Here is a 60,948-nt window from a genome sequence, read left to right as displayed (position 1 = left end):
AGTTAAACAAGGTGGGTCTATTACTCATTGCAGTGAGGGAAACGCACACCCTGGGAAACCCTGGAGAGGTCTCAGTGAGAGTGTTAGAAAATATTAAAGGACTAGGGCTTTTGTTAGCCGACTCGGGAGGCCTTGAGAAAGCAGGGGTAATTCTATGAATATGTATCTTCATAAGTCTTATCCATAGAGAGGGCACACTAGTAAGGCCACAGTTGGTGAAGAAGCAACTGTCACTCTTATTAGCCAGGATAGCTGTATTTTGTGGCTTAGACAAAGTTCACCTTTTTTCTTTGTTCAAACACGGTCACGGAGGGGTCTTGCTCTTGTCTTTCTCCATCATGGTTGCAGAGGAGCCTTGTCTGATGTTGGTGTTCAACAGCACAACCCCAAGGCCCAGTGGGAGTGCCAGGCCAGCTTTCTCAGAACATAAAGAATCCTGTCACAGTGGCGGACTCACGGGTGTGCCACCCACAGGGCTATGGCTCTACTGTGTGCACCCACGCTGCAGCAGTGGACCTGTGAGTAACAGGGGCAGGCAGGGACATTCCGGGCTGAGACATTCTAAGGAATCTAGACGACAGGTCTCTCTGTAAACTGCAATCACCATTTTATTCCCCATTTAATACCCGGCATTCCCTGAGGCCAATTCCGTGAGGTCAGGGGTATTTCAGCCTGTGGAGAACCTCAGAAACAGCAAAGACGGGGCTGCAAGCTGGAGGACCCCTCCTGGACTCCGCTTTTACCTCCATCCTGCAGTGAACGTGCAGTGAGCCCCTACTGTAAGCTACACCTGGGCCAGATGCTGTGACACCCCCCACTTCGGGGAACACACAAGCAAAGGATCACGCTGAAGAAGGGAGTGAAAGGAAACCTACAGCGAGGCACCGACAGTCTAAGCAGCGTTCCCGACAATTTCCTGAACATTGCAATCACCTGGATCTTTAAAAATCCTGATGCCTGGGTCCCCTCTACTGATGTAATTGGTCTGGGATACCACTCAGGAGCACCGAGATTTAAAAACCCCTCGGTGACCTAATGTGCAGCAGTTCGGGAACCACTGGCTTACTCTATCCATCCTTACAGCTTGGGGCGGGGGAAGGGGTGTCACACAGCGGCTTAATCAGATGAAAGCTGTGGTCCTCACTACAGACATTGTATTTAGAAACAAAATCTGGCAAAGAATTTCCGAGGGCTTACAGACCCTAAAAAGCGAATCTGGGAACCCCTCGGGTGGTGTCTCGAGATCCCCGGTGAAAATGCCGAGATATAGGAGTATCCAGCCCCAACCAGGGTGACATGAGCTCTCCGTCCCCGCCGGACTGGCGCTAGCCCTACTCCTTCACAGAATCCTCGCCGTTAGTGTCAATAAGTCGAGGCCCCGCAGGGGAGGGCGCCGACAAGCAGCCAGGGTGCCGTCAGTTCGCGCACGTGTGCGAGTGTGCACGGCGGTGTGCACGCGCGGGGCCGACGGCGAGCGCGCGTTTCCCTCACGGGATCCCCGGCCGCCTCCGCTGCAGAGGCGCGCCCGGCGCCCCCTCCCGCCCAGTCCCCTCCCCCGCTGGCTCGCGCTCGCCCTCTTCCCTCCGCCTGCAGCATCGGCCGCCTCCGGGTGCGCAGGGCCGCGCTCCGCACGCGCACGCCTCCCGCTGCCGCCCGGGCGCGCGCGGCGCCCCCTCCAGCTGCCCGGCGACCATGAGTTGCGGCGCGCGGGTCGCGGGGAGCAGGTGAGCGCAGCCGCGGGGCGGGGGAGGAGAAAGGGCAGAGCGGGGTGGGGGCGGCTGGGCCTACCCGCGCGCGTGCGAGGAGGCTCTGCCCTGGCCCCGGCTCGGACGGCGGCGAAAGCTCCACTGCCCCCGCCCCGGCATCCCTGCGCCGGCCGCGCGAACAAAGCGCCCTGCGGCGGCGGCGCCTGCCCGCGCGGGGCCCGGAGCGTGGGGAGGCGATGCGGCCCCGTCCCGGACTGCGCCCCCTGCCCGCGCCAGGCCCCGGGGCCGCGCCTGGGGAGGGCAGGCGGCGCTGCGGGCGCGCGCAGGTGCCCGCGCGGGAGGCGGCGGCGCGCAGCCCGGGAGGCCCGGAGGCGGGGCCTGCAGCGCTTCCCCGGCGCCGGCTGCCCGGCCGGGGGCGGCGGCAGGTGGGCCGGATGGGCCTCGTCCTCCTGGCGGCGGCGGCGGCGGCGGGGCCCGCGGGCGCGGACGAGGGCAGGTCGCGCGGCGGCGCCCCTTGCTCTCCGCGGGTAGACTCGGCCCTTCCCGCCTCCGCGGGTGCCTCCCCGCCGCCGAGGCCCGGCCTCGGGCTCCGGCTCTCCGCAGCCCCTGCGCCCTCTGACCCCGGAGCGGGGCTGAGGAGGTCGCCCTGGCTGGTGCCCGGGATTTTTCTGAACAGCGTCGGCGCTTTGGCCACTCAGCTTTCAAATTGTTTGAGTCGAGGGCAGGATTAGTTCCCTTCATGCCGCCCTTTGCCGGTGCTTGGAGGCCCCCGCCCCCATCAGCCCCCCACCGCCCATGTGGCACTAAGAACGTCTTGGGCGCAGAAGGCGCGAGATCAGCATTGCTTGAAGGGTGTCTGCTATTCCTGTGAGGGCGGCCAGTGCCTCTGTCATCAACGTCCCACAGACCTTTAAAGACAGCTGCTTTTTACACGGGAGTGTGTTAGGAGCGCGTTTTGGGATGCTGTAGTGGTGCGCGGTCGCGCTCTCCGGAGGCCCCACGTCCCCCGCAGCAGCGGGCTCCAGCCCGGGTGCGGCGTTTCAGCACGAGAAGCGCCGGGCGGCCGCAGCTTGTCCTTTCGGGAATCTCATTGCGCGAGTGCGCGCAGGAAGTCCGACCAAAGCAGCGCGGAAACGCTCCGCAGAGGTTCGGGCCGCGGGCACTTTACTGTTGGGACAGTCACTGCAGCAAAACAGTTTCCGCGGGAACAGCTAGAGGAAGAAGTTTCGCAGCTTCAGTTTTTCCTGGATTGGTAAACGTCAGGCCCAGCTTCTCTAGAGGAGGAGGGAGGGCTTTTCACCCCCCTCCCCCGCCTCCCTTCAAACGTTGTTGCAATCAGGAAGTCAGCCTAGCGGAGTTTGTGTGCCGAGAGGTTTTGCTGTTTGATTTCTTGAGGTTAGAAGCACGAAAAAAACCACACTGGGACGGAACTGAGTCTGCTTGGAATATCAAGAACACTTCTGCAGCGGTGCTTGTGAACGATTGTTAAAGCCAGCTTTGAATCAGATTATGACTGAAGTTTTTCGAGTCAAGTTTCTCCACCAAAAGCAATAAAGAGAGGAGGTGAATTGAAATGTAGTATGTGAAACTAGCACGGTTAGTTACACGAACAGGGCTAACTAAACTTCTCTGCTTTCCCCGCCCCCGAAACACAGCCCTCCTCGTACAGTAAGATGTGGGTGCCCCCCACCCCTTCCCGTGGGAACTTGTTAGTCCACCGGCTCTGAGCTTTCTGGCCTCTTCGGGGAGAGTGTTGCTAACGTGTCATCTTCACACTTCAGTGTGGCAGCCAAGTCCGCGTCCTTCTGTGTGGAGAGGGTGCCGGCGGTTCTCGGTCACCTGCACAGACTGAGCGGCTGTTGCTGAGTCGCTGCACAGTGTGCCCTCTAACACTTAGCCCTGCCCATGGCTTTGGCTCTTTAAGCTGTTTATTACAGATTTTGTAAGTACTGAGGAGTAGTGTCTCTCCTTTATGTCTGACTACCATATTCTGTTATTTATTTGTCAAATGAACATTTTTTTTCGGTGTGAACTATATGCTGGAGATGTGGCATCGTCGCACAGACGTGCACACACACTCACTCACTCACGCTTCCGCTTCTCTTTTAGTTGCCGGAGGCAACTGGCTTGTAAACAAAGCACGGCAGAGCAGTGCAGTGAAACCAGTAATCTGGGCGTGTCGGCCGGCCATTGTTGGCTCAGGGAAGGAGTCGAGAAGGGAACGCTTCCCCTGGGCTGGGTCGTGGGAATCCTCCCACCGCATCCATCCCCAGCCCAGGTGCGCGCCCCTTCTTGCCCACCCTGGGCACTTAGGATTTCATTCTCTCTCCTCCGTCTCTTCCCCTCCTTGTCCTCTCATTGCTGGAAGTGCTCCAGCTGCTCCTTTCTCCCTGCCAGCCTAGTTCCAGCACTTTCCCCTCTCGGTCTCACTTCCCTTTGGAGTCCATGATGCAGAAGACTCACTGACAGTTACAAGAAGGAAGAAGGGAGTAAGCCCTGAAACTGTTCCCTCTAATTCCTGCTGCCCCACAGCTGCCCTTTAGATCTTATCTCCACTGCAATCAGACTCTTCTCCTTGTCCCCCTGCCACCCAGGGTCATTCTCCATTCACAGCTGTAACCCACAAGCTAAAGCCCTGAATACTTTTCCTTTCCCGAGATGCTAAAAACCTTTCCTGTGTGTGTGTGTGTATGTACAGTCATGTAGAAAACACAAGCAGCTTAAGTGTGCAGCTTAATTGAGTTATCACAAAGTGAACACATTTTATGTAACCACCACCCAGGTCAACAAATAGAACATAGCGTTCTGGAAGCCCCCTCATGTTCCTTACCATCCTATCCGTCCTCACCAAAGGAACTGGGCATTACTTTCACTTGTTTGTAAACTTTATAAAAATGGGGTCGTATACCATAAACTCTTTTGTGTCTGGCTGCTTTTGTGCACCATTATGTTTGTGCGGTTTTGTCCACGTGGTTGTGTTGAGCAGTTCCTTCATTCTCCTGGCCCACGGTACTCCATTATCTCACTGTATCTCATGTGTTCATTTGACTCTTGGTGAACGGGGTAGTTGTTTGCAGTTTTTGCCTGTTACAAATGTCAACCTACAAGAACAGAAACCAGTTCAAAAAGGAAAGCATTTATTTGGAATCAAAGAATTGCGATTCAGGAGCACAGATTCAAGTAGAAACCCAAATAGCATCCTGACTGCACGAGGGGGCTCAGAATCTTTATGAAAAAGAGGAGGAAGGTGGGGTAAGACATTTCTAAGAACAATTCATTGGTGCTAGCTGAGGAGAGACTAGGACCACTTCATAGACTGGTTAGTTATTTGGTCATTGGCAAAGTCCAGTTTCATCACTCCTTACAAACTGTGTATCTTTGTTTTTACTGACTTCTTGGAATATTGGCGGTTTGGTCCAGTTTGGAAGATAAGAAGACGTGTATGGCAATTCCTCTGAAATGGCTGCTCCGGCTGTATTTTAATACAGCTCTTCTCATGTCTTCTTTCTTACAAATAGTGATGCAGTGAATCCTTTAGCCTTTTGATGCCCAAAGACCTACCAATTTCACCATTATTTTTGCCACTAATGTAACTGAAAAAGGGTAGGTGAAGGAGCCAGCCTGGAGAGCCAGCCCTCTGGGCTTCCCATCTGTGCCAGCGCCAAGTGCCTCAGCAGCACTGGAGACTGCACTCATTCAGGGACCGGAGGGTAGAAGAAAAAAGCTGTAGGACGGCTTCTGTCATGGCTGAGCTGACTGGAAGCGGTGATCTTTGGGCTGCTTAGAGGAAAAGAAGCAGGGTGATGATGGCCAACCAGCCTGGCTTGGGAAGTATTCCTTGCGGGCATGGAAGCTGGTGATTCAGGGTGCCCACGCCTTTCCCACCCCTCACCTGTCCCTACCTGCCCCTTGTTGAGTCCCTGATCCCCCCCAGGGCCTGGTACTAGAGGGTTGTGTTGTTGGCTTCCAGAGCTCAATTCTGAATGAAGGTGGTTTCCTTGGGACTGTGGTTGAAAATTGCCTAGCCTCCTGAGAGGCATTTCTCGTCTAGTACTGCAACTTCTGGAGCAGCTTTGGTGGCCTGGGCAACTGAGATTTTCTTTAGGGAAATGCTTGGACTTGACGCAGGCAGTGTCAGAACCTGCAGGTTGTCAGGGGGCTGCACAGGATCAGGCAGTCTCCCTGTAAGATGTTGAAGACAGCAGATTCTGGGACACTGCGTGGTTGACCTCTTCCAGTGCTCTCAAGTTTCAAACCTGGTGCTCTCAAGTTTCAAACCTGGCCAGAGTGGAACTGCAGAGGTACAGCAGAGGGACGGTCGCTGCTCAGCGTCCTGGCGGTTGCCATCAGTTTGGTTACAGAGCCGAGGTTTCTCCACCCCCGGCCCCTCCTCGTCTCCTGCCTGTCTGCCCACCACACTGGCTCTCCTCCCGTTCTTGCACCTTAGTCAGCTCCTTTCTGCCTCAGACGATCCCCGTGCCCCTTCGTCTCTGGCCCATTCCTGCCTGTCCTTCATGGCTGGCCCAGGGAGCTCTCCTTGACTCTGCAGTCTTAGACAAGCTCTCTCAAAGCCCATGCTGCCTTGGGTGCCGTTCCCCTCGGGCTGATGGGCTCTTGAGGGCACAGACCCAGTGCTTTGTTCACTTGTGCCCAGCACCTTGTGGGGGAGCAGAATTTGCCACCCCAAAATGCTCTTTGGCATAAGCATTATTTTGGGCTGCTTATTTTTTAAGAAAGAGCAGACGTGGGAGGAGCTCTGTAAACCAAGTAGAAGTTACCCTTTGTAAATAAAATACATTTACATTTGTAAGGGAGATCTCCGTTTGTAGGAGTGTCTCCCTAGCTGTCCCAGGAGGAGGGGGCTGACTCTAAATCTCTGGCAACTGTTATCCACGAAGAAGGCAAGGACTTCAACCCGCATAACAGCCTCACCCTTGGTGATCTGCTTTTCCTGGTCACGTCCCATAGCTGACTCCCCACCCCCAACATCTTTTGTCTTTAGCCGAAGATGCTATTTAAGGTGGTGGCTTCTGCTGTTTTGTCAAGTTACTCAGTTTTCCTGGGTCTCTCCCGTGTATACATGTTGTTAAACTTTCATTTTCTCCTGTTAATCTGTCTCATGTCAATTTAACTTTTAGACCAGCCAGAAGAGCCAAGAAGGGTAGAAGTAAAATTTTCCTCCCCCACAATATAATCCATACATGTTTTTTATTTTGTTTTATTTTATTTTTTATTTTTTTGAGGAAGATTAGCCCTGAGCTAACTGCTGCCAATCCTCCTCTTTTTGCTGATGAAGACTGGCCCTGAGCTAACATCCATGCCCATCTTCCTCTACTTTATATGTGGGATGCCTGCCACAGCATGGTGTGCCAAGCGGTGCCATGTCCACGCCAGGGATCTGAATCGGTGAACCCTGGGCCGCCGAAGCAGAACATTCAAACTTAATCCTGTGCCACCGGGCCGGCCTCATATATTTTTTTACTTTATTTTTTATTGGTTTTACTTTTACTTTAAGAATTATTAACATCTTGACCTGGAGAATTATTACTTATTGAGCCAGAGTGGAGTGAGACCATTTGAATGCCCAGTGTCACCCATCCACGCCGCTCAAAGTCAGGCCAGTGCTGAGCTGGAAGAAGGGCTCCCTCAAGGTCGGGGTCTCTAGATTCTAGTGCTGGCCGCCCTTTCACCAGCCTGCGTGGGCTTGGCCAAGTGACTTTACCCCACTGAGTGCAGTGTCCTCCCCTGCGTGTGGGATGGCGGTGCCTGTCCCTGTTCCTCTGGCAGAGGTCCCATGAGGGGCTGGGGTGCTGTGGCTTTGAAAGAACTTGGGAACGTCTAGCAGACTCTGCCTACGTGAGGATTTGGTTTTGCTCTCGGGGTTCATTTCACTATAGCCATGACTTAATTCCAACAATTGGTTTTACTCATTTGCACTTATTTTAATATATTCCACATTTTTTGACAAGCGTGTAATACATACCCTCCTTTAATATTACCCCTTTGAGGTCTGAAGCCTGTTCTTTCAGTCCCGTAGTAACTTGGAGATTTTACTGTGCCAAGAAGCAGGGCTTGCTCCCCTCCATGCGGGGAGAGGAACCCGCAATAAGGTGGGGCCTGGGAGCTGGTGGGCATGAGGCAGCCTTGAGATTATACTCAGATATGATGATTGAGTCCGGATCAGAACTTTGGGAGTATTAGATGCATTTAAGTGAAGTCCGTGCCCCTTTTCTGCTCATCCCCAGTGCCTAGATGCACTGTGACCGTTTGCAGTCGGTGCTGTCTCCCCAGGCTCGCTGTGGTTTTCCTTATAGCAATCCACATGGAAAGAGCAGAAAGGAAGGGAATGTGGGGAGCTGCATCCATGTAGTGGCCAGGGCCTGCGGGGGCTCTGGGGTCTGTTTCCTCACCTGGCTGTACATGGGGCTTCTCTGGGGCAGAGGGCTGGTGGGCTACCCTGCAGTTTGACTAAGCTCGTCTTGGATACTACTCGCTCATCTGCTTCATGAAGAAAATGAAAGTTTTCCACTAAGGTTTTCTGGGTTTTAGCAGAAGTTTTAATATCTAAGCAGATGTGTACATGTCTGGAAATAGGGATAAACAGCTGTGGAAGAGGGCAGGTGGAAGTGCCAGTGAAGAGGAGGATGTGACTTTGTCACTGAGGACTCCGAAGTGGGTGTCAGCCGACGTAGTTGTGCAGTGAGTGCTCACTCTCAGTACACGCTCTCCTAATTATTTTAAAATTGAAAGGCATGTGACTGCGTTATAAAAGGCACGCGGCTGGAGAAAAAAGACACAATGGTGGGCTTGTTCTTTTTTATTTTTGAGGAGGATTAGCCCTGAGCTAACATCTGCTGCCAATCCTCCTCTTTTTGCTGAGGAAGACTGGCCCTGAGCTAACATCCATGCCCGTCTTCCTCTACTTTATATGTGGGACGCCTGCCACAACATGGCTTGACAAGCTGTGCCATGTCCGCACCTGGGATCCAAACCAGTGAACCCTGGGCCGCCGAAGCTGAACGTGCGCACTTCACTGCTGTGCCACTCGGCCGGCCTCTGGGCTTGTTCTTTTATGCATTTCATTGGGACCCACAGTTTATCCTTTCTTGGTTTCTTGAAGCATTTCCTAATTTTAGGTTCACCCCTGCCCCTTGACCTTTTGTGGGAGTTTAGGATTAAAAAAAAAAGGAGGATTTAGGTCTGAAAATGAGAATACATGTATTCTCTAGAATCATGGAGCTTGGGAAATTCCAGCTACATGGGAAAGTTTACCAGTATAAAATCTTGAGTCAAGGAGGTTTGCAGAATCTGGGGGTCCTTGACAGTCTCGGGCGAGGAAGTGAAGAGAAGGGGCAAGCAGTTGGTCTGCTGCTTTTGCTCTTTTCTTCCTCAGTTTACTTTTACTACCATGATTGGGATTTAGGGGGGAAGCGGTGTAAAGTGAGGGAAGACATGGTACCAGGCAAGTGCATGGGCTTCCAAGTTGTAATGGCCTAGGCTCGTGTGCTCCTTTTCTATTTGTTAGCTGTGTGATCCAAGGAAGTTAGTTAACGTCTCTGAGCCTCAGTCTCTGCATTTTTAAAATGGCCTTCATAGGCTTATTGGGATGATTAAATGAGAAATAAAGATCTTAAACTCCCATAAGTACAAGCACCATTGTTGTTTTCTTCCTGCTTTTTCACGTATTCATTGAATTTTCTGATTCAGGGGGCCCAGAAGAACTTTTGGAGGGCCCCCTGTAGGGTTCTAATGGTCCGCAGACTGCACTTTGAGAAATGCTGTTTTTAAAGGATGAGTAGATGTTTGGGCATCAAGGGGGCAGCAGGGCTGTCACTTCCATGCACGTACAAGTCCAGGAGGTACCCCAGCATCATGGTACTTGTCCGTGAAGCACCCAGAGTTGGGGTGCATGACCTGCAAGGCCACGGGGGGGCCCTGGAGGATGCAGAGAGTGGTGTGTGTGTGTGTGTGCACGTGTGTGTGTGTGATATGCAGAGTGTGCTTGGGACATGGGAGATCATTCACCCTGGGGGAGCGTGCAGGGCGGGAGATAAGGGGCGGGGTGGCGGTTCCTGTGTGCCATGCCAAGGAGCTCTCAATAACAGAGACCCAGCCGAGTCAATTGAAAGGTCTAAATGGCTTTGCTGAACGATTCGTGAATCAGGCAGCATCCCATCTAGCCAGCTCCGGGGCTGCAGAAAGGGAAAGGTTTTCAAAGGCAGGACAAGGGAGTCATAAGTGGAAAACAGTTTATTCTGGGTTCGGTCATCTCACTTTGGGAACAAAAGGGTCTTATTAGCTGGGTTACCCCATCTCCCTTTGGCGGATGGGGAGGCCCCATGTGACAGATCACCTCCTTGGTGCTGACGGGAAGATTCCTGAGTGACTGGCTGAGACGACATTTGTGATGGAGGTCGAAGCTGCAGTTAGGTGTTAAGCCCCTGTTTGGTGACACCGGCCTAGCAGGAGTGACTCGGTTTTGGGCCTGCGGTTTTCTTTTAACATAACTCAGACTTTAGCCAGGAGGCCATGAGGAGCCACAGAAGGGTGTAAGTGAGGACATGAGTAGGCCATGCTGATGGTCCTGTGGGTGTGCGCCGAGAGCGTGGGCCTGCGGGCAGGGACGTCAGCAGGAGGGGGTTGTAATCAGGCAGGAGAGCGGTGAGAGCAAGGCTGCACTGAGGCAGGAGCAGTGGGTGTGGAGGAGGGCCAGGTTGAGGGAGGTGCAGGAGGAGGCCGGGAGGACTGGGGTTGGCTGCTTGCCCAGGAAGAGGGAGCAGGAGCTGGTGATGCCCTGGAGGTTCCAGCTAGGTGGCCTGCTGATGTGGCTCTCTGCGAGGGCACGTCTGGACGGGCAGGGAGAGCTGCGGTGGGCTCAGTGCTGACCATGTTTGATCTGAAGTGCTGAAGTGACACCCAGGTCCCAGACACCTGGAACTCAGGGAAGAGGCCTGGGAAGGAGGTAAAGATTTCGGAGCTGAAGGCTCGGCATGCAGACGAGCTCTGAGGCAGTGATGGCGGGAGGAGGGGGGCACGCGATTGCAGGCCCTGTCAGTCCCCAGGAGGCCAGGACAGGGGAGCACCTGGAGAGACAGAGGAGGGGGGAGGAGGGAGCACACCAGGTGAGAGGGGATGCAGAAGCCATGGAGGAGCCTGTCACCTGCTCCATCCAGAGACAGCAGCCACCCACCCGGGACTGAAGGAGGGCCCGTGGGGTCTCCCAGGCAGGAGTCATTGGCGGCTCCAGCTAGAGTGGTTTTGGTGACGGGGGAGGGCAGAAGCCAGCCGGCCGTGGGTCTCGGGAAGGACGGGGAGCGGGAAGTGGAGGCTGTGGTTCTTTTGTGAGACTGGCGTGAGAAGGGCAGAGAGTGTTCAGGCAGTCGTGAGGCTGGACCCTGCTCCAGGGAGGGCCTCTAATCCATTGGCAGCTCTCCGAGCCCCAGGGCATGTCTGAGGCATGCCGGATGGAGGGGAGAGGCAGGGAAGCGAGTGAAGAGGCCTGGGAGAAGAGGCGACTGAGCAGCGGCTCCTAGGGGAAACAGAGGGATTGGAGGCAGCGCAGAGACGGCGGCTGGGCTGCCCTCTGGGGGGAGACAGGCCACAGGGGCCGCGTGGCTGGGCGGGGTGGGGCAAGCCAGCACTGAGCCCCTGGGCAGGGGTGGCAGGACGGGAGGGTGTTGGGGTGCACGCTGGGCTGGGCTGTAGGTGGAAGTCAGCGGGGCAGGACGGGAGGGTGTTGGGGTGCACGCTGGGTGAGCTCCGTGTGTGTGCACGTTGGGCTGGGCTGTAGGTGGAAGCCAGCGGGGCAGGAAGAGCCCGCAGGACTGGGAGAGCTTCACTCAGCCGGTTGCATTTCTGGAGAAACATAACATCATAATCATTTCAATGATTTTCATAATTATTGTGTATAAAGTTAGTATCTGTTTATAAAACTGTGTTTCTTTTCTTGTTCTAGTGAGGATCACAGTGCCTCTTCAGAAGAGAAAGGTACGTGCTCTGTGCCGGAGTTGAGTCATCAAGAACGTTGACTTAGGCTGTGGAAACAGTTGCAGTTTTAGAAAGTGATTTCTTCATTCATTTTATTTATTGGCTGCAGTTGCTTTGTTACATTCGTGCTTTCACTGACTTACAGAAATAGAAATGCGTTGAAAGAATCATTAGGTTAAGATGATGAACTAATGACATTTTTTCAAAATTTTAGCATTATTTTTCAACAGATATTTAAAAAAGTGAAATGTAAAGAATTTAGATCTTTTTAGCTTTTTACAACTTGCGAATAGAAAATAAATGGTCTTATATCTCACTCCTTTTAAACTCAGTCTAATGTTCTTTTTAACTTTATTTTAAATTCAGGTAAGATTAGGGAAGTATTATCAACTGAATTCAGTAAACTTTCCGTGAGTAATAACTAGGTATTTTCTTTGATACTTGAGTGTTGTTGTCCATTTTATACACTTAATGAAAAAATGGCAGCACATAATTCTATCCTTGAACCTGGGTCAAGTGGAAGCTCTCTTGTTGAGGCCTGAACTCCATCTGGGCGTGGTGTGGGCCCACCGAGGGCCCTCCTCTTCCTGGCCTGAGCCGGCGGCACCCTCACCCTGTGCAGGGTCTCCCGACTGCCCTCAGGGCCTGCCCTCATCTGGGGCCGCCTTGTCTGGCCAACTTCAGACCGTTTTCTTCAACCTGTGTGTCCCCTCCCTCGATTGTTGGCGTGTTTGCCTGGATCGACTGTTAACTGGGGAAGGATGGTGATTCTTTTGTGTGGTAACTCGAGCCCTGGTCGGCCAGGTGCTCTTTTCCTTTCTGATGTCAAGTTACTTACTTGCCAGGCGGTGTTTAGGGGCTGCTGAGCTGATCAGAGAAACAAGACAGCTTCTTTGGCACAAAATTGAGAGATTACTGGGAACCAACCAAGAGTAATTATGAAGTTTGTTGCCTTTCTCTTCTCTCTACTGGAAAGGCTTACGGTTTGTTGGTGTCCATCTTTTTTCCCCTGAGAATATGGCATCGTTGGCCATTGGTAACAGGGCATTGGTTACCAAAGGCTGCTCTGCATCTAAAGGGTGACTCACTTCATAGCAGAGGGGGTTTCTATTACTGTTGACTTGTAGCTTTTACAAAAATGAACATAATGTTATGTTTTATACTTATATTTATGATACACTTATATTTATGAAACTTTTTTTTTCTTCCAAATTTAGATTGTCCCACCCCCAACCTAGATACTTCAAAGGACTCCAAATCAGGTAAGGGATGTGGTTAATATTGGTAAACACCTAAATCCAATTTTTACAAAATAATTCATAGCAAGCTAAACTATAGTTCATTTTTCTGTTTTATTTCAAATAATGTGAGTAAAAGGTAGGGACTTTAATTTTTCTGCTTGAAAGAGTTGAATAAATCTTGAAGTTTTATGATGACTTAGTGTAGGAAATCACCGCCTTTGAAGTTGGGTGATAAAGCTGTACTTAGTGAAACTGAGAAATTGTCTGAGGAGGTGATCAGGGCATTTTGTAGTCTGACCACACTAACCTAATACAGGGTCCTCTGCAAACCCAGCCAGGTGGGGGACACTTGCCTGGGGTAGTCCTGAGAGGCTTCTCTGAGGAGGTGGGTAATGGCAAAGTTGGGGGAAAAAGTTGTCGTAGTTCAGGAGCCTTGCAGGTGTCAAGGCCCTGCTATGGGAAGGTGTGCAGTGCTTGCCTCCAGAGCCGGGAAAAGGTCAAGTGACTGGAATCAGAGAGCGAGGGAAGGGGGCCGGGCCTGGTGTGTCTGCAGAGGTAGGCGGGGCTAGATTACATGTGACCTTTGCATTAACAAATCTGTTTTCCAAATAAGATGTCCAAATGGCCAATAAGCGCATGAAAGATACTCAGTATCATTTCAGGGAAATACAAATCACAACCACAGCAAGATCCCACTTCACACCCGCTAGGATAGCTATAATGAAAAAGACAGATGATAATAAGTGTTGGCAAGGATGTAGAGAAATTAGAACCCTCACAGACTTCTGATACGAATGTAGAGTGGCATAGCCACTTGGAAAACAGTTTGGCAGTCCTCAGATAGTTAAACATAGTTACCATTTGACCCAGCACTTCCTCTGGTCGGTATATACCCAGGAAAAATGGAAACATGGATGCACACAAAAGCTTGTGTGTGAATGTTCATAGTAGCATTATGTATAATAGCCAATAGTTGGAAACAGCCCAGAAGTTCATCAGTGATGAATGGATAAACCAAATGTAATACACCCATAGTATCCGTTTGCTGGGTCTGCTGTAACAAAGTACCACAGGCGGGGGGTTAACAGAAATGACTGTTTCACCGTATTGGGGGCTAGAAGTCTAAGATCAAGGCGTTGGCAGGGTTGGTTCCTTTGAGGATCGTGATGGACAAATGTATGTCAGATTCTTTCCTTGGTTTATAGATGGTCATCTTCATGATCTCTTGATGTTCTCCCTGTATGCATCTTTGTGTCTGAAGTTCCCCTTTTTTATAAGGACACTGGTCATTGGATTAGGGACCACCCTAATGCCCTCATTCTACTTGGTTATTTGGAGAAGACCCTTTCTCCAAATAAGGTCACATTCTAAGGTACTGCAGGTTGGGACTTCAAGATATGAACTTTAGGGGGACACAATTCAACACATAACACCATGTACTGGAGTATTATTCAGCCATAAAAAGGAGTGAAGTGCTGATGCTTGCTGCAATATAGTTCAACCTTGAAAACATGCTAAGTGAGTGAAAGAAGCCAGACCCAAAGCCCGCATATTGGGTAATTCCGTTTATATGAAATGCCCAGAATAGGCAAATCCGTCGAGACAGAAAGTAGATTATTGGTTGTCTAGGTCTAGGAGGAATGGGGAGGTTTGGAGGGATAGGAAAAGATTACAGGGTTTTATTTTAGCAAGTGGTGAAAATGTAAAATTGTTGTGATGAATGTACAACTCTGAATATAATAAAAGCCACTGAATTTATACTTCAAGTGGGTGAATTGTATGGTATGTGAATTAGATCTCAATGAAACTGTTACAGAAAAAAAAGTTATATAAAAAAAATCCAGGGCCAGCCTGGTGGCGCAAGGGTTAAGTGCGCAGATCCCGCTTCGGAGGCCCGGGGTTCGCTGGTTGGGATCCCAGGTGCAGACCTACACACTGCTCCTCAAGCCATGCTGTGGCAGGCGTCCTACATATAAAATAGAGGAAGATGGGCACGGATGTTAGCTCAGGGCCAGGCTTTCTCAGCAAAAAGAGGAGGATTGGCAGCAGTTAGTTCAGGGCTAATCCTCCTCAAAAAACAAAACAAAACAAAACAACAACAACAAAAATCCAAAGCTTATTGACCAGAAAAAAATCCATGTTGTTTTCTTGAAACCTTTGAGCTCAGCCGTGTCTGTGCCCGGGCCTCCTTCCCAGGTTTGCTGGCACTGTGGGGTTTGCACACTTGATTTGTTCTATGGTTAGGTTTATGCAGAGTAGAATATACTGTAGGACACACAAGTGGCACAAGTTGTTCCTCTAATTTATTTTCCTTACCCACGTAGTTTCTGAGACAGGGGTCAATTGGCAGTCTTGTTGCCAGATGGATGAGTTTTTATCTTTACCTATATCTGGAAAATTAAGTGTCTTTTCTCCTCAAGGCAGTTTTGTATGGATTTGATGGTCATCTAGGCCTTCTTTCTGGAGTTTTCATACTCCTAGTGACAAAAGGGGAACCAATGGCACCCCCTCAGGATATGTAATGTTATGCCAGTGTCACCGCAAAATAACCAATAATTAAGGTGAGTTTACTTGAGCCAGAGTGAGGGTTATAACCCGGAAGGCCTTAAAAAGCCTTCTGGAGAAGTGTGGGTTTCAGTACAGTCTTATATCTTCTTAGAACAAAGAATATACATTAAACACACCCGGGATACATTTTCATCAAAATTTGAAAGAGGTATTCAGTTTCAAATTATCAGGTCAACATGACAGTGGCGGCAGAAAGGGCCTAACCTGGGCGTTCCCAATCAGGCGGGTGAAGGAGGGGAAGCTCGCGGCCTCATCTGAAGAGAGGGCCTTCCTTACTGTAATGATTGAAGCAGAGGTGCAGTGTATGTTTGATAGGCCTTAAGTCAGCCTTTTTAGTTCAAGCAGAATCAGTTTTGAACCCGAGTAGTTACCCCGTATACCTCAATGTGTGAAAATCTCGTCACCAGATACCCTTTGGCTTTAAGGTTAAATAAAAAAAGAAGTTGAACTATGATTTTGTAAGATGGAACCAAAATGGAGATTCGAATGGGACTGTGCAAGGCTGCTTCTCCCCCAAGCTGTCTGGGAAGGGAGGAGAAAGCTTGCTGTGGGGCTGTGTCTGAGGGGAAGCGAGGGTGGCCGTGTGCCTGCTGGGCTGCTCGGCAGGTGTGAACGGCGCGGCTTCCAGTTGCCGAGACACTTCCACTTCAGGCCAGAGCTGGCTGGAGGCTGCTCTGCTGAACGAGCGCAGACTCATCCAGAAGCCTAGGGGGGTTTTTGTAAACTGAGGACAGAGCTGTTGTGGTGGGAAGGGGCAGAGGGCAGACAAGGACCTCCCAGTGGGCAGTGGGGTGGCCCTGCCCCTGGCCTCTGGGTGGAGGGGTGTGGGCTGTGTGCCTCTGTCTAGGCTGAGGGACCTTGGAAGAGGCGCAGGTCTCCATCCTGCTGTGTGCCCCTAGAGGTGTCTGTCACCCCCCTGGGGTGGGGGGGATTAGCTGGCTCCTCCAGCAGGTGAGGAAAGGAGCCAGGTGGGCAGTGCAGCTGCTTCAGGTGCCCTGTTCCCTTTCTCACCTTATTTTCTGTTAAAGTTTATTTTGAAAAGTTTAGCCTTTTTTAGTTGAACTGAAGGATCAAAGTGATGCAGGGTCGGTGAGCCGAGGAGTCAAAAGAAAGATTTCTTAGACTCTTAAGATCTGGCAGTAGTGCTCTTTTATTTAGAGAATAGAATAGCATGGGGCCATTACCTTGAAAATCCCCCCAATGGGGTTCCTGTAGCAAGGGATGATGGGGGCATCCCTTGAACATTTTCCCTATTATGCCTGGCAGTAATAGGTGCCTGGTGAATGGTCCCCAGGATAAAGGATAGAGAAAAACAGTGAGGAATTTTCCGCCAGTCTGGGGGACATTCTACCCAATTGCATCCTGGAGCCATTCTCCCAAGAAGGGGTTCCCATACTCCACCAAAGGTTAGAGTTTGGTACTTTCCTTGAACTGGAGTCCCAGTTGGGACTTTGGCCGCAGTTCGAAGAGTGGTCAGGTGCCATGGGAGGGATCCCAATCCAGCCTTAGGAAAAGAAACCTTCCACAGGAGTCTTGGAGATTGGCAACCGTCCTAACAACTTAAGTGGCCGACCTGTGCCGATGTAAACTTTGTCTATTAGAGACAGAGTCAGGAAGGAAGGGATTAATTCATTCTCCACCACCCTGAGGCTTAAGGTACTGATTCTCTTCAAGCTGAATGCCACAATTTGCCCCATAGAGTAGCCATGGGCAGCAAACGTGGATTCATACAGCCATCCAAGAAAGTTCCCAATGGAGAAGTGAATTTAGATCCATCCTTGAAAAAGAGAAAGGCACAAGGAAAAAGGGCACTTACCAGAACTCGAGCTCACAAGCCGATGAAGCAAGTCCCCGTATGGGCCACCAGAAATGATGCGGGGTCGGTGAGCCGAGGAGTCGAAAGAAAGATTTCTTTGACTCTCAAGATCTGGCAGTAGTGCTCTTTTATTTAGAGAATAGAATAGCATGGGGACAGGACCCATGGGCAGTCAGAGCTTCTGCTGCCCCAAGTTGAGGGTTAGAGCTAAATTTAAGGCATAGGTATGTGATTCATCTCTTTACAAGACAAAGGAAAGAACATGAAAAAAGTTAAAATGGTATCAGTGCAGGTGGGGTCTGGTCATTGGGTGATCCCATGACTTTTAGACAAGAATCAAATCGGATTAAGTAAAGGTTAAGAAAGGTTAGAAGCCACCACCCTAAATCAGTGACATGAGATTGCCAGACAGCAACCAACTTAAGTTCTTGCCTCTGGCATTAAGAGTTTCTAGAGATAAGGCCATCCCCCTTCTTCCTGGCACAGAGAGGGAGGCATCTTTACAGATAGAGGTTTCCCTTAGAAATGTAAATGTTTCCCAACAAAGGGGCAAGCAAATTCCACTCCTGGGAGCCTGCTTCTCATCTGTAGTTTTAAAATTAACCAGCCTAAAAATCCTCATCATAAACCGTTTTAAAATTAAGCAGCCTAAAAATCCTCATCAAAAGGAAGGGATATGGATTTTGCCCACATTTAGGCGGGCATTCTGAAGGACAGGCAGGTGTGGTGAACCTGACTGCAGTCCAAATGAGAAGGTGGGAGGGGAGGAGCTCTGGGCTGCGGGCTGTTTGCATGTCCAGGGCTCCCCCAGCAAAGGGTCTGCTGCTGCAGCCCTCCCCCGCACAGGGGTCGGGGGGGCCCTGCTGTGTAGTAACAGGCTGGGCCTGTGCCTGTCGCAGGCCTTTAGGAGGGAGTGTGACCTGTAGTAAAAATAGCTATCGCTTCTTAAGTGCCTCTGTGCACAGAGTCTGGCTGATCAGTCTTTACAGTAAGTAGCATTTTTAATCCTCAGATTTGTGCCGTGAGGCAGAAAAATGGTCCTGGGGGCTTTAGGGAGCAACGCTAGAACCAGGAGTCCTGGGACCAGAACCAGTGGGAAGGTGAACTGAAGGGGTGGCCCAGAGTCACACCCACTATCCCCCTGATGGAAGCACCATCTCCCAGGGACTGGGGCAGAAGATAGGGCCTCACCTGGGGCTGGGGCTGGTCCAGGCAGAATTACAGTTCTGCAGAGGCCCCAGACTCGGGCAGGTTCTTCGTTTGCTCATTTATTTGAAGAGGCATTCATTCATGGAGCAGCTGTGTGGGACGGGGGCAGGGAGTCAAGGTGATGAGACCTGGCCTCAGTCCTCCAGGGCTCATAGAGCAGCGGCTAAACAAGCAGCCTGCCAGGGGGGTAAGTGCCACAGGACGGAGCCCAGAGGCGGCATGGCCAGCTCAGCAGGTGGTGGGAGACTCAGCAGAAGTCCCTTTGGGCTGGGTCTTCATGGAACCCTTGAGCTCTGGGGATGGGGCCTGGGGAGGGATTTCCAGGCAGTGGGAAGGCATCTCTAAGGGCTCGGAGGAAGGGGGCAGTCACCCTGGGGAACAAGTTTAGGGAACAGGCGAGTGATTAGGATAGGTTGATTCTAGTCCAGTGGCTCTCAACCCTGGCTACACATTGGAATCGCCTGGGGGCCTTAAAAAAGTACCGCTGTTCAGGCTGCACACCAGACCAGTTAGATTAGAGCTGTAAGGAAGGGCAGAGGGTCAGGCATGGGTGTGCTCACAACGCTCCCCAGGTGACGCCAGTGTGCAGCCAAGGTCGGGAACTGCTGCTCTGTGCTTCCAGTCCTGGAGGACCGAGGCCTGTGTTCCACCCTGAGTCCCTGGTGCCTGGCCCTGCACTGTGAGTGCCTGTGCTCCGCTCGGCCACCCTCTCCTGCGGGAACTCATCTCCTGCTCCCCCAGCACATCCAGCCCGGCTGCCTCCTGGGAGTGAGCTGCCTGAGAAATGACGAGCGTGCTTGTGAGTGTCACAGTGATGAGGATTTTTAGGCTGCTTAATTTTAAAACGGTTTATGACGAGGATTTTTAGGCTGGTTACTTTTAAAACTACAGATGAGAAGCAGGCTCCGAGGAGTGGAATTTGCTTGCCCTTCAATCAGAGACAGTTGCATTTGTGAAGGAAATCTCCATGCCTCTCTCTCTGCGCCAGGAGGAAGGGGGGATGGCCTTATCTCTGGAAACTCTTAATGGGGAAGGCACGAACTTAAGTTGTTTACTGTCTGGCAACCTCATGTAATTGACCCCCCACCCCAAAATCCTCCTTTGTCTTTAGTTGAAGATAATAGTTGAGCGGTGACTTCTGCCATTTACTCAATCTGGTTTGATTCTTATCTAAAAGTTGTGGGACCGCCCAATGGCCGGACCCTACCGGCACTGGTACCATTTTAACTTTTTTTCTTTGTCTTGTAAAGAGAGAACTCACATACCTATGCCTTAAATTTAGTTCTAACCCTCAACTTGCAGCAGCAGGAGCTCTGACTGCCCGTGGGTCCTGTCCCCCTGCCAGCAGGGGCAGCAGAAGCGGTGGCAGCAGAAGCTCTGACTGCCCACGGGTCCTGTCCCCATGCTATTCTATACTATTCTCTAAATAAAAGAGCACTACTGCCAGATCTTAAGAGTCTAAGAAATCTTTCTTTCGACTCCTCGGCTCACCAACCCTGCATCAACAGCATGGTTAGGAGTGCAAGCTCGGGCCACACTGTCCCGGGTGAAATTTAGCTCCAGACTTCCTGGTGGTGGGGTGGTGGTGGTGGTCTTGCATAAGTAAGTTAACTGGCCTCAGCTTGCCTCACTGGGCAGTTGTGAGAACTCATGTAAATATGTGTAAAGCACTTTCATAAATATATGCGGGGTGATGGTGTATATATATATGCAAAATGAGTGACTATATGTAAATAAGTAGGTATGGTATAGTGCCTGGCACGCAGCACTCAAAACAGCTGCTATTAGCTGCTGTTATTGTTGTTCTCAGCGTTATTCTCAAATCTTTCCTTCCTTCCATGTATCTATTGTCAGTCCTTGGTTCTGGTGGTCGGTAGTTATATGTAGGTAGGGGGAGACTAGAGAATAATGCTAATAGCTTTTCCCGTGTTTCCTTATTGAATGTGGAGCGTGAGTCGAGGGTGAGGCAGTGTCAGAAAACAGGAGGAACGACTGAAGAGTGGGAGCGGAGGGGCTGAGCTTGGCGGGGCAGCTGGCGCCTGGGGCACTTCTGTCTGCCAGGAGGGGTCCCGGGGCCCCTCGAGGTGGACATTGGGCTCATAGATTTGGGAGTAAGTGAAATGCACCCCCAGGGCTTGGGAGTCGGCAAGGAGGCTGGGAGCCGGAAGTGGGGCGTTGGGGGTGGAGAGGAGCTCGGAGGCGGGGGAGGGCATCGGAGAGGCAGGCGGAGAGCCGGGCAGACGCCCCGGAGGGGCCTGGAGGGGCCCGGGGAGCCGGTTGCGCCAGCGCCTCTGGGGACATGAGGGAAACGATTTTGAACTAGTTGTGGGAACGGAAGCCTGACTGCAGTGGGCCAAGGTGCTGAGTTGGGGGTGAAGAGGTGGAGGGAGGGTTTTGGGGACCACTTTCTCCAGAACTAGCTGAGCGCTGTGGCTGAGCTTGTCCTGCGCTTCGGTGAAATGGCGGCGCTCTCGGGGACCCTGCGCCGGGCGCCCAGATGTGCGGGCGCAGGGCCGGGGCTGCCCAGATGTGTGGGCGCAGGGCCCGGGCGGCGGGCCAGCCAGGCGGGGGCCCGGGCGACGCCCACACAAAGTGATCATTGTGGCCAGAGTGCCACTGGAGCTCATGTTTAAACCATTAAAGTATATTTTATCCATTTCCAGAGAAGAATGAGCCCCCTTTTATGTGAACCGGACTAGTTTTGGGCTTCATGAGAATTGATTAAAAGAAGAAATTAGTTGGGTTTGGATCTATTTTATATGTATAATTAAATAAAAACTCCCGCTTTTTAGTCACCGTGTACTGCTGGCATATGCTTTTTTTCAGGAGAGGACAGCAGTTCTCAGAGCAGTTCTGAAAGTGAATCTGGTATGTAATATATGTATGTGTCTCTAATTGTAGAAATCTAGTTAAACGTATAAACTTCTGTTTCTATTTTAAAGTAATGCACACATCACTTACATTGCTTGAGGACGTTTTAGTTACTAGGTGGTTTTATACGGTCCTGATAAAGTATTTTTGTGGTAAACAGTTTCTAGTTGGCCAGCAAAGTGGCAGAACAGGACGCCTGCGGGGGAAAGGCAGGAAGCCCCGCGCCCACCCGCCCCGTTGTCACATGAGTCTGATTTAGACTTTTTTTTTTCCCCCCCGCAGATAATGAGGAACCAAAACCAGAAAAAACAAGTGAGTGTATCCTTCCTCTGAATTTTATTCTTTGTTGAAAGGAAGAAGGGGAAGGAAGGATAGCCTCTGGGATTTTTAAGTTGCAAGTTTCTTGTTCATTATCTTTTTCTGTGCAAAATTGAGTCGAACATCAGGAAACTCGTAAGCACTTTGAAGATTTGAGTTCACTGCACTTGGCGTTCCAGGATATGTTCTTATCTCGATCATCCAGGCGCTGCGTGCGCGCTCTGCTCTGTGCCCCTGAGAGAAAAGGTTGAGAGCCGGCCGGCCGGCGGGGTGGCCGCGGGTGTGGCGGCTTCCTGCCCGGGCTCTGCCCGCACGTTGCTGCGGAGGCAGCTGTTGCTGCTGGAAGTGTCGGAGGATGTCATGTGTGGTTTAGAGTTTTGCTGTTCTGGCTACTTGTGAACAGCTTGAGTATGAAACCACTTTAAGAGCATAGATTTTAAATTTAAAATATGGTTTTCATATAAAGTTTTGTAACTAAGCTTATATTTTAACTGATTTTATGTTACTGTAGGATTTTTTCCCCAGTGCTTAGAATATGATCTGCCCATGAACACAAATACTGCAGCAAGGCTGTCTGGGCTCCTTTGTTTTAAAATAGGTAGAGTGTGTTCACTCAAGTCCTGCTTTCCTCTGATTCTCTCTGCAGTTCCCCAGTGGGGACGCTGGAGGTCATCGTAAGGTCATTGTAATCTCCTGGCAATCATGTTATGTGTTGATAAGAACTGTAATTATCTCTATGTCACCCTCATGGAGTAGATGACACATGCTGATACCCACAAGGAAACAATGTACCCGCTCTCCTACTCCGGTCTTCTTCATATGTTATGGATTATTTCATCCTCTAAGATGTGGTCGAAAGTCCAGCCTCCGTAGATTGGATTAGGATAGTAACGAAATTAGAAAAGTGTGTATTGGGATCAGGTCTTTTTTGTCCCAGGCTAATAACTGGGTAAATGACCACAGGGACCCACAGTCCAAAGGCAGGACCCTCAGAGTCCAGAAGCCAGGCCTGGGCCAGGGCCTCACCAGGGCGGGCAACCCAGGTGGAAGTTAGTGGGGTTCAACATAGGCCCCCAATTGGGCTGGAGGCTGGGGTCACTGAGGTCAGACTGGGCAGATGGGGCAGGGAGGAGCTGGCCCCGGCTCTTGGCTGGCTTAGACACCTGGGTGTTCTTTGCCAGGGGAAGTGCTCCGCGTCTTCCATAGGTGGGCTGAAATGCTTGTTCTTGGAGCCCCAGGTTTATCCAAAGGGCCCTGCCTTCCCCCAGGGCCATTCTCGTTATGAAAAGGCCTGCCATCCTCCACACTGGGGGAGAGATGGGAGAGGCACCTTCCCACTCATCTCCCTTCCCAGGCCAGAGGGAAGGAGCAGGTAGGCACCCTCGGATGCTTGCTTCTGTGTAGGGTGGTGGCAGCGTGCTCCCTGAGATCGTTTGCATCGTTTGTGGTGGGAGAGAAGCTGTGGTTCTAGGTTGGGGAGAAGGGCCTCAGTTCTCTGCTTTGGCCGGGAAGCCCTGTGGCCCTGTGTCTGCTGGCTGGTTGGGACTCTAACCCCTTTGCTTCCTCTGCTCCCAAGGCAAGTAGCAAGACAAAAGGACGTGGGGTGTGGAGGCAATACCGTGCAGATGTGCAGCCGCTGCGTAATTTGGAATTCGTGATGCTTTAAAGGGTGCGCTGCTGAGGAAGCAATATGGGAGGATTGTGTGTGGCAGGAGTCGGGGCAGTCTTCAGACCCTTCGGATCTGTAGTGTTCTGAGTCCAGCATCCTGGAGACTTTTAGTCTCTATTTGCCATTTCTTCTGAATGCTGTTTTCAGAGCTGGTCGTCTCTGCCAGCCCTGGTCCCTGATACAGCCCTGCAGCCCGAGCGATCAGGCAGCTATGTGGCCAGGGCAGGTGCACTGCCCCAGGGGCCTGCCTGTCCTGGGCACTGGTGATGGCGTAGGACCTGGCACAGGTAGTGAGGAGTCCTGTGTGAGCCTCAGGGTGACCTCCCAAAGCTTGTTCAGACCTTTAAAATATAAAACCAAGCCGTCGACACACAGGGTCTCACCCGAAGTGACAGAGTTGTTATCTCCTTCAGAGTTCTTGAATTTTTTAATAAATCCCACCCATCACCATAGCAAAATAGTAGTTAACAACAGTTAGCTATACTCACTGAGAACTTGCTGAGTGTCAAGACAATCCCTACTGGTAATTTAATTTTCCTGGCTTTGTGGAGGTGGTATTATTCTAATCCCCATTTAACAGATGAGGGAATTGAGGCATGGAGAGACCTAGTGACATAACTGGAGAGCCCAAACTCACGCAACCTGTGCTAGTATAGATAATAGGAAAATTCAGCGCTGTCCTCTTTCCTAATCCTTTTTTGTATTATGGAATTCTAGTCATTCAGAAAGTAGTCACTGAGCACTCACCAGGCCCTAGGACCGTGGTCTTCATGAAGGGTACGTTCTGGTGGGGAGAGAGACAGGAAGCAGAAACACTAAACTGCACGGTGTGCCAGGTCGGGGGGGCGCCTCGAAGGAAAGTGAAGGGGAAAGAGTGAGTCTGCCTGGCAGGTCCTGTTTCGGGGGCGGGGGAGCAGCTGCAGGAAATCCTCTCAGGTAAGGCGACATTTGAGCAGAGGCGGCAAGGCTGTGAGGATCCATGTGACATGAGCATTTGTGGGAGTGGACAGTAAGGGTGAAGGCCCTGAGTCAGGAGTGTGCTTTGGTGTGAGAAATGGCAGGGAGTGCCAGGAGGGCGGGAATTGCGGGGAGGCTGGAAGGACGTGAAGTGGCTGGGAGCCGGATCACACAGGGCCTGGAGCCGTATGGAAGGAGTCTGCATGCTAAGTCAGAGACTCCTACACTAGTTCCAGTTTAGATAGGCTAGAATTGGATGTTAATTCCTTTCTTCCGAGCTAGTCTCTCTCTGTAATAGCTCGGGGGGCTGATGCCAGACAAGCATTATCTTGGGAATGATGACTCCAGCTTAATTCCCAACCCCCGGTCCCCGTGAACAAGGCTTGAGTGGGGGCTGCAGCTCTCCAGTTGAGACCGTGGCCCAGGTGATGAGTAATTAATGAAGCGATTATTCTAGACCACCTGTGCCTTCAGCCCTTCTTGTCTCCACAGATGGGGAACTAGGAGAGTCTGCCGCCGAGGAAGCTTCCGCTCAGGGTAAGGGGAGGCCGTGGGCGTGCCCTCTTGTTCTCTCCCCCATGCATGCGGTGTGAGAGGAGGACGGAGGGTCCAGTCTGAAGGATGATGAGAGAGCTGTTGGTGCCGGATAAAATGATCAGATAAAGACTTATGTGCCAAAATGGGGTGCATTGAAGCTTAGGAGTCTCGTTCAAATTTGTTTTCCTGCATTAGACCTATAGTGACAGTTGCAGATATGATAACGCGTCATGTGTCATTGAAGTGACCCATGGGGATGTTTAGATCCATGAATAAAGTTCTTCTTGGTTGTGAAGCTGGAGGTGGGAGGTTAAGTGGTATGTGATTTATCCCGCCATTGGCTTGTGCCAATAATGTGTTGACAGTGTCTTTTACAGGTGAAGAATGGGAGGATAAAGAATCACGCACAGATCATTTTAATTCAGGTATAAACTTACCTTTTCCAAAAAAGTTTTTTTTTGGTGAGGAAGATTGTCCCTGAGCTAACCCCTGTGCCCGTCTTCCTCTATTTTGTATATGGGATGCTGCCACAGCATGGCTGCTGATGCCTGGCGTAGGTCCTCACCGGGAACTGAACCTGGGCCGCCAAAGCAGAGCACGCTGAACCTGCGCAGCAGGCCATGGGGCCGGCCCCCAAAATGTTCTTTTAAATAGTATTGCGGAGGGGCGTATCCCTTTGAATTTTGTAATCTGGTCATGTCATATATGTTTATTAAAAAAATTTTATTTGAAAATGCCAATCACATTCATAAAAGTAAAACTTTTTCTCCATCGTTTAGAGTTTAATAAAGTCCAGCCTTACTGTGAACACTGTAATGCTGAAAGTGTAAGTTTCTTTTAATTATAAAATATGGTTCCCTAATTTGCTTTATTTAAGAAAACATTTACTTATATGTTCCTTATTTATATATTATATATATATACCTTTTCTCCAGAAACATCATGAACAGGTGACCCCCAGGCTCCTTTCCCGGGGACAGTTTCTGTAAGTAATTGTGAATGCAGAAGGCTTAACATCATCACTCATTTAATTTTCTACATAAAAGTAACGCCAAGTAGGGGAAACACAAACAGCATAACTAATTTCACACATTTTATATAATTACTTGGATTGTTTTCTTTTATAGTGATGCTTCCTCAAAATGCTACAGAAGTTCCCTTAGTGCTTTTGAATGAAATTGAAAACGTGCATCAGTCTAAGTCCTCTCCTAACCCAACGTTAGGACTAAACAGGTGTTCTTGTCTGTCCAACGCAGACTGAAGGTGGACACAGAGGGGATTTACCAGTGCACGGAAACTGGTTTGATATTCGAGGTTAACAGAAAAGTTGACATCAAGTATTGCGTTTTGTCCTGGAGCAAATACGCAGACCTGGTTGTTAAGCCCTGGGCTGTCAGTGGACCTTTGTTTGATGTTAAATGTGACCCAGCCTGTCTTACCTCCATTCAGTTTCCACATTCCCTCTGCTTGGGTCGTAAGTACTTTACTAAAAGTTTAATTAGCACGTGCGTGTGTGTATGTGTGCAGTCCATTACAACGCCTAGAACGCTAATTTACCTTCATATTTTAACAGACCATGATGCCAATATGACGTTCAAAGTCTTACATGTGAAAAGCTCTGGGGCATTGTTAGAATCTACTGTGGATCATTCTGCAACCCATGTCAAATGGCATGTGAGCTCTCTTTCTCCTGTGGGACCTGTTATGCAAAGCGAAGAAACAGTATACCACCACGGGGCCGTGATTCTGTACAAAGCCATTGACCATAATCCATCTTTGTCTTTTCGAGTGTACATAGCAACCAATAATGAGTCCTTCATCAAGGTAAAGTCAATGAAAATAAATCATAAATGTTGAATACTTTGTGTTCAAACATTACGCCATGTTTAGGTGGATCCTGTCCCTATGATTTAAGTGTTCCCCTACTGTGGGTCTAATTTGTCACTTACCTACAGAGGTTATAAGGTCACTGCCTAGGTGTGTGCTGAGTTCTCAGATCCGTGGAGTGTGGTTGTTTACACATATAAGCAGCGTCGAGATGGTAACAGATGGGGAAATAGCCCTCTGGAGGTGGGGATGGCGGGCAAGCAGGCCTGGCCTTGGAGGGAGTTGCCTGATAGACAGCCTAAGCCGTGTGTTTTCCACAGCCTTGCTACTCAAATTGTGATCTGGGAACCAGGAGGCTAGGAGCCCGGACATGACTTTTTTCCTGTTTAGGAAAAGATTTCCTTGCACTTTACCTTCAAGAAACCTAAATTGCACGTTCAGCTGTACAGCTGCTTTACAAGTGAGCGTGGGCCACAGGTTACATTAACCTCCTGGGGCACTCGAACAATACTTAGAAAATCACTGTCCCATTGAGGGCCCCGTCGGAGGATGGAAACAAATTCTGAGTGAACTGGAACTGCGTACAGTAAAATAGTTGCTTTCCTTTCACATGGTGGGCATGTCGTTCATACAAATGGATAATGCTAGTGCTAATTTAATTTTCTCAAATCCTGCAGAAGCAAATGGCTGGTGCCACGCAGGGTATGTGTTGCTTTTGGCTGTAGCGCTTTTGCAGAAAGGTGTTTGGAGATCTAAGAGGCTGGAGTGAGGGTCAGAGGCGCCTCAGCCCTGTGGCGTTTCTTTTCCGAGCACTGGGAGCCTTCTTGTATTGCTGCCCCTTGGAGGAGGACATGAAGGCGGTGCTGGCCGGCACGTGCACTGCTTGGCCAATTACAGTTCTTTCTTTTTTTTTTGTAATTCTTTTTTTATGGTGGTAACAGTGATTTATAACATTATGTAAATTTCAGGTGATGTCATTACGTATTTCGATTTCTGTGTAGATTACATCATGTTCACCGGGCAAAGACTAACTGCAATCCATCACCACACACATGTGCCTCATCACCCGTCGCCTGCCCTCCTCCCTCCCCCTTACAGTTCTTACAGTTGTTGCTGATGAATTTCAAAACCAAAACCTATTTCCGCGTTTAGGATATTTCCAAGTCTATAAAGCACTCCTCTAAGAAATTCATGAAAATCGACAAGCCTCCTGTTTGCCAGAAGTTACTGCAGAATGGAAAGAAATACAGACTGATCAGTGAACCAGAAGCTGAAATTACCCCAGAGGTATATATTTTACAAAGCACTTGGAGGAGCAGCAGGGATGTATAGTTCTTAGATATGATATTTTGAAGGTTTTAAAATAATGCATTTTGTTCTCATTTTTTATTTCTCTGTTTATAAGAAAGCAATTGTTTTGTTAAATGTGTAGTTTATTCCAAAGATGCTGTTGAATTTCAGGATTAATCTGCAACCATTGCAAAAATTGACTGTCTATTCTCTTTCCCTTTAAAAACCTTTTAAATTTTCTTGAACTTTTTATTAAATGCTTAACAGCGTTAGCTTCACAGGAGTAAAAACCTTAAGTTTCATTTTAAGTCACAGAGCATCGAAGGTTAAGGGAAAGGAGCTGCTAATCAGCAATATTGGGCTTTTTTTTACTGGCAGGCATTTGAAAAATTGTTATGGGAACAAATTGTCACTGAATTTAAGCTCTTCACTGTACACACTGTGACATTTGTAAGTGATTTTGGTTTCTTGTAAATGACGCTGTGCCCTGAATGTGTGCCATAGCTTATCTAGCCGAGACGTCTCTGTGGAAATTCCTTTTGTACACCTCTTTTTGTCTGTCTGTCTTCTAGTTTATGAAAAGTTGAAAACACGCTTTGATTTTGTTATGTTAAAATGTGAAACAAGAGAGTGCTGCCTGGGATGATTTGATCGTATTGTTTGGGGCCCAGGGCCCTGGAGAAGCAGTCGGCTTGATCAGACAGTCTGCCATAACCTCCCTTTCTGGTTTCAGAGGATCTCTTTGAGCCTTACAGCAATGCAGCTTAAGAAACTAATGTGTGAAGCAGGCGGGTCCTCTGCCCACGTCACACACCCCGGCCTTGCGAGAGCCTGGCCTGGCCCCATCTGCCCTTGGCTCCTGAGGGGTCTGAGAGGTTGCTTCTCAGCCATTGCCACCTGATTGAGCGCTGGCAGATGGCACATCAAGATAATCATGAGGAGCAAACTGTAGCCTTGTTTGGGAGGTGGGTTTAAAATGGAAGCGTTTGCTTAGAACAGTGATTCTTGGCCTTTGCTGCATAGCGGAATTCCCTGGGGGCTTTACAAAAGTCTGGTGCCACCTCCAGAGACACTGACTTAGTTGGTCTAGGAATGGCCTCTGCGTTGGGCTTGTCAAAGCCCCCTGTCGTGTGCTGCCAAGATGAAGAACCACTGGCAGAGAGAAGAATACCTGTTGAGTGGGCGACTCTAGGCAGGAAGAGACTGCGTGGTCCCGAGAGTTCTTCCTTACAGGCGAGAGTGATGGCTGGAGCGCTCCAAGCAGTCGAGTTCCGTCCCTAGTCATGTGCTCTCTCTTGGCCAAATTTCTGGCCTATAAAATGAGGATAGTCTCCCAGGATTGCTCTAAGGATCATGCAAGATAATGGTTTGGAGGCACTCTAAAACTTGTAAAACTCTGTATACATCTAAAGTGTTCTTAGTTTTATGCCATTAATGATTTTTGTTTAACTGACATTTATCAAAAGTGTCTATCAAAAGGCTACCAGGTCAGCCTGGGATAAGAGCTAAGATTTGAAAAACGACTGTCAGGATCTTTTCCCTCTAAAGATGCTAGTGTAGATGGTCACGTACAGAAACAATTTTCACGTAATGTGGAGTTGCTGTAGAGTGGGTGCAGAGTGCATTGGGTTTCCAGGAGGGCGTCCCACATGGTGGCATTTGTTCTGGGTTTGAAGGGAGAGGGATTCAGCGGAAGAGACGAGCTCTTCTGGAAGAGAGAACCGCACGTGCTGAGTGAGGCAATGGGAACGTGCGGCTGGGCTTGAGGCGCCAGGATAGTTCTGGGGAAGGGGGCTTTGGAAGGAGTGGGGCTGCGGGAGGCGTTGTCTCAGCTTTATGGGCCCTCGTGACCCGGTGAAGGATGTGAGGATGCTGCTAGTGATTTGGAATGGAAAGGGAGAGGGGCGGGTTCAGACCATTGGTTTATTTATTTATTTACTTTTAATATGCTTTTCTTTTTTTTTTTTTAATGTTGGCACCTGAGCCAACAACTGTTGCCAATCTTTTTTTTTTTCCCTGCTCTTTCTCCCTGAATCCCCGCAGTACATAGTTGCGTATTTTAGTCGTGGGTCCTTCTAGTGGTGGCATGTGGGACGCCGCCTCAGCATGGCCTGACGAGCGGTGCTGTGTCCGCACCCACAATCTGAACTGGCGACACCCTGGGCTGCCGAAGCGGAGCACACGAACTTAACCACTCGGCCATGGGGCCGGCCCCCAGACCATTGGTGTATGATAGCGATGCGCACTGATTTTTTTAAAATGTATTTCTCCCTCCGGGTTTACTAGCCAGACTGGAGACGAGTGGAGGAGGTCAAAGGCGGGAGATGGTCTGTTGTGGTTAAGGGCTCACACTTTAGAGTCAGAAGGGGTGGATTCAAATTCAGTTCTGCAGACTTGGGCAAGTTAATTAGCTTCTTGGAGATTCTTTATCCATAAAATAGCAATAACAGAACTTGTTAGGGGAGGGTGCTATTCAGTGAGAGAATGTGGGTAAAACAACTCAGTGTGGTTCTGCAGATGCTTTTGAATCAATTCCAGATTGTGGGATGATCTAAGCAAAAGAGGATGAGGAAGTTTAAAAGCACTTAGGACAGAGCGCTTAGGCGGGGGGACACGATCCAGTTTGGGAACATGAAGCACTGAAATCAGGAAGGGCTGAAAAGTTAGGCTTTGGGAGAACGGGCCTGGGTCCTTGGAGCCTAAGTGATGCTGAAAGGCAGGTTGGAGTGAGGAGGGGCTGGGACAGGGTGGTGGCTTCAGATGGGGCTCCCACGGCCAGGGTCCCGGGAGCATCCAAGCGGGCACTAACCCTGCTGTTATTCCTTATTTGACATTTTGTATTGTCAATTAATGCACTTTTTTTTTTTTAAAGGAAATTGAATTTGTTGATGGTTCACTTTTGAAATTGAAAAGTTATATTGAGGTGTATTTGGAGCAACCAGTGGAGTTTAAATTACTTTTGGTTGAAATGGATTCTGAGGAAATTGTATGGAAAGCAAAACTGAGAGAATGTAAGTGTTTTGAATCCTGAAGGGAACTCTGGTTGTGGGGTGCGGGGGTGGGAAAGCACATAGAGTCCTTGTCTGTCCTGTCACCACAGCCTTTAGAAGTCTGAGCGAAGGCGAGGTGCTGGCTCTGGTTCTCGGCGCCCACTGTTCGCGTCTGGAGCCGGAGGCTGCGCGTGGGGGGTGGGCTTAGCCGGGAGAGGGCTGTGTTCTCCCACTGCTCTGAGGTTTGGATCTCAGATATTTTACCGTGAGTGAGGGGCACTGCAGCCAGGTCTCTCCCGTCCCCCGGATGTCGACCTGCATTTTGGCTGATTGCAGTCTCTGTGGCCTGCTCCTGCCTCTTTGGTCGTCAGCTGACAGCTGCTGTCCGTGTGACCGCAGCTCTGCGGTGGGGCCCCTTTCTCCCCGTGTGGGTCGTGGTGCTGGGAAGCCCTCTGGCAGCCACCTCTAACCTCCTTTCCTGCTCTGGGAGAAGTGGGAGAGGGCTGCAGCCCCTGTGGACTGCCTCTGGGACAGGTGACTCAGGGACACCAGCAGCTGCCCCTGGCCTCCTCCTCAGGCAGATCTGAGCTTGACCTCCACTTCTGTTTGAAGGAAGTTACCAGAGCAACAGACGTGTGTATAGTGAATGCGTTTTGGAGCCAGAAGGAAGCAGAAGCAGGGGGTTGGGAATGAGATCATATGGGTTCTAGTTCTGGCCCTCGAATTAGTCAGCTCCATGTGGGAGTGTGAGCAAGTCTTTCAACGCACTGTGGCTGTGGTATCCTCATCCGCAAATGGCACTATGGGCCCTCCTGCCGATGCCACATGTCTGTAGTAGATAGGATTTTGCATCATTTGCATTTTGTATTATAACACCTTCACTCTTTCCCGGTGTCACACCCAGTCCCACGTAGACTACAGTATCATTCTGAAAAGCAGCACAAGTGGTGAATGCCCATAGCTGGGCTTTAAAGGGGTTTCTGTAGTCTTCTGGTCCTTTCATCCACCAGAGTGTTTATTTTGCTGCACAAATGTAATAACATCAAGGGTCTCTTAACTATTCTGTACATCTCTTTATCAGCTGAACAGCCTTTGCATCCTTTTCCAGCTTGTTTCTTCTGTATCTCTTGGGTTACTTGTGGATGCGTGACTTGACAGCTGCTCATCATGACACAGGATGAGTGCTGTGTCCCAGTCCTACGTTATTTCTATCTTTCCAAAATACAGATGAAGTTCGTTAGATACTGTGTTTCCAATCAGGTCTCTATACTCTTGAAATGAAACCTAACGTGGCATGTTGGAATTCTCAGTCCTAGTTTCAGTGTGAGCCTTTTCTGTAGATGTGATTGATGCTTATTCTTAATGTTTTATCCTTAAGTCAGCCAGTTTGAAACAGGCCCTTTTAGCCAAGTTAAATGACCTAACCCATGAGGAGTTCTGGTTGGGACTGTCTGTTGGGGATTGTATTGTTTTCCTTGATATTCATTATTCTAATAAATGAACCTAAAAGATGTTACTTTTATTTCTTTCTTTCTTTTATAGGGGTCATTTTGGTTTACAACATTGTGTAATTTCAGGTGTACGTTATTATGGATCAATTTCTACGTAGGCTGCATTGTATTCACCACCATAGTCTGGTTTTCATCCGTCACCATCCATATGTGCCCCTGTACCTCTTACACCCTCCCCCACCCCCTTCCCCTCTGCTAACCACTAAGCTGCTCTCCTTATCCATGTGTTTGTTCATCTCCCACGTACGAGTGAAATGATGTAGTTGTCTTTGTCTGGCTTATTTCACTTAACATCATACCCTCAAGGTCCATCCATGTTGTTGAAAATGGGACACTTTTGTCTTTTTTTATGGCTGAGTCATATTCTATTGTGTGTATATACCACATCTTCCTTATCCAGTCATCAGTCAGTGGGCACTTGGTTTGCTTCCACGTCTTGGCTATTGTGAATAATGCTGCAGGGAACAGAGGGGTGCACAAATCTCTTTGAATTGTTGATTTCAAGTTCTTTGGATAAATACCCAGTAGTGGATGGCTGGGTCATATGGTATTTCTATTTTTAATTTTTTGAGCAATCTCCATACTGTTTTGCACAGTGGCTGCACCAGTTTGCATTCCCACCAGCAGTGGATGAGGGTTCCCTTTTCTCCACACCCTCTCCAATATTGGTTATTTTTTGTCTTGGTGATTATAGCCATTCTAACGGGCATAAGGTGACATCTAAGTGTAGTTTTGATTTGCATTTCCCTGATGATTAGTGATGTTGAACATCTTTTCATGTGCCTATTGGCCATCTGTATATCTTCTTTGGAAAAATGTCTGTTCATCTCCTTTGCCCACTTTTTGATCAGGTTGTTTGTTTTTTTTTGTAGTTCATTTGTGTGAGTTCTTTATATATTATGGAGTTTAACCCCTTCTCGGATATATGATTTGCAAATATTTTCTCCCAGTTGGTGGGTTGTCTTTTCATTTTGATCTTGGTTTTCTTTGCCTTGCAGAAGCTCTTTAGTCTGATGAAGTCCCATTTGTTTATTTTTTCTTTTGTTTCACTTGTCTGAGTAGACATGATATTTGAAAAGATCCTTTTAAGTCTCATATCAAAGAGTGTACTGCCTATATTTTCTTCTAAAAGTTTTATGGTTTCAGGTCTTACCTTCAAGTCTTTGGTCCATTTTGAGTGTAATTTTGTGCATGGGGAAAGGTAATGGTCTACTTTCATTCTTTCGCATGTGGCTGTCCAGTTTTCCCAGCACCGTTTATTAAAGAGGCTTTCCTTTCTCTATTGTATGTTCTTGGCTCCTTTGTTGAAGATTAGCTGTCTGTAGATGTGTGGTTTTATTTCTGAGCTTTCAATTCTGTTTCGTTGATCTGTGTGCCTGTTTTTGTACCAGTACCATGCTGTTTTGATTACTGTAGCTTTGTAATGTGTTTTGAAGTCAGGGATTGCGATGCCACTAGCTTTGTTCTTTTTTCTCAGGATGGCTTTGGCTATTTGGGGTCTTTTGTTGCCCCATAGGAATTTTAAGATTCTTTGTTCTGTTTCTGTGAAGAATGTCGTTGGGATTCTGATTGGGATTGCATTGAATCTGTAGATTGCTTTAGGTAGCCTGGACATTTTCACTATGTTTATTCGTCCAATCCATGTGCATGGACTATCTCTCCATTTTTTTGTGTCGTTATCGATTTCTTTCAGTAGAGTCTTATAGTCTTCCTTGTATAGGTCTTCCACCTCCTTGGTTAAATTTATTCCTAGATATTCTATTCCTTCTGTTGTGATTGTAAATGGGATTGTATTCTTGAGTTCGTGTTCCGTTAGTTCTTTGGTAGAGTATAGAAATGCAACTGATTGTTGTATATTGATTCCTTTTTTTTTTTTTGAGGAAGATTAGCCCTGAGCTAACATCTGCCACCAATCCTCCTCTTTTTGCTGAGGAAGACTGGCCCTGAGCTAACATCCATGCCCATCTTCCTCTACTTTATATGTGGGATGCCTGCCCCAGCATGGCTTGATAAGCAGTGCCATGTCCCCACCCGGGATCCAAACCGGCGAACCCCGGGCTGCCAAAGCAGAACCTGCGAACTTAACCGTTGCACTACCAGGCCAGCCCCTTTGAGTGCATTCTTTAGGGTTTTCTACATATAAAATCATGTCATCTGCAAATAGTGACAGTTTCACTTCTTCCTCTCCAATTTTATTACTTTTATTTCTTTTTCTTGCCTGATTGCTCTGGCTAGGGCTTCCAATACTATGTTAAATAAGAGTGGTGACAGTGGGCATCCTTGTCTGGTTCCTGTTCTTAGAGGGATGGCTTTCAGCTTTTCTCCATTGAGAATGATATTAACTGTGGGTTTGTCACATATGGCCTTTATTATATTGAGGTGCTTACTTTCTATACTCATTTTATTCAGAGTTTTTATCATAAATGAATGCTGTATCTCATCAAATGCTTTCTCTGCATCTCTTGAGATGATCATGTGATTTTTATTCTTCATTTTGTTAATGTGGTGTATCATGTTGATTGATTTGTGGATGCTCCATCCCTGCGTCCCTGGAATAAATCCCACTTGATCATGGTGTATGATCCTTTTAATGTATTGTTGTATTTGATTTGCTAGTATTTTGTTGAGGACTTTTGCCTCAATGTTCATCAGTGATATTGGCCTGTAATTTTCTCTTTTTTGGTATTGTCCTTGTCTGATTTTGGTATCAGGGTAATGTCGGCTTCATAGAATGAGTTGGAAGCCTCCCCTCCTCTTCAATTTTTTGGAAGAGTTTGAGAAGGAGAGTTACTAAGTCTTCTTTGAGTGTTTGGTAGAATTTGCCAGGGAAGATGTCTGGTCCCAGACTTTTATTTTTTGGGAGGTTTTTGACTACTGTTTTGATCTACTTACTGGTGATTGGTTTATTCAGATTCTCTATTTCTTCTTGATTCAGTTTTGGACAGTTGTATGATTCTAAGAATTTATCCATTTCTTCTAGATTGTCCATTTTGTTGGCATATAGCTTTTCATAGTATTCTCTTATAATCTTTTGTATTTCTGAGGTGTCTCTTGTAATTTCTCCTTTTTCATTTCTGATTTTATTTACTTGAGCCTTCTCTGTTTTTTTCCTTGTAAGTCTACTTAAAGGCTTATCCATTTTGTTTATCTTTTCAAAGAACCAGCTCTTAGTTTCATTGATTTTTTTCCTATTTTTTTAGTCTCTATATCATTTATGTCTGCTCTGATTTTTGTTATTTCCTTCCTTCTACTGATTTTGGGCTTTGTTTGTTCTTCTTTTTCCAGTTCCTTTAGGTGCACTGTCAGATTGTTTATTTGGGATTTTTTCTTGTTTTTTGAGGTAGGCCTGTATTGCTCTAAACTTCACTCTCAAAACTGCTTTTGCTGTATCCCATAGATTTTGGCATGTTGTATTTTCATTTTCATTTGTCTCCAGCTATTTTTTGATTTCTCCTTTGATTTCTTCATTGACCTAATCGTTGTTCAGTAGCATTTTGTTTAATCTCCACATTTTTGTGACTTCTGATTTTCATCCTGTCGTTGATGTCTAGTTTCATACCTTTGTGGTCAGAAAAGATGCTTGGTGTTACTTCAGTCTTCTTAAATTTATTGAGACTTATTTTGTGGCCTAATATGTGATCTATCCTGGAGAATGTTCCATGTGCATTTGGAAAGAATATCTATTCTGTGGTTTTTGGATGGAATCTTCTCTATATATCTGCTAAGTCCATCTGGTCTAATGTGTTATTTTAGGCTAGTGTTTCCTTATTGATCTTCTTTTTGGATGATCTATCCATTCGTGTAAGCAGAGTGTTAAATCACCTACTATTTTGTGTTACTGTCTATTTCTCTTTTTATGTCTGTTAATAATTGCTGTTTATATTTAGGTGCTCCTATGTTGGGTGCATAGATATTTACGACTGTTATATCCTCTTGTTGGATTGTTCCCTTTATCATTATATAATGCCCTTCTTTGTCTCTTGTTCCAGTTTTTGTTTTAAAGTCTATTTCATTGGATATAAGTATTGCTACCCCAGCTTTCTTTTCTTTGCAATTTGCGTGGAGTATCTTTTTCCATCCCTTCACGATCAGTTTGTAGGTGTCTTTAGGTCTGTAGTGTGTCTCTTCTGTGCAGCATATATTTGGGTCTTGTTTTTTTTATCCATTTGGCCTCCCTATGTCTTTTGAATGCAGCATTTAGTCCTTTGACATTTAAAGCAGCTATTTATAATATGTACTTATTGTCATTTTGTTACTTCTTTTCTGGATGTTTTAGTAGTTCTTCTCTGTTCCTTTCTTTTTCTCTTGCGCTCTTCCCTTGTGGCTTGATGGCTTTCTTTAGTATTATGTTTAGATTCATTTCTCTCAATTATTTGTGTATTTATTATTGGTTTCTGGTTTGTGATTACCATGAGGTTCATATGTAATAATCCATGTGTATAAAAATCTGTATTGAGTTGATGGTCTCTTTAGTTTGACCTCTTTCTAAATGCTGTACTCTTTCACTCCACTCCTTCCACATTTTGTGTTTTTGATATCAGATCTAACCTCTTAGTTTGTGTGTATGTGTGTATCCATCACTCTATTATCATTTAGAAAGGTAATTTTAGTACTTTCGTCTTTTGACCTTCGTATTATCTTTGTAGGTGGTTGATCTGCTACCTTTTCTGTATTTTTGCCTTTACCAGTGATTTTATCACCTTTTTTTTTTTTTTTTTTGATAATTTCCTTGTTCCTATTTGTGGTCTTCTCGTTCCCACTTAGATAAATCCCTTTAGCGTTTCTTGTAAAACCAGTTTCTTGGTGATAAACTCCTTTAATTTTTGCTTGTCTGGGAAGCTCTTTATCTCTCCTTACATTCTGAATGATAACCTTGCTGGACAGAGTATTCTAGGCTGTAAGTTTTTTCCTTTCAGCTCTTTAAATATATCGTGTCACTCCCTTCTATCCTGCAAGGTTTCTGCCGAGAAGTCAGCTGACAGCCTTATGGGTTTCCTTTGTATGTCACTTGTTGCCTTTCTCTTGCAGCTTTTAGGATTCTCTCTTTATCTTTAATTTTGGACATTTTAATTATAATGTGTCCTGGTGAGGGCCTCTTTGGGTTTATCTTGTTTGGAGCTCTCTGTACTTCCTGTACCTGGATGTCTCTTTCCTTCCTTAGGTTAAGAAAGTTTTCAGCTATTATTTCTTCAAATAGATTCTCTGCCCCCTTGTCTCTCTCTTCTCCTTCTGGGACACCTCTAATACGAATGTTAGTGCACTTGATGTTGTCCCAGAGTTCCCCTTAGACTGTCCTCATTCTTTTTAATTCTTTTTTCTTTTATCTGTTAAGCTTGGGTGGTTTCCTCTAGTCTTTCGTCCAGCTCACTGATCCATTCTTCTGTATCATCTACTCTGCTATTGAGTCCTTCTAGTGAATTTTTCGTTTCCATTATTGTAGTCTTCATTTCTGATTGGTTCTTTTTTATATTTTCCAATTCTTTGTTGACATTCTCCCTGTGTTCATCCATTCTTCTCCCAAGATAGTTAAGCATCCTTAGGGCTTTTTGTTTGAATTCTTTGTCAGATAGATTGCTTATTTATGTTTCATTTAGTTCTTTTCCTGGGGTTTTGTCCTGTTCCCTTGCTTGGAATGTATTCCTTTGTTTCCTTGTTTTCCCTCTTTCTCTGTGCTTATATCTGTCTTTTAGGTGGATCAGCTACGTCTCCTGATCTTGGAGAGGTGGCTTTATGTAAGAGGTGCCTTATGAGGCCCAGCAGTGTGCTTCCCTCTTGTTACCAGCTCCAAATGTTCCAGGAGTGTCCCCTGTGTGGGCTACATGTGTCCTTGTGTTGTGGTAGGGTTGCTCTTGTTGCAGGTGCCTTGGCGGGCTAGGCTGTTCCCTTGACCTGCTGGTTGTAATGGTCAGCTGCGTGTAGCTGCTATGGACCCTCCAGTCACTTTCTCAGGCATAGGAAGCCCCACCACAGTTGGCTGCAAGGTCTAATGGCACGTTCCTGTTGTAGTTTTTCTGTTAAGTGATTAGGCCCCCAGTGTGGCTGGTTGCAAGGCTCAGGGGCTTACGGTTGCTGTAGGCCTCAGGCCTGCAAGGCTGTTGTCAGTTCTCTCAGGATTGCAGCTGAGTGGGGCTGGCTCAGGCATGGGAGCACCCACTTGTTTCAGGCTTTGGAAGGCAGGGCTGATTCCCTGTGTAGCTGTTTGAGATGCACAGGTCTGCTGCAGCTGGTAAGCCCCATGACCCACAGGTCCACACCCACCGTCAGCACAGTCCTGGCCCATGCACACTTCCCAAGCCCCTGTAGTGGACCCAGTCGCCCCACTGCAGAGGCCCACACAGACTCCACCAACACCCCACACTCTCCACCTGCTCCTCACACGTGCCTTGCCTCACAGAAGTGGACCCACTTGCCTGCCTATAGAGGATCAAGGCACCCAGTCTATGCATGCCAAAAAGTTGCCCAAGTGCTTGCTGCTGGCTGTGGCCAGTCCCTAAGGTGGCCTGCCTGCCCTGGCTGAGCTGGATTAAATCAGTGCTCTAGTTGGTGGGGCAGACCCTGGGCTAACGGGCGAGGGGAAGAGCTCCCATGATGTCAGCCAGCATACCTGTACTGTGTCACAACAATGGCTGCCACCAATGTCTCAGTCCCTGGAGAGGTCTCACGTCTCACCAAGATGCACCCAGAGCCTACCAGGTGAGTCTCTTTTCACCAAAGGACTTTGTATTTTTCTTTCTGGTGATTTTAGGTTGCTTTCCAAAACAGATGCATTTGTGTGGGGACCCTTCAAGAGCTAGCTTTTTCCCACTTATGTCCAGTAGCTTTTCTGGGGGTATTCCCCATGCATTTAACAGCCAGCAAAGCCAGATATTATGAGACCCATCTCAGCTGTGCTGAGTCCGAAGGATGCTTATGGTAGTAATGCTCCCTTGCTCAGGTACCCAATTCTCCAGGGATGGCTGCATACCAAGGAGGGTGGCTCCTGGTTGGCTGTGAAGCTCCACAGCTCATGAAGGTGGCATTTTTCTCTCCGGAAGGAATTTCTGCCTCAGTCAGGACTGTCCGTTGTTGTGGGGGTTTTCTTTATCCTGTTTTCAGTTTTCTCTCCAGGGTAATTTTTCCAAGAATAGTTGTTACCTGGTTGTGTTCATGGGAGGAGGTGAGTTCAGAGTCTGCCTACACCACCATCTTGATACCCTCCTTCCTACTTTCATTCTGTTGCATGTGGCTGTCCAGTTTTCCCAGCACCATTCATTGAAGAAACTCTCTTTTCTCCGTTGTATGTCCTTGGCTCCCTTGTCAAAGATTAGTTGTCCATAGATGTGTGGATTTCAATTCTGTTCCATTGATCTGTGTGCCTGTTTTTGTGCCAGTACCATGCTGTTTTGATTACTGTAGCTTTGTAGGATATTTTGAAGTCAGGGATTGTGATGCCTCCAGCTTTATTCTTTTTTTTCTCAGGATTGCTGTGGCTATTTGGGGTCTTTTGTTGTTCCATATTAATTTTAGGAGTCCTGTTCTGTTTCCATGAAGAGTGTCATTGGGATTCTGATTGGGATTGCATTGAATCTGTAGATTGCTTTAGGTAGTATGCACATTTTAACTATGTTTATTCTTCCAGTCCATCAGCATGGGATATCTTTCCATTTCTTTGTGTCTTCTTTGATTTCTTTCAATAACGTCTTATAGTGTTTAAGTGCATAGATCTTTCACCTCCTTGGTTAAATTTATTCCTAGATATTTTATTCTTTTTGTTGTGATTGTAAATGGAATTGTATTCTTGAGTTCTCTTTCTGCTAGTTTGTTATTACTGTATAGAAATGCAACTGATTTTTGTATGTTAATTTTGTACCCTGCAACTTTGCTGTAGTTGATTATTTCTAATAGTTTGTGGTGGATTCTTTAGGACTTTCTATATATGGAATCATGTTGCCCACAAACAGCGAGAGTTTTACTTTTTCCTTTCCAGTTTGGATCCCTTTTATTTCTTTGTCTTGGCTAATTGCTCTGGCCAAAACATCCAGTACTATGTTGACTAGGAGTGGTGAGAGTGGGCACCCTTGTCTTATTCCTGTTCTCAGAGGGATGGCTTTCAGTTGTTCACCATTGAACATGATGTTGGCTGTGGATTTGTCCTATATGGCCGTTATTATGTTGATGTACTTTCCTTCTATACCTATTTTATTGAGGATTTTTTAATCATAAATGGCTGTTGGATCTTCTCAGATGCTTTCTCTGCATTTTTTGAGATGATGATGTGATTTTTTTTCCATATTTTATTAATGTAGTGTATGACATTGATTGATTTGCAGATGTTGAACCATCCCTGTGTCCCTGGAGTAAATTCCCCTGGAGTGTGGTATGTGATCCTTTTAGTATATTGGTGTATTTGATTTACCAATACTTTTTTGAGGATTTTTGCGTCTATGTTTATCAGCGATATTGGCCTATAATTTTCCTTCTTTGTGTTATCCTTGTCTGGTTCTGGTATCAGGGTAATGTTGGCCTCATAGGATGAGTTTGGAAGTGTTGCATCTTCTTCAGTTTTTTTGGAGTAGTTTGAGAGGGATGAGTAGTAAATCTTCTTTGAATGTTTGGTAGAATTCTGTGTAGAAGCCATCTGGTCCTGGACTTTTGTTTGTTGGGAGGTTTTTGATTATTGTTTCAATCTCTTTACTTGTGATTGGTCTACTCAGATTCTCTATTTCTTATTGATTCAGTTTTGGGAGATTGTATGAGTCTAAGAATTTATCCATTTCTTCTAGGTTGTCCAGTTTGTTGGCATATAGCTTTTCATAGTATTCTCTCATAATCCTTTGTATTTCTGTGGTATCTGTTGTAATTTCTCCTCTTTTATTTGTAATTTTATTTGAGCCTTTCTCTTTTTTCCTTAATGAGTCTGGCTAAGGATTTGTCAGTTTTGAATCTCCTCACAGAAGTAGCTCTTAGTTTCATTGATTGTTTCTATTGATTTTTTAGTCTCTATTTCACTTATTTCTGCTCTAATTTTTATTATTTCTCTCCTTCTGCTGACCTTGGGCTTTGTTTGTTCTTTTTCTAGTTCTATCAGGTGTAGTTTAAGATTACTTCTTTGAGATTTTTCTTGTTTATTGAGGTACACCTGTATTGCTATAAATTTCCCTCCTAGGACCACATTTGCTCCATCCCATAAGAGTTGGTGTCTTGTGTTTTCATTTTCATTTGTCTCCAGGTATTTTTTGATTTCTCCTTGGTTTCTTCATTCATCCAATGGTTGTTCAGTAGCATGTTGTTTAGTTTCCACATATTTGTCACTTTCTCAGCCTTTTTCGTGTTGTTGATATCTAGTTTCATAACATTGTGGTTGGAAAAGATGCTTGATATGGTTTCAATCTTCTTAAATTTATTGAGGCTTGCCTTGTTTCCCTACATATGGTCTATCTTTGAGAATATCCCATGTGCACTTGAGAAGAATGTGTGTTCTGCTGTTCTTGGATGGATGTAATGTTCTATATACATCTATTAAGTCCATCTAATCTAGTATTTCATTTAAGGCCACTGTTTCCTTGTTGATTTTCTGTCTGGATGATCTGTCCGTTCATGTAAGTGCTGTGTTGAGATCCCCTGCTATCATTGTGTTGCTGTCAGTTTTTCCCTTTATGTCTGTTAACAGTTGCTTTTTATACTTTGGTGCTCCAGTGTTAGGTACATACATATTCTGAAGTGTTATGTCTTGGTGGAATGTCCCTTTTATCATTATATAATGCCCCTCTTTGTCTCTCATTGTCTGTTTTATCTTGAAGTCTACTTTGTCTGATATGAGTATGGCAACATCTGCTTTCTTTTGCTTGCCTTTTGCTTGGAGTATCATCTTCTGTTGCTTCACTCTGACCCTATGGTTGTCTTTCAAACTGAGATGTGTTTCCTGGAGGCAGTGTTATTGTTGGGTCTTGTTTTTTAATCCACCCAGCCTCTCTGTGTCTTTTAATTGGAATTCAACCTATTTACATTTAGAGTGATTATTTATATATGAGGGCTTGGTAGTACCATTTTATCTCTTGTCTTCCAGTTGTTCTATATTTCCATTGTTTCTCTTCCTTTGTCTTTCTGACTGCCATTTCAGTCTGGTGGTTTTCTCTTTTTTTATGATTTGTGGCTTTGCTCTGATTTTTTGTTTAGTCATTACCATGAGCTTTGCATAGAAGATCTCTTAGATAAGATAGTCCATTTTCTGATAGCCTCTTATCTCCATTAGCCTAAGCAGGTTCCATCCCTTGCCTCTTCCTCTTCTCAGTTATTGTTGTCATAAATTGTTCTTATCTGTGTTGTGAGTTTGTGACTAAATTGAAGTGTTTTTAGTTATTTTTGATGCTTTCCTTTCTTTTGTTTTTGTGTTATAATTAAGTATTTACTGACCTATTCTGACTTAGAGCTGCAATTTTCTGATTCTCTGTGTCTATTGATCACTTGCTCAAAGCTGTGTAAGCCTTTGCTTTTTTGTTTCAGGTAGGAGGGCTCCTTTGATCATGTCCTTTAAGGCCGGCTTAGTGGTGATGAGCTCCCTCAGCTTTGTTTGTCTGGGAAAGCCTTTATTTCTCCTTCATATTTGAAGGATAATTTCACTGGATAGAATATTCTTGGCTGAAAGTTTTTGTCTTTCAATATTTCGAATATATCATTCCACTTTCTCCTAGCCTGTAAGGTTTCTGCTGAAAACTGCTGAGAGCCTGATAGGGGCTCCTTTGTAGATTATTTTCTTCTGCCTTGCTGCCCTTCATGTTTTTTCTTTGTCGTTGACTTTTGCCAGTTTTAATAGTATATGCCTTGGAGAAGGTCTTTTAGCATTGATGGAGTTCTGTTGGCTTCATGTCCTTGTAGTCCAGTTTCTTCTCCAGGTTTGGGAATTTCTCAGGTATGTCTTTGAACAAGCTCTCTGTTCCTTTCTCCCTCTCCTCCCCCTCTGGAATACCTATAATTCTTATGTTGCGTTTCCTAATTGAGTTGGATATTTCTTGAATAATTTCTTCATTTTTTAAAACTCTTGGTTCTCTCTCTTCCTCCACCTGAATCATTTCTTTCTGTCCTCTTAATCACTAATTCTGTCCTCCGTAATATCAGTTGTATTTTTTAAATCCATTCTACATTATTTTTATCTCATTGATTTTGTTCTTTGTCTCCAGAATTTGGGTTTTTTTAGAGTTTCACTCTCCTTGATGAAGTATTCCTTCTGCTCATTAGTTTTATTCCTGTGCTCATTGAACTGTCTTTCTGAGTTTTCTTGTAACTCACTGAGTTTCTTTTGATAACTATTTTGAGTTCTCTGCCATTCAGATTGTAAATTTCTGTGAGTTCAGGATTGGTTTCTGGAGACTGGGCATTTTCCTTCTGCTCTGCACTGTTACTGTAGTTCTTCATGGTGTTTGATGAATTGATCCTTTGGTGGTGCGTTTGTGTTTGTATCAGGTTCACAGATTCCACCTGCCACTACCGGGCCGAGGTAGGAGCTCTGTTTCTGATCCCGCCCCATCTGCTGGACGTTTTGCCAGAAGGGCTGCTCTGCATTTCACACTGGCTGCAGCCACTTAGCAGATCACACACGCACAGGCGGAGCTTCTGTGCTCTGCCAGCAGGTTGCTCTGGTGCAGGACCACTGTGCTTGGCAGGGGACGGGGCGAGCTGGTGCAGAAGGCAGGAAGAGAAGGGCACTTTCTTTTGCTTGAGGGCTGGCTCTGTGCCAATGGGCGTCTCAGCTGAACTGGTGTGCTTGGTGGGGGCTCCTTCACAGGAATTGAGCTGCACCACTCGGTGGGGAGTGTTTCCACGGGTAGGGCTGCTGTGGCATGGTGGGCACTCCCACTGACCAGGCTACAACTCCAAAAGTGTTTGAGCCAGGCAGGCTGCCCCACCTCCTCTTGCAGTCACACTGGCCACCGTGTGACAACCCATGACGTAGGTTGCTCTGCTGGGGAGCGGGAGGAGTGCACTCACCTAATTCCACTGCCTCCCAGGGATCCAGTCCACCCACCACCAGATGCACAGCTGCGTTGATCTCTCAGATGTCCTGTTGTGCTGTGCTGGGAATTCTGCTGGTTGTTGAATCTTCATTTAGCTGTAATTTAGAGGGGAGAGACAAAGGGAACAGCTCACACCACGATGATGCTGATGTCACTTCTTGATTTATTCTTCAAATATATTATTCTTATCTCAGCACTCATGGTGCCTCCACCTTCAGCTTTTTCAGCTTCCATGCCTCCTCAGCTGCTCAGGTGTTACTTTTTAATCACAGCAAATGCCACAGTAATAGAGGTCTTTAACATGCAGCAACCTGAATGACAGATGTTTTTCTGGACTGGGAACGGATCTCTTGCTAGTTTTAAAGACCACTTTATAATACCTCGTGTGTTTGATTTTTTTAAGCTTCTTCAATAATGCTCTCTGTTGTAAGATATTTCTGGTCTCCATTGTATCTTTGGACTAAGCTAATGGTTGAGGTTAGTCGTTGCTGTGCAGGCGTCTTCCCTGTAGGGACCTGTGGAAGGCAGCATCAGACGGGCACATCATAGAGCAGGGGCTGAGTTGCAGACAGGGAGCTTGTCAGAGTCCCGGTGACATGTGCAGAAGAACTCTAACACAGCATTCTCCAGAATACAGTGCGATAATATGTGGGACTCTTTTAGGTGGAGTACATATAAATACATTTGCAATGAAAAATGTTTATTTTTGTGGCTTCCTTCTCCATATGGCAAGTGATAACAGTGTTCTGTTTGCAGCAGTTATAGATTTAAAGAGGTACTGGATAAGTAACCTTTCAGCTGGCATATGGGTGTGGCGAAAACCATAATGGTGGCAGGCAGATGACTTAGTTTGGGAAGCACTTACCTCACAGACCTGTTGGAAGGAGTACTGGTTATTTATCTCAAAATTCCAGCCCAGTGCATTTGTGCACATACCAGTTAAAGCCCCAGACCCATACTTGCACTTCAGAGAGGTTGCCGAGATGTGAGAGCTCCACACGCTTTCACAGATTGACTTCTGTAATTCACATTTATTCTGCTTTTCCAGTCAGTGCTTATTGTGCTTTAACAGGTGACTGGATTCAGCACGATCAGAATCGGAACATTTCGAAAAGCAGCATGAGTGGTAAGTGCTGGTGGCTGGACTCCACTCTCCTATTCCTTCCGTCTGCTGGGATGTTTGCTTTGCTGTGCAAATGTGGTGACGTTAAGGGTCTGTTACATGTCCTGTAGCTCTCTCAATCATCTGAACAACATTTGAATCATTTCAATTTGTTTCTACTTGAATGATGATTTAAAAAGAAACTCCAGATGGAAGGTGGGTAGGAAATAAACATAAGGCAATGCCAATTTGTTGATTTTTTTTTTTAAGGTAACAGGCGACGAAAATTGAGTAGCAGCTTACCTGATGAGGAGGCCTATGATAAAAGAATGAAGCAGGTTGACACTTCAGGTTTGTAAAAGTGTCATCAGTGGTATAAATTAATTCCCTGGTCTCTGCCATCAACATTCATCTAACACATGTACTGTTGGGTCAGTCTTCCTGGAGCCACATCCCAGTTGTGCCTGTCCTCCCAGATGCCTTCTCCCTGTGGCTCCTCAGGCGTAGATAAGGTCCTCCTTGGTCTGCCCCAGCCTGCTTTTCCAACTTGACTCCCCACTCCTCCCCTTCACTCAGTCTACGTAGAATAGAGGGTTGTGGGGAGCTCCCTTACAGGCCGTAAGGATAGGGGCAATCACCATCTTCATGTTTCCATAGCACTGAGCATGGAGTCTTTTGTGTAGAAGATGATGAATGTTGATTGAATGAGATTGTGAATGTCTGTGTGTGCATTTATTGACTTCACAGTTGTTAGCTACATCTGGGGTGGAGAGTCTCCAGCTCAATTATTGGGGGCAAGTGTCAACCTAATTTCTTCCAGTTAAATGGCAGAGACCAAGGTTCAGTAGTTGCGAAGACACAATAGAGATTTAAGACATAGGACAACAGGTCCCTTACTAAGGAGCTGGAAGATGGAGTATGGAGCTCAAAATTCAAGTCCAACCAGAATTCACAAACCTGGGTTTCAAAACTCAGACTCATGAGACAAAGTCTCAAGGCTTTAGAGGCCTCATGTAACTCCCCAAATTACCCCTTTCCTCAAAATTCCTTTCCTTTTACAATAATTGTGAGGTATGAATGTCTAAAAGTAGGCGAGCTCTTTCTCTGTAAAGTGGAATAAGATGATCTTCAGTTTCTGAAAGCTGGAGGCTGTGTGGTGGCGCTACAGGAGTTTCTGTGCATCACCATGGAATTGTTTATCCTTAGTTTTATTAAGTAAACTTCAAAATAAGTGAGGCTCTGGAATTATTTTTAAGACCTGACTAAATTGGAATACGTTTTTTCCAGTTTTATTGAGATATAACTGACAAATAAAATTGTGTATACTTAAGTGTACAATGTGATGATTTGATATAGACATTGTGAAATATTTACCATTCAAGTTAATCAGCACATCCATCACTTCACGTAGTTACCGTTCTTCTTTTGGTGGCGAGAAGGCTGAAGACGTACTCTCAGCGAATTTCAAGTCTACAGTACAGCGTTACTGCAGATGGTCACCAGGCTGTACGTTAGATCCTCAGAACTTACTCATCTTATCACTGAGCAGGACACAATTTTAGGTTAAATTGATATATATGAAAAGTTTTTCTCGTTTCATGCAATTATTTGGCTATTTGAAACTAGTTCCAATAGCAAGTAACTAGAAATAGAATTAAAATTATTAAATACCTATAAAGATGTGGAATTGCCACCCTTTTTGGAGTTGAGGATGTGGTATCTAAATAAATTAATAAAGATTTACTTTTGTTTGGGTATTTCCACAACATTCTTTGAGATATTAAGTCACTATCCTGGTAGTTTTAGACTCAGTATATCACTGTGTTGCTTTTAAAAATATGGTCAGCACTCAACCTTAACAGAACCACCTTGAGATCTTGTTGAAATTTAGGTTCAGAGTCTGATACAGTAGGTTTGTGATGGTCCTGAGAGGTTGAGTATCAGTAGGTTCCCTGTGTAGTTTTCATCACATCAGAAGTTTTGAGAGCCAGGAGCAGCCGACCATGTGTCAGGAAACCACCAGCAGCGCAGGCCATCTTTAGGGACCCAGGTCATCAGTCTGGAAAGTCAGAGAGTGGGGAAAGGGCCCAGGCACAAGTGTTTGGTTCACATCAATAACTCAGCCACAGGTGAGTAGAGGTGTTGCCGTCCCAGAGGAGGGGCAGGAAGTGGTCTGCTGACCTCTCACCCTCTTCCCGCGTCCCCTCCAGCATATCGCTGTGAGGATCCTTACCCAGAACTCTGCAGCCAGTGAGCTTTGCTGCACCAGAGACAACCAGCTAAAAGACATAAAAGTGGAAAATCTAGCTTAAGGGTAGGACTGATATTTTTATGGGACCAGTGGTTTGCATTGGCAAACATATGCCCCTCCAAGATTATGACACTGTTTCTTAGAGATCAACAGATAATATGAAAACCATCCCGTGACTTTTCTGTGGAATGCGCTTTTTCCTGGAGTGCCAGGAGATGGCACTATGGAGACTGCGATTCTGATCTGCTGCCACCCTCTGTAGTGACCACTGAGGTAGCATCCGTATGTGGTGTGACATTAGATAAAGACCGAAGTGGGCAAGGGCAAAACTGTCTGTTTTTATTTTTGGGCCACATAAATTATTTTTGGTGTCTGACTTTTTTTTTATTGCAACTTAATTTGTACTGCTTTGTGAAAGAGTCTCGTTCCCTGACTCACTGATTATCAGAGTGAACCCCATAGCCCGGTTTAATGTTGTGTGAAATACTTCCCTTCAGCCCTTACAATAGTTTGGAAAGCAGAGATTTTTTGGCACTTAAACATATTTTAAAAGCAGTTAAAGTTACAAATCATGGTGTCTTTTTCCTATAAGGAGCATACAATTTCATTATAAATAGTTATAAATGATTGAAGTGGTGAGAGGAAGTGCTGAATTCCTCGTCTGCTTTTAGATGGAGTGAAGGCTAGAAGCCTGTTAACAGATGCTCAGTTGATCACGCTTGCTGGGAAGCTGGGGAAGGAGTGGACAGAAGTGGCCATGGCCAGCCTGGCGTTGGACACCAGAGATATTGACGATATCCAGGAGAAGAAAGATGTTACCATCTATAACTTTAAGGTGCTGAAGAAGTGGCAAGAAAAGGAGCAGGGTAATGCTACAGCCCAGAATTTATATAACTGCTTGAAAAACGTCCCGGTTGAAGTCCAAGACATGCTGAAAGGTGAGCAGGAAGTTGTCCTAATTAGGCCTTTTCTTGGAATCAAGTCATGTCTTCGTGAATGGCAACTTTCTGGTGTAGAATGTATTGCTTGGCTATTTATAAGCGTGGTTCAGAGAAGCACGCAGATGTGGCAGGAAGCATGTGGGCTGCCGTTGTCGAAGTGCAGAGGATTTGTGCGTGGAGTCGCCAAGAGCTCGAATCCCAGCTCAGGTGCCGGCCAGCTTTACCCTAAAGGGGCAGCCTCCCTGCGCCGGCCGTCAGATGGCGCCGAACCCGCCCGCCTGGGTGCTAGGTTTGTTGTGAGAATGAAGAGGTGGTGCCGGTGGAGTTCGAGGCAGGGGGAAGGCTCGGCGCGGCGTGGATGAGAGCGCCGAGATGCTGCTCTGTGCTGAGCCGGAGCAGGAGCGGGCGGGGTCGCCCTGGCGTGGCAGCACAGCAGGACCAGCCACTGGGGCACCAGCGAGCCCTGAGCCCAGAGAAGGGAAGGGAAGCGGAGCCCAGAGAGGGCTCGGCGAGGCACCGGGAGTCTCAGCCCAGGAGCCACACGGCTCCTTCCTCTGTTTTGAGCACTTCTTTTTTTGTGGCTTGACCTAGCACGCTGTTATGCCTGAGGTCAAGTCAACTCAAAACTTTTATTGTTCCATGTTGTTACTGCACGTGTGGTGTTACTTCTCAGAAGCCTCAGCAAGTCAGAAGTTTTATTTGGAATTCTCTTTGGACTTTTTATTCCAAAAAGAATGTGAAAGTGTGCTAACGCCCCAGGAGTTTATAGGAAAAGGAACAGCCCTCGGTGATCTCCAGGGGCCTTCAGACCCACCGAGGGCCGCTGTCTGAACTCCCTGTGGGACTTCGGTTGCCCCGGAGGGGGAGGGGTTGCTGTCAGTATCCAAAGGTTGCTCCTGTTCTTAGATATGTTGAATCATGTAAATGCCTGAGGCCCCAGGTAGAAGCCGGCTTATGTGCATGCAGGGCTGGCCTCTGGGCAGCAGTGGCCGCTGCGCTCTGACAACCAATAGTCAGTCTCTTCCATCGCAAGTAGCTCGGCGCATCTAGCTCACAGACCCTCAGTAGTGAGTTGCCGTTTGGTCTTTTGTTGGTATCTGCTCCTGACCACCCTAGACACTTGACTTGCTGACCCCTTGGAAGATTTTTTGCAGTGAAAGGGATCATAAAAGCTTAGTAGTTCAATCTCCTCATTAAAAGAGAAAAACCTTCTATGAGTTAAAAACAAACAAAATCCCCCAAATGTACCAGTATCTTCTGCTCTCTTGTAGCCAAAATATCTAGTTAATTGGCTGAATTTTGTGTTTTTATCACGACGTTTTAGTATCTTCCACGGCAGCCTTTGTTGCCGGGGCTTATTTTCAGCCCTTTTGAAGGGGCGAGTGTTGTCTTTAAAAGCATGCCCCTCCCCCTGCAATGAATTCCTGAGTTTGTTGGGTTCTGTTTTGTTAGGCTTCTTACGGGGAACATGAAGTTTGGAAGACGGACTGAGAAAGGAGGCCTGGGGACCTTACATCTGCAGAAGACCATGTCAGCCCGGAGTGGGTGTAGACTCGATGAGACCTTGAACTTCACAGCCTGTGCAGGCGGCTCCTGTTGATCGTCAGCCACTCTACAGCTCACAGCCCTCAGGGAATGTAACATGTTTGGAAACTTGAGGAAGAAAACACACCTCTAATATCAAGATTTGTTTCTGCACCTCCCGCTCGCACATCGCGCCCTGCACGCCCGCCCACAAGTACACTGACACAGGTGCTGAGCGGGCCCCAGCCAGTCAGATGAGAAACGTGCTCATCTTCTTTCTGGAGTCTGTGATCTATGAAATTCACATCAAGTGTTTGAAACATTTTTAGCAATTAAGTGGTGATATACTTGCAGCAATGTAATTTAGCTTTTTTCTCATTGACATTAATAATGAAGAGAAGTTCCTATTCTTTTAGTTCCCACTCAGACACACGTGCCCCTGGTCCAGTGCGTCTTTGTATGTGGGAAATGGTTTTCATATCGCGCATTGCTAACCTGTCTGGCTGGTGGTCTGTTGAACCACTGAAGCAGTCGTGTTGCCTGGTCCTCGAGCGCTGAGGGAGGAATGTAATCTCCCCCATCGCAGTGTCAGTGTGCACGCTCAGAGGCGGTCCCCTCCTCTCACTGGGGAGTTCCCCTGGATCGATCCTCAGGGAATCCTTGTGAGTTTCCTCAGCCCTCCAGAATCACCAGGCCAAACACTACATTTTCTGACTCTCGCCCTGGGATCATTTACTCCACTCAGAGGTAGCCTTAGCCGCACCAAGGGAGAACGGTGATCTCTTCTTGAGGAAGACTTGCCCAGGGAATATCGAGCCCATTGGCTCTTATAAATCAGTGAAGTGGTTTTTATGGGATCCGTAGATGTTATCATTCTCCCAGAATCATGTATGTGGTGATTAACATTTTGGATACGTTTTGTTAACTTATTTGAAGGAACTATAAATTACCATTAGTCTTCTGTAGGTGTTAGCTGGAGAGTAAAATAAATCTCAATGAATTAATCGGAGAAACACACTTTAACTATAGCTTTGCCTGTGAAGAACAAATTTACTTTATAGGGAAGAACATATTTTTATTTGTCAGGGATCCTGTGGAGTTCAAATCAGTGTCACTTTATAAGTTTTGCTTTTAATTGTACTATATTTTAGGAAACACATGGAATTTTCATATTCAAAAGAGTAAAATACTTAAAGGACTTGAATTTTTAAATGTTTATAAGTTCTCTGAAGAAAAGCATAATTTCAGAGATGCTTTGTATATAAGCTGGTTTCCTAACAATTTTCAACCTTGCTCATACTCTGGATGAAGGGAGGACAAATAAATCTGCATTTATACAGTGCTGTGTCTTTGTGTTATTATTTACTCAGGTATTATTTTTTGAAGCATCGCTTTCCTCAGCTGCCATGCTCTAGGCGTTAGTTGGTTTTGTGCCCAGCCCTTCAGTTCTTGGACTGAGGCCGAGTGAGTGCAGCCAGGCAGATGAGGTTACCCAGGAGTTTGCTCAGCTTCAGGAGAACCTGCGGTCGCCTAACCTTCTCGCTCCAGGAGCCATTTAGAGGCCACCCCGACTCCGCCCCCGTCCCCACCCCTTGGTGATGGGAAGATGTGTTTTTATTTAAAACCAGGCTGATTCATTTTAGTCCCTTACCTATGCATCTTGCTAACGGGATTTTTCTGCACCTTTGGGACTCATTTTGTTATTTTATTGGACTGCTTTAGGGGAAAAGCACCCCCTGCTTTGTCGTGTGGAAGTGCGTGTTCACTCCGTTTCCTACGGAAGCTGCCGGACTTGCCGATTCCTCTAAGTGCGCTCGTGAGGATGGCGGTTTCAGCGGTTGGCCAGCCCCTTGCCCGTTGCTGGAAGTCCTTCCTGGGTGATGCAGCACATTGCTGAAGGGCATGATCCCAACTGGGTAACTAGGGCCTTGCTGCTGGCCTTGTCTTTTCTAGCCCGCATACGATGGTTTGGGCATTTCTGATACTGGCTCTGTGGCTGCTGATGCTGAAATGGAGGCTCTGGGTTGAATTCTGAGCACGGACTTCTGACGTTCTTTCTGCCGCTTAGCTGGGCCCTCCAGCTGCACCCTGGAGCTTCCAGTGGATTTGGATTCAGTTTGTTCCAATCGTGATGTAGATTCCTAGTTAGACAGCCTGGGCTAGTCAGCCATCGACCTTGTGGAAGTCCGTTCCTGCTGTTTGCTATGCCTCTGGCGTGGGGCTCGTTTTTAGAACGGGTGTGCTCTATGCGTTTGTAGCAGGGTTTTCTTTCAAGCAAGTTGGGAAGTCTAAAAGATGGCTTTGTTACTTAGAGAAACTGAACTGCAGGGAAGGGCTTGGACGAGTTCAGTGAATTTTTAACTTCTTGGCTGTGGAAGCCGTCTGTGAAAGGAACCCGTACCTGAGCTGCCCTGGGAAAGCATGCAGGAGTGGGGCCGCTCCAGGGGTCCCTGAGGAGCCCTGCTGGAGCCCAGCCCTGCCTGTGGGGACGGTGTGGCCTGGGTCTCTGGTGCCGCCCCCCCGGGGTTTGGAGCTGAGGCCCTGGCTGCAGGAGGACATGCTCCAGCTCACAGGGTGGGCACTGCGTGTCATTGCTAAGGGATAGTGACCGCGTCATCCAGACCAGAGACCTCTAAATTGTTTCAATCAACAGGCTTAGGAATTTTGGATTTCCCCCCATTGTAGGCATATATATTGTTTTGAACCAAGCAAGCATGTACATTTTAGAATTTTTAACTTTTTTTCTGTAATTGGGAATAACTTGATTTTTAAAGACTAAGGTTTCAAAATTCACGCCTGGATTAGAAAAAGAAATGAGAAGAAACCTGTGGGAACCCAAGGAGATTTGCCTGTCTGTCTCTTTCTACCATTTTTGAATGAAAGGCATGAGGATGCGAGCAGACCAGTCATGTGCATTTCCTCGCTGTGGCTCTCCCGGCGGGGGGTGGGCAAGGTGCCCAGGTGCCTGTGACTGCCCAGAGTGGCCATGAGTGCTCTCAAGTGCCCCAATGCCCCCGAGTACCTTGGGTGCTGCAAGCGCCCGTGAGTGCCCTGTGAGTGCCCATCAGCATCCGAGAGTGGCCCCAAATGCGCCAAGTGCCCATGTGTGCCCCAAATGCCCCCAAGTTCCCTGAATAACCCTGAGTGACCATGATTGCCCCCAAGAGCCCCTCAGTCCCCTGAGTGCCCCAGGTCCCCGTGACTGCCCCCGTGTTTCCCCGAGTGCCCCAAGTGCCCCTGAGTTCCCCCGAGTGCCCTTGAGTGACCCTGAGTGACCTGGATTGCCCCCGATTGCTCTGAGTGCTCCTGAGTGCCCAGGGTACCACTTAGTGCCCCGAGTGCTCCTGAGTGCCCGTGAGTGCCCCCAAGTGCCCTTAAGTACCCCGAGTGCCTGTGAGTGTCCCCGAGTGTGCCTGAGTGCCTGTCTTGAACGTCAGTGTCTGTCCTCCGCTCGGCGGCAAGCTTATCTGGTCTATACAAAGGGGAAGTCGACAGTCCTTCTTGTGGGGTTATTGGGAGGATTCTCGGCATTTGTGGCATTGAGCTTAGCTCCTGTTGCCCCTCTTAAAGGTTAGATGAGGGCCGGCCCGGTGGCCGAGTGGTTAAGTTTGCACGCTCCGCTGCGCCGGCCCAGGGTTTCTCCAGTCCGGATCCAGGGCGCAGACATGGCACCGCTTGTCAGGCCACGCTGAGGCAGCGTCCCACATGCCACGACTAGAAGGACCTACAACTAGAATATACAGCTATGTACTGGGGGGCTTTGGGGAGAAGAAGAAGAAAAAGAAAAAAGGTTGGCAACAGATGTCAGCTCAGGGCCAATCTTAAAAGGAAAAAAAAAGGCTACGTGAGTATATTTTCCCTGTCATAACTCACACTCATAATGTCATACCCAAAGATACGTAAATAGAAAGTTTTTGACGTGTTCTTACCAAAAACACTTCAACCAAAAGATTGATACAAGTCAAGGTTTGAAAAGTGTGGTTGGGTCTTTTTTGGTATTTAAAATAGTTTTCTCAGCTCAGACTGCTACAACGAAACATCATAAACTGGATGGCTTAAACAGCAGACGTTTATTTCTCAAAGTCCTGGAGGGGGGGAGTCTGAGGAGAGCGGGCAGATGTGCTGTCTGGCAAGGGCCCTCACCCTGGTTTGCAGAGGGCCCCTGGTCACCGTGTCCTCACGTGGGCTGGGGAGACCTCTCCGAGTCTCTTCCTATAAGGGCATTTTTGACATCATGAGGCCTCCACACTTAGGACCTAAGTAACCTTCTGAGGGCCCCACCTCCAACTACCATCACATCGGGATCAGGGCTTGAACATGAGAGTTTTAGGGGGAACAAATATTCAGTCCACAGCAACATTGTAATGTGCTTTGCCTTAAACTAGGAAGCCAAAATTATATTCGCTAGAACCAAATATGTAGTCCTCAAGCAGAGACAACAACTGAATGCTCCAGGGTGACACCGCCAAGGGGACTCTGTCTCCGTCAGTGCTGGCCCCAGATGAAGCTGGCTTTCTTCCCTCTTTGTCCCCACGCTTCCTTCCTCCCCAGTGTCTAAGGGCCTCTAGCAGCTCTTGAGTTGTCCAGTACCCGTGAATGGCGGGCCAGACCGCTCCCCAGAACTGTGCCCTTTCCCCAAAGCTCCGGGCCCTCAGGGCACAGCTGTCAGCTGTTTTTTGTGTTAATTCCCTGATTAAGTCATTCTCAGCTGTGAGAAACACTGTCATTGTTTTTTTCCTTTTAAAAAAGTAACTTGTTAGTCAAATAAGTCTCTAATAGGCTAGGACTGGAGAATGTTTTTAGGGGGACCTCCGTCCTACTAAATTCCTTTGCACCCCACCTTTGTTCTGTGAAGGCAGGGGCTCCTCGCCTTGTTGCCCCGTCTTGCGCCAGTCGGCCTCCTCTGCTGAGCACCGATGCATCTCGCGCCTGGAGGACAGGGCGCACTGAGGTCTTCAGCAACAATCTAACAGTTTACAAACACTGATGTTGAGCGCTAGCTGCATGCCAGCACGGCACTGTGCCGTTTACTCCTCACAGGAGCACTGTGAGAGAGGGGCTGCCACTCCTGAAGGTCACAGATAAGAAAACAGTAGCAAAGGTGGTGTAAGCAATTTGGCCCAGTCACCAAGCCCAAAGACTAATAATTTTCAACAATTGCTCACATTTATTGTGCACATGCTATCTGCCAGGTGCAACGCAAGTGCTTTGCATGAGCTGTTCACTTAACCTTTGCTCTGATCCTTTGAGGTTGGTTCTGGTGTATTATCTTCACTTCTTAGAAGAGGAAACAGGGAGAGGTTAAAACAACTTGGTCACGTTAGACGAACAACTTGGTCATGTTAGACGACTTGTAAATTGTAGACCCAGGCTTAAAAGAAAAAAGTGGAAACTAACCATGGAATGAAGAGTGGAGTTAGTTGTGAGGACTTTTCTTGGGCCAATCATGTTTTTGAAGCGTAAGCCACGGTAATTTCTAGAACCAGCGTAACAGCTGTGTTCCTCTGTATAAACCCAGGCCATGCGGTATAGGTTCTGCTTGCGTCTCCTGCGTCTGGGCACAGACGACCGGCCGGGCAGCAGACAAATCGCCATTCCACGTGAGGGACGGCCACGGCTCCACAGCCCAGCCCGCCAAGCCGTCAGCTCTTCTCACAGGCAGAGCTGCTGAAACCCAAACCTGACACTTAAAGCCAAGAAACGCCGGTCTGTGAACCACTGGCAGGCCATTCAAGCTTGTGGAAGAGTCCTTCAAGAAAACCCTAGCTCCCGATGATTTCTCTCCAGTCATTGTATATGAAGCGGGTGAGAATCTGAAAAATGAGTAAGTTTGCCACCCAGATGAGGATGTGGGGTGGCCAGACGCATTCCTGGCACAGTCCACGGGGATAAGAGCCGGCATCTGGTGGGGAGCAGTCACAGGAAGGAAGGGGGAGAAGGTAAATAGTTCGTTTCTTTTGGCCTTTTCATATTAAGGAGGAGCATGATTATGAGAGTACTAAAATTACATGGTATTCTGTCAGGGGAATCTTTTAAAATTCACATGACTTAGAGAATTAAAAAGATAGAATTTAATATTTGGGTTATTAAGAGCACATCTCAAGCAAAAGCAAGGCAAATGTGGTTCAGGCAGAAGTTGTATATAATTTAAAGCAAATGGAGAGTTTTTCTCATAATTTAGAAGCAACTTCCCCCTGAGGGCCTAAAGGTTCACAAAAATTAGAATAATTTAACCAGAAGGCCTCTTAATGATGTTTTTCCCAGTTGGGGGTATTATTATGTATCTGTCTAATGCACAGTATGTTATGGAACTGTGGGTAACAGGGAAAAACATTTTTATGTATCTTACTTTTAGATTCAGATGTTGAACAAAAATAATAAGGTATACTCTCAAAAACCTTAAATCACTCATTGGCCTTTGTATCAAAGCATTTCTAGTCTTGCGAGGTACTCTCTAACCTGCGAGATTAAAGGAACTAGGAAATGGGCACGAATATTGTGGCATTCTTTCCAAGGTAATTTTGTTCAAATTTCATCGCTTTTCAGTTTTCCCATAATGTGTGTTTTAACACTTACAGTATTCCAATTACATCAGAAAAACATGAAAATTACTTTAATTCAATCATTTTATTTTTAGAACAAAATATTTTTCAAATCCATTTGATAATAAATATTTTAATAAATATAACAAATAAATATGTTAGTTTACATGCTTTCATGAACACAAAATTATATAAATAAATATTTTAAAATAAATTATGCTTGAGTGTTTGATTCTATAAACAATTTGGTAAAGAAATAGCTTATAAATTCTTGCTCTTCTATTAAAGGGAAAAGAAAAACACATTCATTGAGGACATTTTCCCTCCTTAGCAATTTGCTCATGAAAACTTAAAAACAACTTATCCATAGTAAATGTGAAATATACTTGAAAGGCTATCAGTCACATTCTCCACATCTTGGGGGTGACTGACGTAAACAGGCATGAGAATCTGGACCAGCTTAAGAGGGACCAAGTCAAGCCAGCCCCTCCCCAGGTCTTAACCCACATCCTATTAAAATTTCTTTGGTTCAAATTTTTATAAAAATGACTCGAAGGCTGGGAGAGACCTGAGCTCTTTAGGAAGAATTCAGATAGCTCATCATCCTGTTGATGGTCACTGCACGGATTCTGAAGGCATGAAGAAGGATGCAGAGCTTGACTTTAGTTTTATAAAAATCCAGTTCTTCAAGGGAGGGCTTTTGTGGCACAGTCTCACTGTTGAAGTTCAGGGCCTGGGAGAATAAAAATTGAGCATTTCATATGTGGTATTCCAAAATTAAAAGAGTCATCCGTAAAAATGGGTGAAACCAATGCACGTCTCAGAGCCTGCGACCCCCTCCCTCACTACGTCTCCTCAACCCAGATGGACTCCCGGCCAGATGGCCAGGCCGAACCTGAGAAAAGAAACGCTTGTGCTCCCAGCCCCTGTGCTGCAGTGAGCTCTGAAGAGGCCTGAAAGCTCTTTAGAAAATCCGTGGTGAGAGCTGCATTTTAGCAAAGACCAGTTGTGTTATAGCGCCATCTGTGGCACTAACTGATTTTCATGTGTCACGTGGAGAAGTCAAGTCCTTTTTAGAACAGAGAGGTGACGGACTGCTGTTAACTGGAACTCTCTATCAGTAACAGACCTGTTCACTAGACACTCGTGTGCGTCAGATAAGGACCTGGCAACAGATCCCCCAGTGTTGGCCCTTTAAATTGATAACACAGTGCAAGACCTTATATCTGCACAACGATCAATACCTTCATTTGTTCCTCACAAAACGCCTAAAAGAAAGGTGGATGGGTAAAGCCACTGCATCTTACAGAGGAAACCAGAGGCACAGAGGGGTGAATGGCTGATTACCAGCAGAATTGATTCCAGCACCCAAATCATCCGACTCTTGGACCTGAAAATGAAATATCATCTGCAGCTCTCTAGATGGCTCTGTTCTTTGATGCTTGTGTGAAGTTTTTGGCACCAAAAAAAAGAATGAATGAATGAAATATAAATGAATTCCTTTTCAGACAATGATTTCCGACAGCATCTTTTTCCCCAAGCCCTGGTCACCAAGGCGCTCGCCCTGCTCCTTCTTGTGTGGATGTTTCTGTCTTGTATCACATGTGCTACGGCGATTCAGGAAATTACAAAGCAAGTTCTTGTCGATGAATAACACTGAGGATGTCCCTGGGTGATAGGTCATTTCTTTACTTCATTCACATTTTAGCTCAAAATGGGTCATACCCAGGCACGAGCCGCTTGTCTTCTCTAGCCGGGTCTGCAGCTGTGCACGCCAGCCCTTGCGGGCATGTCCTGCCACATCTAGAGGTGAGAAGGTTGGTGTTGTGGAGTCCCTGCGATGGGGGCTTAAATCCTAGCTCTGCCACTTACAAGCTGTGTGACCTCGGACAAGTGGCTGACTCTCAGCTTCGGTTTCCTCCTGGTACAGACCCCACATGGCTGCTGTGAGGACAATGTAAGGAAATGTCTGAAAACATCTGCAGGGAGCCTGGTGCCGGCACGTGGCCACAGACGGAGGCTGCTTTCCCCGACGCGGCTGCACCGGCCGGCCTCTGGGGGGCACCCTCCAGCCGGTGCTTTGCAGGGCCTTGCCAAGGGGCATTTCAGGCCTCTCGCAATCCAGGAAGGGCTGATCTTACACTTCTGAGGGGACCCTGGCTGGCTCTCAGCAAGAAGAAGGCACTCCCCGACAGGATGAAGGCCTCACCTGCATCAGCTTGTCAATGGCTGTCAGCATGTTCTCATCCAGAAAGATCTGCCTCTGAGGATCCATCAACAGCTTGGCATTCATGGCCTTGAACTCCACCTGGTACATCTTCAAGTCCTCATAGATGCTGCTAAGGCACAGCGTCTGGGTGAGGTGACACAATGGGGAAGGAACCGTTGAGACGGGCTAAAACGTTTCCCCCTCGCTGGATCTGAGGAAAGAGTTTAGTGTCTTACCATCATAGAAGAGGCCTTTCCGGGGGTCAGGCAACTCCCATTCTAGAAGGAAAAACAATCAGGATCAACGATATGAATGCATAATACGGGCTAAAACCTTTCATTTTCTGACTTACAGTTATGAAAGAGATCTCTCTGGAAGCCAGGCAACTCTCGTTCTAGAGGAAAAAATCACATCAAAGATATTAATTCTTAATAGACATTTTTCTGAGTTTTCTTCTCAGACATCTCTTTAAAACATAATATAAAATTTACCATCAACTATTTTTAAGTGTAGAGTTCAGTAGTTAAGTATAGTCACACTGTGTGAAAAAACAAATGTTTTGTAACTTTTTTTTCGAATCTGACTTCTGAAGTGGGGACTGTTAAAGTGCCATGCTGATGGAGACCAGACACGTGCACGCTCTGGACGAAGACATGGTTGGAGGCACCCTGAACAGCACGAGAGGCTTTGGGCCGTCCGTACCGGGGCAAGTTCCAGGGGGAGGCAGGCCGCCACGGTGCTGCTCTTGTCTTTTGTGATATCCTCATGATCGATCTCTTCAGAAGTGCAGGAGTAGAATTCTAGGGTTTGCCTGGCCTGTAAAAAACGAAGAGAGACCCAGTTTAAAATATTAAGAGGGCACATGGCTCTGCGTGAGGCTGGCACCCTAGGTGCCAGCAAAGCGAGAGCTGGCTGCCCTCAGCCTCCATCTCTTCCACGTAGGGAGCTTGGGCCCTTCAGAAGACAAAGAACGGGTCACTGACTTCTTCCTCCCTCCCTCCTCTCCCTTTGCTTATGACATGTCTCTCTGGATGATATGCTTTTCTATTACGTAAACACCATAAACCATTTCAGCAGGCTGTGCTAATCGATTTCTACACCACGCTGGGACACTGGCTTCTGGTGAAAACAGGTTTTTTCTTTTGCCAAAGCACCTGTGTTTTATGAATATCTTTTCCAACTATAACTTCTAAGGGGGGAACTGTTAAGGTCAAAATTTGATGCATATATCAAACATGCAACCCTAGAGACAAGCGGAGGTTTTATCTGTGGCGCGCACACACAGATGTCAAGTTACGAGCACACTGGAAAGCACTGTTGAATGTCATTATGAAATTGATCTTCAGAGGTCAGCAACCTCCTCACTGAGGATGGGGATCATTTTTCCATTCAAGAAGCCTGATGTGTGCCAGGTACTAGGCTCGGCCCTGAGGAGCATGACGAAGAAGAAGACAGTGCTGTGCCCCCCAGGGCCCTAAGTCCAGCTGCAGATGTGCGAGCGCCCAGGTGGCTAGGAGACGCACTGCAGGGAAGAAGCACTGAGAAGCTGTGAAGGCTCTGAGGAGGGCATGGACAGGGAAGCACAGGCGTCACCAGAGATGGGACGTCTGCATGCAGAGGCTTAGGATGTTGACAGGCAAAGGAGGGAGAATCTCAGGCAGAGGGAGCTGCACGAGCCATGAATCGAGGCTCGAGAGTGCAGAATGTGTTTGGGAACAACTAGTGAAACCCGTCAGTGTAGACATAATGACACTCCCACCAAAGGATGTCCACTCCCACGCCCTGGAGCCGAGGGCGCGTCATGCTGCACAGCGAAGCCAACGAAGCTTGCTACCAGCTGACTGTACAACAGCGAGGCTCCCTGGGACATCTGAGTAGGTCCAACCTGATCA

The 60,948-nt window shown here is 47.1% G+C and overlaps 2 protein-coding genes across 7 annotated transcripts in view; one reads left to right on the top strand and one right to left on the bottom strand.

The window, feature by feature from the left end:
• Positions 1 to 1,428: 1,428 nt before the first annotated feature.
• Positions 1,429 to 51,644, top strand: LOC106824112 (NACHT, LRR and PYD domains-containing protein 1b allele 5-like). 6 transcript variants are annotated; one of them, XM_044770951.2, is made up of 18 exons: positions 1,554 to 1,724; positions 11,662 to 11,693; positions 12,911 to 12,955; positions 21,354 to 21,395; positions 21,681 to 21,710; positions 24,103 to 24,162; positions 24,835 to 24,879; positions 25,245 to 25,304; positions 25,659 to 25,705; positions 25,815 to 25,864; positions 26,136 to 26,353; positions 26,453 to 26,703; positions 27,859 to 27,993; positions 30,869 to 31,007; positions 45,560 to 45,613; positions 45,860 to 45,940; positions 48,512 to 48,778; positions 50,234 to 51,644. In XM_044770951.2, exons 1-18 carry the CDS (start codon positions 1,693 to 1,695, stop codon positions 50,251 to 50,253), a joined length of 1,608 nt encoding a protein of 535 aa, XP_044626886.1. In that variant the 5' UTR covers positions 1,554 to 1,692; the 3' UTR covers positions 50,254 to 51,644. The 6 variants fall into 6 exon arrangements, with proteins under 6 accessions (XP_044626888.1, XP_044626889.1, XP_044626886.1 ...); XM_044770952.2 differs by having other exon boundaries at positions 1,568 to 1,724; positions 25,257 to 25,304; XM_044770953.2 differs by lacking the exon at positions 24,103 to 24,162 and having other exon boundaries at positions 1,429 to 1,724.
• A 5,253-nt stretch (positions 51,645 to 56,897) lies between these two features.
• Positions 56,898 to 60,948, bottom strand: part of IL12A (interleukin 12A) — a 6,604-nt gene continuing 2,553 nt past the window's right edge. The window contains exons 3-7 of the mRNA XM_014830253.3: positions 59,759 to 59,872; positions 59,409 to 59,450; positions 59,293 to 59,334; positions 59,057 to 59,200; positions 56,898 to 57,580 (exon numbers count right to left, since the gene is read on the bottom strand). Of these exons, the coding sequence (XP_014685739.1) occupies positions 57,425 to 57,580; positions 59,057 to 59,200; positions 59,293 to 59,334; positions 59,409 to 59,450; positions 59,759 to 59,872 (498 nt within the window). The 3' untranslated portion in view covers positions 56,898 to 57,424. The remainder of the gene's footprint in view (positions 57,581 to 59,056; positions 59,201 to 59,292; positions 59,335 to 59,408; positions 59,451 to 59,758; positions 59,873 to 60,948) is intronic.

Source organism: Equus asinus, chromosome 5, assembly GCF_041296235.1.
Source record: "Equus asinus isolate D_3611 breed Donkey chromosome 5, EquAss-T2T_v2, whole genome shotgun sequence".
Taxonomy (NCBI): Eukaryota; Metazoa; Chordata; class Mammalia; order Perissodactyla; family Equidae; genus Equus; species Equus asinus.
The sequence above is the reverse complement of the archived record's forward strand: the minus strand, read 5'-3'. Positions and strand labels throughout refer to the sequence as shown.

Bases quoted from the DNA above. Each gene is read 5' to 3' on its own strand.
- LOC106824112 (XM_044770951.2), top strand. From the start codon at position 1,693: ATGAGTTGCGGCGCGCGGGTCGCGGGGAGCAG. The intron at 11,694-12,910 runs GTACGTGCTCTG...TTCCAAATTTAG, and splicing joins TGCCTCTTCAGAAGAGAAAG to ATTGTCCCACCCCCAACCTA. The intron at 26,704-27,858 runs GTAAAGTCAATG...TTCCGCGTTTAG, and splicing joins ATAATGAGTCCTTCATCAAG to GATATTTCCAAGTCTATAAA.